The sequence below is a fragment of the Cucurbita pepo genome, chromosome 14, assembly GCF_057944985.1.
Source record: "Cucurbita pepo subsp. pepo isolate OVF chromosome 14, ASM5794498v1, whole genome shotgun sequence".
NCBI lineage: Eukaryota > Viridiplantae > Streptophyta > Magnoliopsida > Cucurbitales > Cucurbitaceae > Cucurbita > Cucurbita pepo.
In genome coordinates, this window is record NC_141811.1 from 11208450 (window position 1) to 11279819 (window position 71370).

Consider the following 71370-nt stretch of genomic DNA (forward strand, 5'->3'; position numbering starts at 1 on the left):
TGGTTGACGTCCAAAATCCAATTATTGTGGATCAAGAATACTGTCCATACAACAAATGACAAATGTAACAGGAAGGTACTTGAATTACGATCTTTTATTTTCTTTATTTTATTTTAATTAGAAATAATTTCATTAAAATTGTGTTTATTTGATGTTTTTTCAGATTCCGTCGAAAATCAAGATAAGTAAGGTGAGTTTCAAGAATATTAGAGGTAGTTTTGGTACTGCAGTTGCTGTGAAGCTTTTGTGCAGTGCTGCTTATCCATATGAAGATGTGCAGTTATCTGACATTCATATCACTTATACTGGACGTGAAGGTCCAGTTGTATCTGAATGGTCGAATGCAGTTATCTGACATTCATATCACTTATACTGGACGTGAAGGTCCAGTTGTATCTGAATGGTCGAATGTGAAACCGATTCTTACTGGGATACAAAAACCTCTTATTTGTCCTTCGTGAGCGTAAGCTATTTCTACAAAAGATGATCGTTTGAGGAAGAGATTTAATTATATAGTTTTCTTTTACGTTCTAGCGAATAAATTTGGAGTGAACAAAGGGTTCTCTTTTTTTGTATTTATAAATGAAGAGTTATAAAGCTTTGATTTTGTGTTGATTTTTCATGTGAAGCTGTTGAGTTAGCCGATATTGAGATCACTTATAATTGGATGTGTAGCATATTCGATCAAGTTGTTCAGTTGATCCTGTGTTTGAATAGCCTCAGTTGATCCTGTGTTTGAATAGCCTCAGTTGATCCTGTGTTTGAATAGCCTCAGTTGATCCTGTGTTTGAATAGCCTCAGTTGATCCCGTGTTTGAATAGCCTCAGTTGATCCCGTGTTTGAATAGCCTCAGTTGATCCCGTGTTTGAATAGCCTCAGTTGATCCCGTGTTTGAATAGCCTCAGTTGATCCCGTGTTTGAATAGCCTCAGTTGATCCCGTCTTTTTTTAATAAGAATCTATACATCTTTATAAGGTTCCTCTTCCGAATGAAAAAAAACTTTATCCATGGATCCCTTATCCTTCTTTTAATTTTTTAGCTCTCGATGAAAGATTCGAGAAAAAATATAAATTTTCGTGATTTGTATCCATTATTGAACGAGACAAAACAACAAACAATAAAACCAAAAATGGATAAAGCACCTAAACTATAAGACAAGTAAGCTTCTTTAGACCATACAAGTTTACCACTCTAAATGAATTTTTTACCATAAAATGAAATCTCCTTAGCCTCCTTTTCTTATTGTTTTATAAGTAATAATAATGTTACTAATTTTAATTTGATATACACAATAATCTTAAAGACATGGAACCTCAAAATGAAACCTTTCATGACATATATGAAACCTCAAAATCTCGCATGATCACGATGAGTCAGTGTAATCTCATATATGAAACCTTTAAATTTCTTGAAGTTTATATTGTATGATTAATGTTTTAGTTCATATTAAAATGCGCAATTTTATCTCAATGTTCAAATGTGAAACTCAAATTAGATGCGGAGAAGATGACGATTTGATGAAGAAATTTAATTATATAGTTTCTTTATAATATGTGATGACATTTATTTTACTACTCAATTTCTAAGTTAAATAAGTTAGATGAACAAAGGAATTTTCTTTATTTTATTTATAAATAAAGAGGCACAACTTAAACCCTAAACTTTAAACCCTAAATAATTGGTAAAAAATTCAACAAAGGATTGGATCTCAATTGTAACTAATGTTGAAGGTGTGTTTATTTGGATTGAAATATAAAATAATGCAATGAAAGTTAAATCAAGATTGAGTGCGGTCAATGTAATCTATGGGGTAAATGTTGACGTGGTTTTAAATCCACCTTTTTCTTCTTATCACTTAATATCTTATCTATTCACCTTTTTCACTAAACTGAAATGTCTACTCTGTGCAACAATTATTCTAACTCCATGAACAAGTTTTCGTGGACAATCATGCCCAAACTTCATAGACAAACGTATGCTTGAGTTTCGGGTCGTTACATAGTGTATGTTCGTTGGACAAGAAAAGTGGCCCAGCGGTGTGCGAACTAACATGTATGGGTTGTGTGTAGAGTAAATGGTGCACGTCCAAAATTACCCGTTAGAACAGCACCGTAAGAAGACAGATTGGAAGATAGGTCCCATCATCTCGTTTGCATGTGATTGTTGCATTTAACCCCAATAGTTGGGTCACTTACGGAGTATTTCTCTTAAATACTCAAGCCATGTGCTACTACATTTTTCAGGTTAAGGCAAGGCGTTCCTGTACGGCTGACGACGACATCGCAACTCGAGATTATGGCACATGCATAGGATAGTGGTATTTATTTTCTTAGACTTAGGCTAGAATAGGATGTTTTTAACTTATTTGTTTTATTTAATCTTTTGTAGTGTCGTTTTAAAGATGTTTTCGACACAAGTAAGTCCATGTTGTGTTTTAAGATAAAGGTTATGTTTTATGGAATTTAAATGAAGTCTTCCGCATTCAATGTTTATATCATATACAGTAACGACCTTAAATTAGGTAGACAATTTCGGGTCGTTACTGCACTATTGTAGTAGTAAGACAGCAATTGTGCAATAGTTATTCTAACTCCACGAACAAGTCAATCATGTGAGATTCAAACTTGGTGGACAAATATTCTTATAATTGGAATGAAATCAATGCCATAAGTTAAAAATGAATAAGCAACAACTACAAATATTCTTATAATTCCTACGCCTAACATCGGCATAGCTCTTTTGCCTACTCTTTGCGGTACGCATCCTTACTCTAATTTTCTGTACCGCCTCGTTGGTGATGCGGACCAGCTCGGGTCCTACTAGTTCTCGTTCTCCTACTTCGTCCCAGCACAATGGGGATCTACACCGTTTTCCATACAACGGTTCCAAGGGTGTCATCCCGATGGTTGCTTGGAAACTGTTGTTGTAAGAGAATTCCATTAAGTGTAGTTTAGTGTCCCAACTCCCCGTGAAATCCATAACACATGCCCGAAGCATGTCTTCCAGGATTTGGTTTAATCGTTCTGTTTGGCCATCAGTTTGTGGGTGAAAGGCAGTGCTAAAGTTGAGGTACCCACATTTTTTGTGAGTCCGCGCCAAAAGGCCGACGTAAAATGCGGGTCCCGTTCTTTGCTCCTTAACCAGACAAAAAGAACCTCCCTCTACATACACCGCGGTAAAGCAATTAATTCAATTCCCTGCGGCGGAACCTTAACTCTTTGGAATAGGGACTAGGTCGTCTTTCTTTATTTCTCCTGAACCTGTATTCCCTTGCCAGATTGCCCTGATCTTTCTACTCTGTCGTCTGTTGCCTACTTACACTTCTAACTCTCTACTGCTTGAACTCTGTATGTAAACTCCTTTCTTTACCCGATCGATTGATTTCCCAAGGTAAAAGCCAAAGAGCCAATACTCCTTCATTCTCGTTCACGTTACCTCCTGACTGAACTATCCTTGAACTTGGTAAAGCGTAAGTAGTTCTTTGAATGCGTACTCCTCTTTTTGTTTGTTTGAGGTTATTTATTGAGGTAAAGCATATGAAATTCATTTAGTACTCTCCTGTAAGACCGGAACTCCATGCAACCTCACAATTCCTTTAACATACAGTTGAGCCCAGCTGTCTACTGTATATATGTTGGCTTACCCGGTAGGAAATGAGCCGACTTTGTCAGACGATCGACAACCACCCAAACTACCGTGTAGCCCTTTAGTGTTTTGGGTAGGCCTACTATGAAATCCATAGCACTGTTTTCCATTTCCATTTCGGTATACTTAGAGGTTGTAGTAGCCCGGTGGTTTTCTGCCTAGGGGCTTTTACTTGTTGGCACACCGACATTTACTCACGTACTCCGCGATACCCTTTTCCATACTTCGCCACCAGAAGTGTTGTTTCAAGTCTTGATACATCTTTGTTCCACTTGGATGTATCGAGAAGGGTGAGTTGTGTGCCCCAGTTAAGATTTCGGTCTTTATTTCTCTCACCAGTGGGACACATAAACGCCCTTGACATAATAGTCTGTCATCTGTTGACTTAGAAAAACCGTGCACTGGGCCTGCTTTCAACTGTTTTAGGATTTTGTTTAGGCTTGGATCCTCACGTTGTGAGTCTATGATCCTTTGTCTGAGCGTGGGACGCACTGTCAGTCGGGCTATTTGGGCTGCAACCTCCTTGGTTACTACCGCTATGTCAGCTCTTTCGAAATCAGTTCACACTCGTGGCTCCCTTGTGATGAGGGCCGACGAGTGTACTGCTTCTCGGCTTAGTGCATCAGCAACTACGTTTTCTTTTCTAGGGTGGTACGGGATATCTTTGTCGTAATCTTTTACCAGCTCTAGCCATCTACGTTGTCTCATGTTCAATTCTTTTTGTGTGAACAAGTATCTTAGGCTTTTATGGTCCGTATAAATTGGTCTTTTCGCCATACAGGTAGTGTCGCCAAATTTTTAACGCGAACACCACCGTCGCCAACTCCAAATCATGTGTAGGATAGTTTTTCTCGTAATCCTTTAGTTGGCGTGACGCATACGCAACAACCTTGCCATGTTGCATCACTACACAACCAAACCCCTTCTTGGATGCATCACTGTAAATCACGTATCCCACAGAACTTTCTAGAACCGTGAGAACTGGGGCAGACACTAGTCTTTGTTTTAGTTCTTGAAAGCTGGCCTCACAAGTATCGTTCCAAACGAAAGGTACGCCTTTTTTTTTTTTTTTTTGTCAATTGTGTGAGAGGCGTAGCTATTCTAGCAAAGTCTTGGACAAACCTTCGATAGTAACCCGCCAATCCCAAGAAACTCCGTATCTCGATGACCGTAGTTGGGCGTTTCCATTTCGTGACAGCTTCTATCTTGTTGGGGTCTACTAAAATTTCGTCTCTAGACACTACGTGCCCCAAAAACGAAACCTGTCGTAGCCAAACTTCGCACTTGGAGAATTTGGCATACAACTTGTTCTCCCTTAAGATAGTTAGGGCTTTGCGAAGGTGCTCTTGGTGTTCTAGGTCCATTTTTTAGTATATCACGATGTCGTCTATGAACACAATCACAAACGAGTCTAAGCACTCCTTAAATACTCGGTTCATTAATTCCATGAATACGGTTGGGGCATAGGTGAGACCAAAAGACATTACCACAAACTCATAGTGGCCATATCTGGTTCAAAAGGCTGGTTTCGTTATATCTTCATTTTTAATCTTAATTTGATAGTATCCTGATCTAAGATCTATTTTCGAAAACACTGTCGCCTCTCGTAGTTGGTCAAATAGGTCCTCGATGCGGGGTAATGGGTATTTGTTCTTTACCGTCCTCTTGTTTAACTCCCTATAATCAATGCATAAACGCATAAAGCCGTCTTTCTTTTTTACAAACAACACTGGCGTACACCAAGGGGACACGCTAGGTCGAATGAAGCATTTATCTAATAGGTCTTGCAGTGTGATTTAAGTTCTTTTAGTTCTGCTGGTGCCATGCGGTACGGGGCCTTAGAGATGGGTCCCGTTCCTAGTTCCAGTTCTATTCCAAAGTCTACCTCTCGCGATGGAGGGATTCCTGGGAGGTCCTCCGGGAAGACATCTATAAATTCGTTTACTATGGGTACTGTATCTATTGGTTTTTCCTTTCCTTTTGTGTTTACTGCACAGGCTAGAAACGCCCACCCCCCCCCCCCTTGTTGTACCAGGCGTCTCGCTTTCATCATCGATATTATTTTTGGGGTGGTACCTGTGAAGGTTACTTTAAACTTAAAGGTAAGTTCATTTGGAGGTGTGAATATCACCTCTTCTTATGGCAGTCTATGCTAGCAAAGTTTTCGGCTAGTCAGTTCATTCCTAGTATGACGTCAAAATCCGTCATATCCAATACTTTTAAGTCTACGTGGATGGTTTGTCCAACTATTACCACTTGTCCGCCTTTTACTCTATTTTTCGTAACTAGGTCTACCCCTACTGGGTACCGACCGACAATACGTGCATTAAGGGTTTTAACTAAGTTTATGATTTACTTGTAACATTTTCTACATTCTACCATATAATTCAGATAAAAGAAAACATAAATATCGCAATGTAAAGACATGCATTGACACCAGATCACATCACAACACAAAATCATACAATATCATGTCATTCAACATTTAAAGTCAACCGCATTAAATATATCACAAAAATTATACATCCCTCATACTACGCAAGGTGTACCTGACGACGACGGGGCATCGGTAATTGGACCGTGGAACATGCCAAGCCTACTTTGTAGGCTAGTCTACAAGATCTATAACCTAGGGCTCTGATACCAATTGTAATGACCCTAAATTTTACCTACTTAATCTAAGGTCATTACTATATCTTGAAATGTTTTAATTACATCAAATGGGCTCTTATCATAAATGCGACTTACACTCGCCTTTTATTACCTCGTGAAAAAGGAAACGAATGCAAGGGAAAGAAAGGAAAATGAACAATATTGAAATAATTGTCTAAAACTACCCTATGGTTTATTATGCGATTACAATTCAACCTATACTAACTTATACTCATGATGCAAACAGAATTCAACCTATACTAACCTATACTAGGAAATGAAAAACAACTACCCTACGAATGTGCTACGGTCCCGGGGTGTACGATGTCGCCGTCGATCTCACATGGGTGCCTTGCCCTTATCTGAAAAAGTAGAGTAGCACAAGGCTTGAGTATTTCTAGAATACTCATTAAGTGACCCCCTATCGGGGTTATGCAACAATCACATGCAATGAGATGATGGGATCTATCTTTCGTTTCGTTTCCATACGGTGCTGTTCTAACGGGTAACTTTGGACGTGTATCATATACTCTACACACAGCCCATACGTGCGAGTATGGGCTCACCAGCTAGTTCGCACACCGCTGGGCCACTTTCCTTATCCGGTGTGCATACTCTAGGAGCCCTATATGCCGAACACCCGTTAGAACTAGTAACCGTCACGACAGCGCTATGGAAAGCATAACGATCGTTGTCCTGCCATTGGATGTACGCGTCCGTACCCTCGTGATGGGATAGGGGTATCCCCCAGATGCATGAACACACATAATGCATGAGGTCCCCATTACTTCTACATTTATCATTAATGTACATAACCCCCTATCACATTTCATGCTTACATGTCATTCTCATTTTCAATTTACTTATTATACATATTTCTATCGCGGTTATGTTTCTAGGCAGTTTACCGTATTTCATGTTTACAATTCATGTTGTTTACATTCAAATATTCCATACAATCATGCCATAATCATATAGGAACAATATAAACGTCACATGCATTACGTATCACCTCAGACTAAACAGCATACATAGCATACATTCATGTTCACATGCATTACGTATCACCTCAGACTAAACTGCATACATAGCATACATTCACGTTCACATGATTACGTACTTAAGCACAACAATCTAGCATACAATTTAATGACATGTGCAAATCTACGGGCACGTGCCACCATACAACAAATAACGCGTAACCTATGACGGGTGAGCCACTTACTTGGTAGGCCTTAGCCGAAGTACTCCCTAAAATATAAACGTAAGCTCCTAACTCCTCGTAAACGTTCTACGCTTCCGTTGGTGGTTGGTTCCTATTGGATCATTCGACACCTTCCTTAGTATTTCACAAACATAATTAATTTCCAACTTGAATTTGTGAAATACGACCTTAAAATGATCTATTTTACCTTAATCGAGGCCGAAACTAAGTTCGGGAGGGTCGCAACGGTGACAAACAGGTCGGAAACAGGTTTCCGAGTTGAATAAGCCTCGGCGCCTAGAAGCCGCCGCCGAGCGGATCAAGCCGCCAGAGCCGAGGGGTGTCGCGCTGCAAATGTGCCACATGGCACAACTACAGGGCGACGCGTGTGCAGTGGTCTCGGGTCGAGGCGCGGGTGACGGGCCGGCCTGGGCTGAAGGAAACGTGTAGGTGGGTTGGTCTGTGCGTGTCGAGCGTTGGATTGGGCTTGCAGGTCTCGGGTTGGTTGGGTTTTTGCTCTCGGGTCGTGGCTGGTGGGTTAGGCCGTAACTGGGCTTACGGGTTTGGGCTGAGGCGACTGGGCCGCGGGAGTCGTCGGGTGTTGGACTGACTTATGGTGGTTGGACACGACTCGGGTCGCGGGATCCGGCCCTCGGGTCGTACTTCGTCTTCTTCACCTAGTTGCCTGCGTTTTTTCTGCGACCTCTCTCTCTCCTCGTTAACGTCGTTTTGACGTCCTTTTCCCTTTTTTTTCTCCATTTCCGAGTCCCTTTCTCCCCCTAATTCCGTTTCTAGTATTGGTTTGGTTTATAAAGGCCTCACACTCCCGAATCTGAGAGGGTTCGAAAATCCGACGTTCTGTCTCCCTTGCCGCAGTGTACAACGTGTAGGACTCGTCTACATCTACCCCTGATGTGTGTAAAAGGCTTTGGGATTACTTTTGTTGCGTAAAATGTAGGTTTTGACGTCGATTTTATAGGGTTTGGCCTCGCCGAAGTTTTGTCGGATTTTCTCTGTTTTCTTCGTTTTCACTTATTTTTTCCTTCTTTGCAGGTGACTTGGGGTGGCTGAAGGTCGGGATCGAGTTACCTTGGCGACCCAGACTTCGGCCGCCCTTTGTGGGTCGTGTGCGGACGATAACTCCGGCGTTCACCGGAGTTTTCGATTCTACCGACGACTTCGTTTTTTTTTTTTTTTTTAATTTGATCCATTACATGAAGGATGATAGGATAAAATTAAAAAAGAATAGTAATTTTTAAGGAAGTGGTTAATAAACCTTGAGGGGAACCAAACATTCTTTATAAACGGTGTGGAAACCTCTCCGTATCAAGACACGTTTTAAAAACCTTGAGCGAAACCCGTCCAAAAAGGACAATCTCTCCTAGTTTGGGGTTGTTACAAATGACTTCAGAGCCACACACAGAGTGGTGTGCTAGCGAGGACGCTAGGCCCCGAATGGGGTGGAGAGGGGAACAAAGCATTCTTTATAAAGGGTGTGAAAACCTCTCCCTAGCAGACCCATTTTAAAAACTTTGACGAAAATTTCCGAGATGACAATATCCCCTAATGATGGATTTGGACCTTTGCATACAGTGAGGTTAAAAGAGTAATATTGTGTAGTAAAGACGAAATTTATGGGTATTCCTGTAATTATATTAAAAAACAAAAACATGAAGGATGATAGGATAAAATTAAAAAAGAAAATGGGAGTGTTATCAAATGAGGGCGCAGTTAAGTGGATTAGATTAATCTAATTAACTTCTTTAATTTAAACTTTACTTGTAGATGTAGAGTGTACATAGGTTAAACTTTACGGTAAAGTTGAGTTGGGTTGTAATACTACGATTCGTTTGGATGACTCGACTAGAAAAATGTCAACTCGTAAACTAAACCCGATCTAAATCGAAAAAAATTAATCCAATCTTAATTTGAATTGAACAATCTGAATAGATTAGATTATTGAGTCAAATGAACAACCGAATAAGTGGATGTTTGAAAAATGGGATTAATACTTAGGGTTATAGATTTATGTAAGTCCGACCTTGACCCATATTTTAAAAGCCGTTGCTTATATTGGCAGCTTTAGAGTACCTCTTAAGGCCCAAATTTTCTAATTTAAGGGATGTTTTTAATTAGGCAATTAATCAGATAAGAAAAATAAGTAATTTAAATATAGGTTGAAAAAACAAAATAAAAGAAATTTTGAATTTCAAACTTTTATAATATATACAGTCCCGCGGGTTGGAATTTATGAAAAATTCATTGGTCAATAGTTTAATAAGACTTTTTATTTATACATATAATATATTATTTAAAAAATATTTAAGTCGGTGCAACGACTCATATAGAAATCCATCCTCTTTGGGGCCAGTGTCCAATCCCTTCGAGTCCCAGTGTCCTCGTTGACACTCGTTTCAATCGATGTGGGATCTCACAATCCACCTTCTTCGGGGCCCAACATCCTCACTAGCACTCATTTCAACCCATGTGTGATCTCACAATCACCCCCTTTGAGGCCAGCATTCTCGCTTACAATCATTCCCCTCTTTAAGATTTTTAAAATAAATTCACGTTTCACAAGTTGAGAAATATAATTTTTTAGTACGAGATTGAGAAATTTTATTAAATCTTACAGCAATCTAATCCAAAAACCTAAACCCTAAACCATAATAATTTAAAATATAAATGTGAATTGAAATATAATTAAATTCCTCATCTATAATAAACCAAAACAATATGAAACCTAACAATTTTTCAAAATAGAGAGAAATTTATGGAATAGAATTTAGTGAGGTAAATGCTTAATCATACGAAAGAATAGCACAATTAGTTAAGTATAAGTGGAGAAAGAAGAAAGCTAATAATAGCAAAGTTCTCTCCTTTTCATATAAATACTTCAAATGCTAAAGGGAACATTCAAGCATTTCACACAAACAATCTCCAAAAACAAGAGAAAAAAAAAACAAAAAAAAAAACAAAAAAACAAAACTAGAAAAACGAAGAACAAGAAGATGGGTATGAACATGAAGTCGATAACTCTATCGTTCGTGTTACTATTATACGTTTCTATAAGAACAGCTCAATCAAGTGATGGAGTTTTTGACGTAACAACATATGGTGCTAAGCCTAATGCTGATATAACTCAGGTAAAAACTAATATCAAATATATCGATGTTTAGATATTTTTACGATGATAAATCTTTTCTAATTATGTTCGTGATTTTTTAACAGATTCTAGAAAAGGCATGGAAGGACGCTTGTGCTTCACCGATTCAAAGTAAATTAATTATTCCAAAAGAGACTTACACGTTAGGTGTAATCACAATGCTTGGTCCTTGCAAAAGTCCAATTGATATTGTCGTGCAAGGAACAATAATGGCACCCGTAGATATAACAGGTGATGGTTGGATTCAGTTCAGATATGTCGACAAAATTTCATTAACAGGTGGCGGAGTTTTTGATGGACAAGGACAAAAAGCTTGGGCAAGTAACGATTGCCATAAAAACCCCAAGTGTGCAAGAATTCCAATGGTAAATACACTTAAATTAACCATTTGCAAATTTTAATTTATTGTTTATACTCATGCATGATCGTTTTTTTACAGAGTTTGAAGTTCAGCTTTGTAAAAGATTCAATTGTGAGGGACATAACGTCAAAAGACAGCAAGAATTTTCATGTCAATATCCTAGGTTGTAAGAATCTTACTTTCGACCACGTGACTATAAATGCACCGGGGAATAGTATTAATAGTGATGGAATTCACATGGGTCGTTGTGATGAAGTTAATATCATCAATTCAGTTATTGGTACTGGTGATGATTGTATCTCACTCGGAGATGGAAGCAGACAGGTAACAGTTACGAACGTGACGTGTGGACCTGGACACGGCATAAGCGTAGGAAGTCTGGGACAATATCTTGTTGAAGAACCGGTTGCTGGGCTTTATGTCAAAAATTGTAAATTAATTGGTACAACAAATGGCCTAAGGATCAAAACATGGCCGGCTTCTCCTGCTACTGGATCGGTTACTGATATGCACTATGAAGATATAACTTTGGTTGACGTCCAAAATCCAATTATTGTGGATCAAGAATACTGTCCATACAACAAATGTAACAGGAAGGTACTGGAATTACGAAATCTTTTATTTTCTTTATTTTATTTTAATTAGAAATAATTTCATTAAAATTGTGTTTATTTGATGTTTTTTCAGATTCCGTCGAAAATCAAGATAAGTAAGGTGAGTTTCAAGAATATTAGAGGTAGTTCTGGTACTGCAGTTGCTGTGAAGCTTTTGTGTAGTGCTGCTTATCCATGTGAAGATGTGCAGTTATCTGACATTGATATCACTTATACTGGACGTGACGGTCCAGTTGTATCTGAATGTTCGAATGTGAAACCGGTTGTTACTGGGATACAAAAACCTCTTATTTGTCCTTCGTGAGCGTAAGCTATTTCTACAAAAGATGATCGTTTGAGGAAGAGATTTAATTATGTAGTTTTCTTTTACGTTCTAGAGAATAAATTTGGAGTGAACAAAGGGTTCTCCTTTTTTGTATTTATAAATGAAGAGGAATAAAGTTTTGATCTTTATAAGGTTCCTTACCTTGTTGAACGAAGATCAACATTTGTTTGAGATTTGAATCACTCTAGAACGAAGTGAATGATTTTTAACATGAAACTTAAAAGTATATAGAATTGCAAGTAAACAATTCTAAACATGCAACTTAAAAGTATATAGAATCGCAAATAAACTTAGCTTTTAGTTAAAAGAAAGCACGAATGTTCTTTTTACTACATTTTCAAGTTTGATGATTGAAAGAACAAAAAAGATAGGATTAACAGCAGCTGTACCGTTGAGGTTGGAACCCTGAGCAGACTGCTGGTGATAAGTTGGAGGAAGGTGAGATCCCGGTCATTGTAGCACGTGTGTTGCCCAGGGCATAAGGGGCATGATGACTTGACATCATCCTCAGGGTGAGCTAACTCCAAAAACCCGTCCTTAGTTCGGATTGTAGGCTGCAACTCGCCTGCATGAAGTCGGAATCGCTAGTAATCGCCGGTCATACGGCGGTGAATTCGTTTTCGGGCCTTGTACACACCACCCGTCACACTATGAAAGCTGGTCATGCCCGAAGTCGTTACCTTAACCGCAAGGAGGGAGATGCCGAAGTAGGGCTAGTGACTAGAGTGAAGTCATAACAAGGTAGCTATACTGGAAGGTGTGGCAGCTAATGCTTGTTGGGTATTTTGGTTTGACACTGCTTCTCCTTTTCAGGGAGAGCTAATCCTTGTTGGGTATTTTGGTTTCCTTTTCAGGGAGAGCTAATCCTTGTTGGGTATTTTGGTTTCCTTTTCAGGGAGAGCTAATCCTTGTTGGGTATTTTGGTTTCCTTTTCAGGGAGAGCTAATCCTTGTTGGGTATTTTGGTTTCCTTTTCAGGGAGAGCTAATCCTTGTTGGGTATTTTGGTTTGACACTGCTTCTCCTTTTCAGGGAGAGCTAATGTTTGACACTACTTCGTTTGTTATTTCATGAGTTAATAAAATTCATGTCTCCTCGAAAAGGGACTTTTGGAATACCAATAGGCATTAAAGCCACTTTGATATTTGATATTTTATTTTAAGACAAATATTTAATATTTGTCTTATTATGGTGTCTTTCCATTTGTTATTTCCATTTATTACTATTTTTATATCTTTGTAATTTATTTGATTATAAATAAGATAACTGTGAATTATGCAAACATTGTTAATGGTCATGATTAGTCACACTTGCTAAATTAAAATTTTTTTAAAATACATTTATTACTCTAAATTATCATCTGTCTAACATTTTTAGCTATCCAAAAATAAATAAAACTTGATTTTCTTTAATATAGGTGATAATTTTTTCATACTTTTAAGTTTATATTGTATGATTAATGTCTTAGTTGATATTAGAATGGCGAATTTTAAAACTCTAATTAAAAGCAATCCTCCGAGAAGATGACCATTTGATGAAGAAATTTAATTATATAGTTGCTTTTTACATATTACTAGATATACCAAAAAAAAAAATATATACTAAGATAAATAAGTTGGAAGGAACGAACAAGTTGAAATGAACGAAGAGATTTCCTTTATTTTATTTATAAATAAAGAGGCATACAACTTTAAACCCTAAACCTTAAACCCTAATCAATTGGTCAAAAATTCTACAAAGACCTGTGCCAACACTTAATCTTATTTAGGTTTAAACCTTAAACCCTAATCAATTGGTCAAAAATTCTACAAAGACCTGTGCCAACACTTAATCTTATTTAAATGATTGAATCTGATGTTAAAAAAGTGTTTATTTGGATTTGATGTTAAAAAAGTGTTTATTTGGATTGGAATATAAAGTAATGCAATGAAAGTTAGATCAAGAAGCTTTCACTAATCGAAATGTCGAGACCGCACTCTTGCAATAGTAAGACAACAATTGTGCATCAGTTATTCTAACCTCACTAACAATTCAATCATGCGAGATTCAAACTTCGTGGACAAATGTATGCTTGAATTTCGGGTCACGTTTGAGACAAATGTTCTTATAATTGAAAAGAAATCAATATCATAAACTAAAAATGAATAAGCAACAACCACAACTTTGATGGCATATAATCCAAATAATAATTATGGATATTCTATTCTCATTTTCTTCGATCTTTTCAAAGGTTTTGATATTAAAACGATGCTGCTCTTGCTAGAAACAAAATTCTTCGTTTTAAAAAAAAGAGTTGGATATGCATGCACATATATGGCTCTTAGCTCGAAAGTAGCTCGAAATATCGCAGAACTGTGTTACGGTATTGTTATAAAGTAGCTCGAAATAATTCCTTAACTGAACATATCATAACCTCCCAAAGGAAGGGGGAAAAAGAGAACTTATTACACAAAAGAAACATGAAACTTGCCTATTCTAAATTCCACAACACACACAAACTGGATTGAATTCTTTGATGTACCAAATGAAATCAAGTATTTTTCTCCACCTTCTTCCTGCTTCTCACCAATCCCATCAGGAATTCCATTACCTGCACGCACCCCCACACCACCACCCATCACAATTCATCATATCATTCTTCTACTTCTTACTTCACTAATAATATTAACTTAAACGTATCAGACCCGAAAAGAAAATTCAAGACTGACCTCTGGGGGATCCCTAAGAGAGTAGAATGCGTTGGTCTCTTTAGGCACAGAAGACACCAAGATGCCGTAGCCTTGGTTTCTCTCCCGCAGCACCTGCGAGCAACAGCGTTAACAGACGACTCGAACCACCATATGATTCGAGGAGATCCAGCTACAAGAGGGATTCTTTACCTTAAAAGCATCTTCATCAGTTCTGTCATCACCAATATAGATAGGGAGCACGTCTTCACTTTCGTTTAATCCTGCAGGATTGTAGATTCGGGATGGGATGAGAATATACAAGCAAGCAAACTCTGAGCATTCATCTGTGAAGAATGAACAATTACCGAGAGATTCGAGCAGAAATTCAACAGCTTTTCCCTTGTTCCAATCGAACACCGGACGGATCTCTAAAACCTATAATGGGATTGAAGCAGTAGTCAGAGCACAGTGGGGAAAGAAACTCGAAATGATGGAACCGTTACAGAAGAACAAACAACATACCTTCCGCCCATGTGTTAATCGTAAACGTGGGTGGCCTTTTAGTACATCATGAACACACTGTGCTATTGTAGGCCAATTCTGAAGAAGAGGAAAGGGTGAACAGTTTAAGAATCCAAATTGTAAAGCCAAGCTTCGAAATAATCTCGAATCTTACCTTCTCATGTACATTCCGGTAATGTACAGCGGCACAAAACTTGTGGTTTTCAACTTTTGCGCCTCTAATATCCTTCGTCTTCTCGACGAGGGTTCCAAAAACCTACAAGAAAAATTAAATTTCTTACATACTATAAGTTTAAAATGTGATTCTAAGACTTGAAGATGTAAATAAGAAGAAAAAAGTGCACCTCGTCTATCATGGGCAAGAATTCCCTTGCGGGCTGGAACAGATTAACATCCTTACCCTGTTTTGTGAGTTGAAATTAACGAAAGCACAAATCATTAATGTGTGATTATCATGCTTAAGGGGGGAAAAACGAAGCAAGATATAAATTAGAATTCAAGGATCTTATTTTATTCCATCGCTCACCTGGTGGTCAGTAGATCTAGTACAGTTGGGATGGGAATTCAGCACTGTTTGACTCACAGGCCCGACAATGTCCATCCCATGACTACCAGCATAATAGAGTTCTGTTAGTCCTACCAAGTCAAAAACCTGGGGAAAAAAAAAGTTTCAGTAAGTTCTTGTCAAAACCCAAGAAACAGATCATTTCGGACGGTTCCGACGTACCTTTTCTCGCTTTCTTCCACTAATGATTGCCGTTGGAAAATATTTGGCAACATTTCTTACAGCAAAACGCATCTGAGAAAAAAATATTTTGTTGAAAAAATATGTAAAAAGAGGAAAGGTTGAGACGTTGCTGCGAGAATGATAGACGTACAGTATTAGACATAAGAGCACAATCTGGATCATCTACTATAGGAGAAAGGGTCCCATCATAGTCCAAAAAAACAGCTATTTTCTTATTTCTTGCGTAACTGGTTATTTGCTCTAGAGAGCCGAGTGCTGAAGGGTGCTTCAGCTGCAGAAGAAGAAAGAAAAAAAATGAGTAAATTGAAGTGGAAAAATTATAGGAGGTAGTTAAGATTTATAAGGATCAAACATTACCACCCAGGAGCTGTAAGCAACATCAGTATCGTCATCTGAAGCAAACTCGGCATCAAAATCCTTTATTTTCTTCCGAGGAGGAGAAGAGGATTTCATGGCATCCAACCAACCATTGGACCACACATCATCAAATTTTCCGGACTTCTTCCTAGGAATTGGGATATATTTACTTGGGGGAAAGGAAGCACCTGGTTGAGAGTAAGGCAAAATAGCAGAATGGATTCCTAGCCTTGATTTATTCATTGGTGCAGGTTCAGTGAGAACAGGAGATGCATGATTTGATGTCATGTCCATGTAGCAACTTAATACAAGAATAAATTAATTTGTAATACAGTTGGTGTGGTGTGGTGTGGTGTGGTGAGAGAGTATAGCTCGATCAAATAGAAATTTGTGCCCCTTGTCAAAAATAATTTACCCAACCCTTTTATCAATGAAAAACCAACGCTTCAATGTTTTCTTGTCACTACTGTTTGGTGAGCAGTCCATCAAGAGCAGTTTTCCTGAAAACTGTTGGAGAATCATACATTAAAAAAATGAAATTATTATTTGGGTTAAAAAAGAAAAAAAACAAGCCAAGATGCAGACAGGGAAAGACAAATTATGAAACAGTGGGTACCCTTTCATTGCCAAAACAGCACAGCATCTATAAAATGTTGCCCAACATTATTTGTTATCAGACCTTTGAGGAAGAAAAAAATACGTTTCGAATACAAGTGATTACCCTCTGTTCTGCATAGAAAGAGCAGGTGCATAAAGGTGGTGAGTAGCTCTAACTTAACCAGTGAATTCTCAAATGACCCAATTGGTAAAATATTGTCTACCCCATAATAATATCAGCTAATCAACCGTAGGAAATAGGAAACCAACAACAAAAACATGAGTAGAAGCTAACAGTACAGAATATTTATTATGTACCGCAGCCGCATATTAACAAATAATTTAAAGAAATACATACTTTAACCATAAACCGGATAGAATCAAACACATGGAATAAAATTTTCCGAATGGACCAAATATGGTCAACTCTAATAACCCATCTCCCAAAGATGGGCATAAAATCTATCGGGCATGCAATAAGTTCAGGTCTTGAAATGTTAACATTTTTTTTTTTTTTTTTTTTTTTTTTTTTGCAACAGTTCTCACATGCATATTCTCATTTCAGATATAATTTAGTTCTCAGCATTTGAATATATTTTATACTGACAAGATAAGGGGGAGGTTTAGAGAGATCTGACAGTGAACCATTTGATGAATTATTCTCCTGACAGTGCCAGAGAAGAAACTAAGGCAACAGAGTAATGACATCAAATTGAATGATATTTAAATAACGAGTTCTCAGGTGATGCTACGAGAGACGAATTGCTACTTCAACTCTGAAAATGGTTATAATGTTGTGCAAAAGATAATGGATGATTGATACATCCAAAGAAATCTGAACTTAAATAAATTGTCTTTGAAAACATGGCATTTAGTCTACTAGCTTCATGTCACAATGGAAGGAGGGCTGGACCATTAAAAGATAAGGAATGACTTCTAAATTTTTGACAAAATATTAGAGTGCAAGTGAAAATTTCAGTAAATATATTTAAGCATTCAACAGCCCACCTCGTTTTGGAATAATGTCCAGCCACATTTAACTATGGATAAGAATGCTTCAGGGCTTATCTACATATCTTTTATGCAACGAATCTAGGATTTTCTATTACAATATTAGTAATAGATTTAAAAAACTCTTCTGGGACGACAAAGAAAATATTGCAGGCATATCTACGGGGATCATGCGTAATACAAGCATATGGAGTAGTTTATCTCCATAATCAAAGCCCATGGATTAATATTTTTCTCGTGCCAAAAGTAATCGAGTTAATTAAATTGCAGGTTGAGTAATAGAGTACAAAAGGTAACATAGTGATGCCCTTTGTTTACAAGTTATGTATGGTAGTAAAAAAACATTGAAAAGCATGGGAACACTGTTTGTGAGTGAGAGAGACAGAAGGAGGATGATTACAAAAAACAAAAACAAAAACAAAAACAAAAAAGGTTTTCAATGATTATCCATATAATTTTTTTTTTTTTTTTTTTTTTTTTTTTTGGGTTCTATGGATGGATTTTAATTACTCCCCATCAAGTTTTCTCGGTCATCAAATAGATCAGATATATAGATCGTATTCCCATCTTGAAGAACTAAGAGAAACGGTAGTGTTCATAGCATATTACTGAAGATTGGAGAAGCCATAGACATGCTTCAAAGATGAATGATACACTCACATACTTCAATCAAAATGAAAAGAGTTTTTAATGATTTTCTTCTCATATTTACATCTTAAATTCTTTAAAAAAATCAAATCAAAACAAAACAAAACAAAAAAAATGTCTGGACACCTAGGCCCGGCCTACGGACCACAAAGTCATATGTCTCAAGACAGTTGTATCAAAAAGCCGAGTCCTGTAACTGGTAGGGCTGACTGGTTAAAAGACGAGACCTACACAGGCTAGTAATTACCGAACCCATTTCAGTAGAGCTCTGTGTTCCCAGATGTATCGACAATACTAAAAAAATCTACCTTTTGATGAGTGGGAGGAAGAAGAAAAGGCTACGGGTACCAACCAATATAAATACTTGTGTGATTGTAATGTAAATATCAATTTTATAAAAAAAAAGATCTCAAGGGATGCTACAAAAAGTTTCTTTTTCTCTATATTTGGCTCTTGGTGATTTGTAACCATTTATTCTTCCAGTACTTTATTCTGCAAGGAAGGATTCAGCCCCCATTTGTCCGTCCTTATGTTCTGTAAGGATTAGGCTTCTAATGCTTAAAAAAGGAAGAGAATAACTTGGGATCTAAATGGAAAAACAAAAAGTAATTGAAACTGAAAGTGTTCTTGATGAGAGGTAATTATTATAATGCACTGTTCAATTAAAAAAATAACATGAACCCAGAGGAAAAAGTATACACTAATGTTAAAGAAAAGAAAGTTATGGAAGCCCTTAAAGAAAAAGATGTGGCTGAAATGATATTATTTATTAACCAACTGCACGCCAGATTCCTAAAGGAAAAGACAAGACAAGAGGGCTTCTTCTCTCTCCCAGTTAGTTACATCAACAAAAGCACGTGAACTATTCTCAACAACGACGGTGCTCACAGTTCCCAGCAACCGACAAAATAGAAATTAGGGTAAAATTATCACAAGACGTTTAATGCTAAAGGATGGGGGAGAAAAAAAGGAGCTGTCAAATCAGTCGGTTTAGGAAGCTAACTTTTGAACAAGGATCCTATGTGCTAAAATAGGGAAATAAAAATAGCGATTAGAATCACTTACAGGAAAATCCAGAAACAATTATAATAACCAAAAACACGAACACAAGGCCAAAACCCGAGTTAAAAAATCACTAAACTGTAGAAAATGATCAGAAATCTACAGAAACGCAATAAGAAAACATCAAATATCATCGGAAATCGAAAATGTCGACCACACACAGAGATACACACAGAGCAAAAAGAAAAAACTCGAAAAGGTTCCTTACGACAGAGTCTCTGACAGGCTTTGATTAATAACAATATAATAAAAATGCGACGAAAAGAGGAAAAAAGAAATCGGAAGAGGAGAGGACGTACCTGAGTAGAAGTAATTAGAGACGTAACCTCCACTTCTTGTGGTTGCTTTGTGGTATGAACCAAAGAACACAAAAACGGCGCTGAACGGAAGAAATTCGAGATGAAATAAGAAACCTGAGAAGAAAAAGAAGGAAGAACACCGGAGAAAATCGGATCAAAACAGGGAAAATCTGAGAATATAGAGGAAAATGAAAGAAAACGGGAGAGAGAGAGAGAGGGAAAAAACCTTCGGTGGAGCGCAATGTTAGAGACGATGAAATCTAGAGCCAAACAGAAATGAGAGAGAAATCGATGGTAAAATGGTAAACACACGGGAAAACGAAAGGATTCGACGACGAGAAATTTTTGAGTATTTATAGCCTTCCGATTCCGTATTCAACAAGGCAACCCTCTTTTTTTCATCTTTATTATTTTTTTTTCTTCTTTTTTTATGGTTTGTTAGCTTATAACATTAATTTCTCGAAAAAAAATTTAACATTTTAAAATTATTTTTTAAGAACGAGACGGAAGATTCTATGCCAACGACTTAGATTTTAGTGTATTGACTTACTTGAAAGTTAGAATAAGTGTGCACAATTGCTCTAAGTTCAAAAGAGATGTAGTTGTTAGTGGTATTCGTATAACTCGATAACCCGACCAACCTAGACTATCCAACTAAAACCCATGTTAGGTTGGGTTGGGTTGGGTTGGGTTAGGTTAGATTTTCTCGAGTTGGGTTATATTGAATTTTTCCAGAAAATCAAAAAATTTGGATTAGTTCACAACCTTACATTTTCCTGTCGGATCAATCCAATCAACTAAAAAATATAGCTACGATCCCAACTCTACCCTACTTTTAATATTATTACGAAAAACAATAATATTTAAAGTTACTAATATTAATGCGTAAATGTTTGATATTTAATTGTAGGAGAAAAAGTTATTTTGTGGGTAAATAATTTTTTTTTAGAATATTACGTCATAAATATGAATTTACAACTGCTCTAAAATTACACCAACTATTTTCAAGTTTATTTTCATGCGATATCAATTATTATATAATTATTTTTTTAATATTTTAAGAGGTAAAATTATTTTAAATATTAAAATATATTTAGTAATTTGCAACTTCGTAAATTGTGTAAAATGTCTCTTTAATTATGAACGTAATTACACGTAAATTTTAATTTTGTATTTTTCTTTTAAAATTAATTGACTTAAAAAAATAATTAAATTGAGAAAAACGAGGGAGGTTATTTTAGTAATATGGTTTATAAAAAAAGAATTAAAAATTAAAAAAGGTTGTGTGGGACCCAGCAGGGGAAAACTTACACGTGTAGGTGTATGTTACAAGTCCCGACTCGATGACACATATGAAGAGAAGGTGTGACGTGGCCACGTGTCATGTGGGCCCAGTTACAGAACATTGGAGGGATGTGGCGCAGCAGTCGCCCCTTATACAGCTGGCACTCGTCGTCCTTGGCCGAGAGTTTTCCTTCTTTTTTTTATTTTCCTTAGAAAAATTCTGGCCGCCACGTTTAAAATATAAATTAGAATTAATTATATTTAATTTGTTATATTTTAATTTAATTAAATATACTGTTAAACTTTTCTTTAGTAGACCCGTTTTAAAACTGTGAGGCTGACAGTAATAAGTAACCGACTAAAGTAGATAATATCTGTTAATGGTGAATTTTTGTTATTATAGTGGGTAATTGTTAAAATGAGTGTAACGCAGTAAAAATTAGCATATATTCTTATTCTTGAAGTTAGAGATTCAAATCCTCGTATCGTGTTGTACTAGAAAAACAAATTTAAGAAAAAATTACATTACTCATATCGAACCAAAATGATTCGAGAAAAGAAAGGGTTAATTTATAAAGCTCGTGATATTAGATTTTAACCCTATAAGGAATCGTAAGGCTTAGTTGATAATTAAAATGTGATTTTGAAAAGTATAAGAACACCGTTTAAAATATGAGATCTTCCATTGGATGGAGAGTGAAACGAAACATTTTTTACAAGCGTGTGAAAACTTTTCCCCTCACAGACACATTTTAAAATGGAAAGTCTAAAAGGGAAAGCCTAAAGAGGACAATATTTCGTAGCGGTAGGCTTGGACTATGACAAATGGTATCAGAGCCAGTCACGAGGCGGTGTGTTAGTGAGGACGCTGAGCTTTTAACGAGGGTGGACATCAGGCAGTGTACCAGCGAATACGCTAGGCCTCAAAGGGGAGTGAACACCAGATGGTGTGCCAAAGAGGACGTTAGGCCCCGAAAGAGGTAGATTGTGAGATCTCAAATCAATAAGAGAGAGGAAGGAGTACTAGCGAGGACGCTAGGTCCGGAAAAAAGATAATTGTGAGATCCCACTCTATTGGATAGAGAACGAAACATTAAAATATATATTTATTTTATATATATATATATAGTAATCCTTAAACTTTCAAATTTATCTATTATTGGTCGAGTTAACTCAACCAACCCAAAAACAGAGTTACGACCCAATCTAACCCTACCCTAATTCTTTTATTATGAACTCTATTAGAGTTACTCGACCATGGATTGGTCCATAAAATTTATCTATTAGATGAACACGATTCTCCACAATGGTATGATATTGTCCACTTTGAGCATAAGCTCTCATAGTTTTACTTTGTGCTCGAGTATTCCTTGATTATAAACTTATGATCATTTCCTAAATTAGCCGATGTGGGACTTTTATCCAACATTCTCAATCCAACCCGTTGCACTTGTACCTGATCTCGGACCAAATACAATGATAAGGTTGCCAGCTAATCATTTGACCAAAACCAAACCAACAAACAGAAAACAAAGAGGAGACCCAGCAAATGAGGAACATGTTTGGAAAGTAAGTACTTGTTATATGATTACAAAATTTCCTACTCCTTTGTCAATTACTCAAAACTTGTTTGAAAACCCAATTCTATCTCCTATTTTACAAGGAATGAAAGTTATTATTTTCCGCCTTAATTCTCATTGGGTACATCAATCAACGGTTCTAATAATGATATGACACTCTAGGTGTAGGCTCTCGTGGTTTTGCTTTTGGTTTTCTCATAAGGCTTTTGTAAGATCTCGTATCGTTTAGAGAGGAGAACAAAACATTCTTTATAAATGTGTGAAAACCTCTCCCCCAGCATACGCGTCTTAAAAGAGAAGCCCAGAAAGAAAAAGTCTAAATAACACAATATCTGCTAGCGGTGGGCTTGAGCTGTTACAAATAATATTAAAGTCAGTCACCGGGCGGGGATACTGGCACCCCAAGGGAATAGATTGTGAGATCTTACATTGGTTGGAGAATATAGCGAAACATTCTTTATAAGGGTGTGAAAACCTCTCCTTAGCATACGTATCTTAAAACAATTCCCTCAAGTTGTCGCCTCTCAGCGGCTCGCAGTTGGCTTCTTTAGTTGATTTTCCTCTGGAGGCGGCTCGACAGCTTGACTCAGTGGCTACCCATGGCTGTCTATCGGCTTAAACTTCTCGATTTGTCGTTAGAAGTGTTCTAACCTAATTATCAGAAAATGTCAACGTAGCTACTATTTGAACAATTATTAATATTTAGCACACTACTTAAGACCAATTCTAGAATGGTTAAGTTATTTTGGCTACATGGTTAGACTTTAAGCTCGACTTTCTAAATGAACGGAACATCATAGGTGAACTGAATTCTAATTGAGCTGAACCTAAGAACGATCTACTAGGGCGAGCTTAAGAGCACCAAGAAAATGTCAGTATAGCTATTATTTTGAACAATTAATAATATTTAGTACAATTTAAGATTGGTTTTAGAATAATTAAGTTATATTGACTACATGGATAAACTCTAGACTCGGTTTTCTAATTGAATGAAATATCACAGGTGAATTGAATTCCGATTAAGCTAAATCTAAGAACGATCAACTAGGGGAAGCTTAAGAGCACCAAGAAAATGCGAGTATAGCTACTATTTTTGTGAGATCTCACACTGGTTGAAGAGGAGAACAAAACATTCCTTATAATAATGTAAAAACCTCTCCATAGCATACGCATTTTAAAACCGTGAGGCTAACAGTGATCCATAACAGGCCAAAGTAGACAATATTTGCTAGTCGTGGGCTTGGGCAGTTACAAATGGTATCAGAGCTAGACACCGAGAGGAGTACCAGCGAGGACATTGGGCCCCCAAGGGGGATGGATTGTGAGATCCCACATCGGTTGGAGATGGGAACAAAACATTCCCTATAAAGGTGTGGAAACTTCTCTTTAGTAGACACGTTTAAAAAATTTTAAGAAGAAAAAATCCAAAGAGGACAATATCTGCTAGCGGTAGACTTGATGAACTTAGCCCGTTACCATCAACAATATCAGGACTAACTATGCTTAACAACAAGAATCAAAAGCTCCAATTCAATGCTCTAATATGCTGTGTTATAAGCTGATATTATTGTCTTTTTTATTTTGAAGGCAAGATCCAACCAGGAGGAAGAATCAATAGCACATAAATAGATGTAATGCACACTAACACAACCAATCTTATGAAACATTCATATGTGAGTTGTTTTGACTTCTTTCATTTGTAGTAAACTTACTAAATTCCTCATAAGCTTGACGACTCAACTCGTCATCGTGCCAAACATCACGGAAGGACTCGAGATTGGCCAGTCTATTAATGTTAGTAGCAATGTACATTTCTTTTCTCCATTCTTCATATGCAGGATGACCACAAGTTGCTGCAAGCCAGTTCATGTAGGCAGGCTGCATTTTCACATCCATACAAAATATAAGTAAAAGTATAGACTTGAATGAATCTTGAGTTTAGTCTTGACTTTCTCGTTCATAAAAGGTAAATAGAAATCAAAACGATGATTAAACGGTTCCAAGTTTTCAACATGAGATTCGAACCCTCAACTTCTCCAAAGTCCAAACATCACAGTTATCACAATGGACTAAAAGAAACAAAATGATGATCAAACCGTTCCAAGTTTTCAACATCGAATTCGAACCCAGAACTTCTCCGAAGTCCAAACATCAAAGTTACCACAATGGACTAAAAAAAACAAAACGATGATCAAGCGATAAGTTTTCAACATGAGATTCGAACTCAGAACTTCTCCAAAGTCCAAACATCACAGTTACCAGAATGGACTAAAAGAAACAAAATGATGATCAAACCGTTCCAAGTTTTCAACATCGGATTTGAACCCAGAACTTCTCCGAAGTCCAAACATCAAAGTTACCACAATGGACTAAAAAAAACAAAACGATGATCAAGCGATTCCAAGTTTTCAACATGAGATTCGAACTCAGAACTTCTCCAAATTCCAAACATCACAGTTACCAGAATGGACTAAAAGAAACAAAACGATGATCAAACGGTTCCAAGTTTTCAACATCGGATTCGAACCCAGAACTTCTCCGAAGTCCAAACATCAAAGTTACCACAATGGACTAAAAAAAACAAAACGATGATCAAACGATTCCAAGTTTTCAACATGAGATTCGAACCCATAACTTCTCCGAAGTCCGAACATCGCAGTTACCACAATGGACTAAAAAAAACAAAACGATGATCAAACGGTTCCAAGTTTTCAACATGAGATTCGAACCAAGAACTTCTCCAAAGTCCAAACATCACCATGGACTAATGATGTTTAGTCAATTTTGGATTGGAACTAATTATTTCCCTCTTTTGTTCAAAATAATCATTCAGGCAAGTGACTAAGCATAAAACATACCAAAGAATCACCCAATTCGTGGGTCAGATGCTTGGGCTTGCCAGAGGCTTCAAGAGCTGCGTAGAAAGCTCTAACATCGGCCAACATCTCCTCTTTTGATGGAAGTGCAATCCTGTTTGATAAAACACCAGCAACCCAATTGCCTTGAAGCTCAAACAAGGGCAATGGAACAGCCTGCAGTACAAAGTAAAGCAAAAAAATTTATTCTAACAATAAAGCAAAGTCGAAGTTTGTACCACGATCGGATACTTGCCTTAAATGGTAACCCAACAAAGGAAAGCCCCGGGGCCAACGCTGGGGGGAAGACATGCTTGTATAGAGGTCCTACACGGTTCTCGTTCACAGTAACAATGCCATTGGTTTCAAGGAAAGGGTAATCATACTTGTACCTTGAACAAGAACATGAATATAAATGCTGTCAACTACCTGCAGTTCTTATGATAGTCAGCAGTAAAGATCAATCCCCAAAGCAATGTTTCAGTGAGATTCCAGTTTTTCAGACTCCAAGTTAACATTCTTACAATTTCAAAGAAGTTTTTGTTTCCCCAGTAATTTGCACCTGGAAAATACCAATTTAAATCTATGTATCACTATCCGTGAGATCCCTCATCAGTTGGAGAGGGAAACGAAACATTCTTCATAAGGGTGTGGAAACCTCTACCTAGCAGACGCGTTTTAAAACCGTGACGCTGACGGCAATACGTAATGGGCCAAAGCAGACGATATCTGTTAGCGGTGGGCCTTGACTGTTACAAATAGTATTAGAGCCAGTCATCGGGCGGTGTGTCAGCAAGAACGCTAGGCCTCCAAAGGGAGTGGATTGTGAGATCCCACATCGGTTGGAGAGGGGAACGAAACATTCTTTATAAGGGTGTGGAAACCTCTCCCTAGTAGACGCGTTTTAAAACCGTGAGACTGACAACGCTACATACGGGTCAAAGCGGACAATATCAGTTAGTAGTGGGCTTGGGCTTGGGCGGTACACTATCATATTCTACTTGATTCCAAAATTATCCTTTTACCAATTTTAGAGAAGTAGGTTGATCATTTAAACTCTCATTATTTGATAATTGCATCAACCTAGATGTGAAACTTATAAAGAGAATCCTACAGAAATGTGCTTAGCAGTTTTCTAATCATTAGAACTTTAAGCTCTGTTCTTCATTTTCTTCATACCAAGATTGCAATCTACATGTTATCTAATATCTACCATTGCTTTCACATATCGTCTTTCTCATCTTATTCTACCGACATTGAAAACGCAAAACAATCAAAAATAGCATACCCAGTGCAGTGCAGAATAACATCCACCGAAACGATGCACCCGTCTTGAAAGACCACTCTCCCATCTTTATGGACACTTTCGATCTGCAGTTTATAAGTAAATATTAGGACCTTAAAGACCACATTCGGAAGTAGAAATCGCCTCCAAGGCTCACTTATACCATTGGATGCAATGACACGCTATTAATACTTGATTGTGTGTCCAAAAGCTCTGTTTTAGCTGATTTACAAGCAATATGAATTTCTTTGGCAACCCCAATGAGCTCCTGAGAAATGTCCGTACCACTTGAAGAATAACCTATCACGACAACAACCTGTCCCAAAAGAAAAAGGAATAAAACATATTATGTTTATATTGGCATTAGATTTATATACAAAGACCTCAAAGTCATGAGTTTTTAGTTCATCTGTTTTTGTGAGATCCCGCCGATCCCACATTGATTGGAGAAAGGAACGAGTGCCAGCAAAGATGCTAGGCCCCGAAAGAGGTGGATTGTGAGATCCCACATCGGTTGGAGAAGAGAACGAAGCATTCTTTACAAGGGTGTGACAACTTCTTCCTAGCAGACACGTTTTAAAAACCTTGAGGGGAAGTCTGAAAGGGAAAGTCCAAAGAGGACAATATCTGCTAGTGGTGGGCTTGGGCTGTTACAAATGTCAGAGCCAAACACCGAGCGGTGTGCTAGCGAGGACACTAGGCCCGGAAGGAGGGTGGATTGTGAGATCCCACATCAATTGGAGAGAGGAACGAGTGCTAGCAAAGACGCTGGGCCTCGAAAGGGGGGTGGATTGTGAGATCCCACATCGATTGGAGAGGGGGCGAAAATTTCTTTATAAGGGTACGGAAACCTCTCTCTAGCAGACGCGTTTTGAAAACCTTGTGGGGAAGTCCAAAAAAGAAAGCCCAAAAAGAACAATATCTACTATTACAGTTTTTCCATGAGGCGAATCTAGGGCCATTTCATCACATTAATGGAAAAACTTAATTAAAATGTGTACAGCAGAGTTTAGACTCAGAAACTATGACTCTTCCCAACACCAACAATGTCAGTATGCCATTTAAATTGACATAGAATTCGGCAGAGCAATCTGAATGTACCTTACCCCGAAATGGTTCGGGACTGCGATAATTGTGACTATGCATCTGCTCACCAGGCCATTCATCGATACCTGGAAAGAACGTTTCGTTGTTACAAGACAATGCACATCACAGAGAGAACAAAACTCCAGTTACAAGCTTGTCATTGTATCAAGTATTCTTATAGACAGACACAAGACAACGTAAAACCAAAAAACACTGAAATCCAAACAAGAAACCTTATATTATGTGCAAAAATGATCGCAGTAAACGAGCAAGAACACAACCAATCTATGAACATGAAGCCTGCAAGAATAGAAATTAATGCACAAACTATCTCCCATGAGTAGCTAACCTTATCTAGAATGTACAGAACTCACATTTAAAGAAGAAAAAGTAAGATACCAATTCTATCTATCAACAAATTGCTAACCAAATCATAAATAAACAACCAAATCATAAATAAACAAAAGAACAATTGGATTAAACTGAAGAACTTTTTGGAATATACCAGGAATCTCTGCCACTCGAGGCAGCGAAAAATTCCCAACACAAACAACTACAGCATCAAAAGTTTCTTCATGAACAGCCCCATTTTCACATCGAAATCGAATCCTCCATTTTCCAAGCTCCAAACCAACAAAAACCACCTCAGTTCGAAATCTCACTAATTCACAGATCCCAAATTCATTAGCGAAATCTTCCAAATACTTCAAAACCTCTCGATGACCTGGAAATCGCCTCGGATCTCGATCTTCCCCTTCTCGTGGCACAAACGGGTAATCCCGAACGCCCATGAGTTCTCTAGGGAGATTGGTGCGTAGAGATTTGTAAAGGCTGCTATGGATTCGGGTCCGACCAGGGTTGACTCCAAGTGGATCGGATTCAATTTCCGGAGAATACACCCAGGTCCCTCCAATTTGACTGTTCCGTTCGAAGACGACCACACGGTGGCCCTCGCGGCTGAGCTCACGGGCAACGACAATGCCGCCGGCGCCGGCTCCGATTACCGCGACATGGCGGGAAGCAGGTTGGGATTGGGAATTCGGCATGGTCGATAGTTGAGGCGAAGGTTGGCAATTCAGAGGAGCTAACATCCGTTTGTTGTTTGTAGTGCAAAATTTCCCAATTGAAGAAGGAAATTGATTGTTGATGACTCATCGCCAGCTACTGATTTGGTTTGTATTTTTTGGTATGCCAACTTCCTTCCTGCCGTTCACATGCACATGCACAGTGTCACAATCATACTCTAACAACCCAACAGACTTATGTTGGAGTTTTATAGGCTAAAAGCAAATAAGCAACATAAGACTTTAATAGCTTTTAATAGCAGAGTAGGAAGAATTGACAACTAATACATTCCCTCTAGCTTATTTTGGGACATTTTGGTTCGGATGGATATAGACATGATTGTGGCAACTATTCATTCATCCCGACACAACAAGAATAAGGATGGATATAGACATGATTTTGGTAACCATTCATTCATCCTATATCGACACAACAAGAATGACAAGGGTCTATTTAACATGAAAGCAAGTAAAACGGGTTTGGAACGGGCATGCGGCCATGGACAATACGTCCTGGACAAAAGGATATATGATGTCTTCTCGACCTTGAGTATAAGAACTATCTCTCAATGTTGAAATTTTCGTGGGCGATGTTTCTGATCGACCCTTCTCGTCATCTGTCTGGATGACATTTTTTCAGTGAACATGAGTTGCTTCAGGGGTTTGTCTATGTCTCTCTCCTAGAGGTGTTGGCTTTGTGTCTCTTCCCAACATTTGGGTGATTACTAACAAGAGTTTTTGTGGATCTAATGAACCCGATTGTCAACAAGTAACTCAGCTAGCTTAAGTTGAGCCATATGACATTCGTCTTGGGAAAGTGATCTCGCCCTTGACATAAAATTAATCTCGTGACTTATCTCTCCAGTTGAGAATAAACCTTTGTCTAACCTTCTGGCTTTGCGTCACAGTGTTCTTGTGAGGGCCGCGAGGTTTTCTGTTGGGATTGGCTCACTCAAGCTCCCCTCTTCGACTATGATAATGACATCAAACGTAGGTTCATTATGGCTTAGATCCTTTCTCAACTGTAGCGTCCACATCATTTTCACCCCTCTTGGGTGATGGGTGTTTGTCTAAATGATTGTCGGGTTGGACCTCGTTACTACTAAGCATTTTGCTACGGCAAGAAAATGACTGTGTTCTAGAGTATCACAAAATTGGTTTGTCGAGTTCAAATCCCTAGCTTGATCAAAGTTCTCTTTGCAACTCCTAAGACAAAGAAAGCTGTCGAACTGACAACTTTCATCTTTCACGTAACTCGATACCAAAAGATGTTCAAGCGTCTTGGTCATGAAGTTGTGGGTGGCTCTAGAGTCAACAATGATATTACTCAGGGCTCTATCATTAACCCATGTCTCATATTAAATATTTGTTTTTAAACCAACCAAGGAAACCAAGTCAAATAGATAATTTAAAAAAATAAGAAAATAAAAAATAAAATTGTTAATTTTTTTCACGCTAATTAAAAATTTAGAAATCTATTAAATACTTTTAAATAAATTAAATAAAATCTTAATATATTAATTAATTTAAATAATTTCCATAATATTTTGTCGAAATTTCTCTTGAAATTTTATTGATATTGACATTTTGAATCTTTCTATAATTGTTAGCGAGATGAAGCTTCCCATGCCTTGTGACTTCTTTAATATATATATAATATATATCTATATATATCTATATATATCTATATATACACACACATTTCTTCCTTGCAATTCCTCTCAGATATTTCTCTCTCTCTCTCTCTCTCTCTCATCCTCTTTGTTGTTTGGTCTTTTGATCAGTTCTAACACCGATTTCTTTACACTCCCACTCCAAATCTCGCATGGTCAAGGAATTTTAAGGTAATGTTTTCTATATTCATTAGTTTAATTTTCGATCTACGGTTACTTGATGATTATTGTGATTAGAATCGATAGAGAATTGGAAAAAAGACGAGTCAAACTTAAAATCGTGGTGGTGATGATTATGATGATGATGATCTTTATTTTTTCAGTTACTAGAATTTGAGGTTCGATTTGGACTAGTTTCTGAGAAAATTGGAAGTGTTCTTGTAGAATTGGTTTTTATCTGTTCTTAATGGATATTTTTTCACTGAAGGATGAACTTGTTCGACTATTGAGTAATATTAACGGTTATCGATGTGATTAATGAGGTCGAGGGAGACTTATGGTTGACGATATAATTCCTTGACTAGTTGACAATTATCTTAATGATTGATGAATTATATGTAATAATTCAACGATGGAAGGTAGTTAAGAATGTTTTTCTGAAACGGTTTTCATTCTTAGGTTTTTTCTGCAAAATGGAGAAGAATCAAGAGTTTGAGTGGGCAGAAGCACAACGGATTGAAATAGGTGTTGACCTGGTAGCTGCTGCTAAGCGTCAGCTTCAGTTTCTCTCGGCTGTCGATAGGAATCGATTCCTTTATGAAGGCCCTAGCCTTGAAAGGGCTATTTATCGGTAAGAAATCTAGAGATCGATTTTTGCTCTAACTGATTTCAAATGTTTTTTTTTGTTACTCCTCAAGTGTACTTGTTCATCAGTAATGCGTTTGGCTAAAATTTTTATTCTTAAAGCTTTGTAAATTTATGGAACTATTCTCTTGGATTACTACTTCGTTCTGAATTGATAACAGAGCATTAGATATCAGATTTCTGAAGTGTAAAATTCTACTTGTAGGTACAACGCTTACTGGCTTCCATTGCTTGCCAAACATTCTGAATCTCCACTATTTGAAGGGCCTTTAGCTGTCCCCTTTGACTGTGAATGGATTTGGCATTGTCACAGATTGAATCCTGTACCTTCTAGACTTTGATGTATATAGTTCATTGGTAGACTGGTTTATGTGGTTGAGTGGCTAACAAAATTTTACTTAATTTGTGTAGGTGCGGTACAAATCTGATTGTGAGGAACTTTATGGAAAGATACTTGACAATTCCAATGTTGTATCGACCCTAGGAAGTTCTTGTCTAAGAGAAACCGAAGAAGTTTGGAATGAATTATACCCTGAAGAGCCTTTCAACTTCAACTTCAACTTCAACCCAACCGGAGAGTATCAAGAGGATGCCCTGAAAGTGCTCTCGGGACTTGAAAAATATACCAAATATGATCTTGTTTCAGCTGTTAAAAGACAGAGCCCCTTCTTTTATCAGGTACTGATACTAGACTGATAATTTTATTTGCAAGTGTGCGCAATGAACTTGACTTTGTGCTAAAACTGTCTTAGTCCCCCAAAAAAGAAGGTGATTTAAAAGATAGAAAATGTTCTCAATTTTTATATTCAATCACTGGAAGATTTGATCTAACAAGTTTGAACTTTTTCTGTATGATCTTTCTTTTAGTTTCCCTCTAGGGAACTTCTTGTGTTCTTTGTTTATTTTCAGCATCTTTGCCAATGATGACATTAGCATTTTTAGTAAAAATAAAATGTATCATTTTACATCAATATTATTCAGATGATTGAACTTCCCGTCATTCATCATATGTTCTGTCCTTCAATTGCTGTGGACAGGTGTCCCGACCTCATATGGACAATGAAGTTTTCCTTCAAGAAGCTGTGGCTAGATACAAAGGATTTCTATATTTAATCAAAAGCAACAGGGAGAAGTCTATAAAACGCTTTTGTGTTCCAACATATGATATTGATCTAATTTGGCATACTCATCAATTGCACCCTATTTCATATTGTAAAGACTTGAAAAACTTACTTGGTATGGTATTGGCGCATGATGATATGGATTCAGACCGAACAAAAGGGAAGAAATTGGATACTGGGTTCTCTGGAACTACAAAACAGTGGGAAGATACATTTGGTACTAGGTACTGGAAGGCAGGTGCAATGTATAGAGGCAATAGCCCATCTCCTCTCCTGCTAAACTCGTATTCAGGTTCAACTAACTTGATTAAAGACGACGTGGTTTCATCCCAAGAGCGTCAAAACATAGTTCATCTTCCAGAATTAAAGACGGTTGAGGTATCTCATTTTTCTTTATTTATTCTCATATTCCATTCCCGTTTTTCCCATGAATTTTTTGTGAAAATCTTAAGGTAACTGACACGAATGTATAAACATGGAAATGAACTTATCCTACTTCCACTTGTTATATATTACATGTTTCTTGTTCAGGTCCTGTTGGAGTTTGTGGAAGTTAAAAACAAACCAGAAGGGTTGAAAGGAATTTTTTTTGTGCAATTTATGAAAAGTCAACCAGATGCAATATTCAGTGCCAAACGGAAACTAAGCATATTATCTGAGACGGGGGTGAAACAGGTAGCTTCTTTTCAGTGTGAACCTAAAGGAGATCTGCAATTTGAGCTCATCTGCAATAGGGCTTCCAGCATACCGATAACACGGACCAGCTTAACATTGGGCTCCATTTCACTCCCTCTACATGACATTCTTGTTCCAACCTCTAAGCTCTCAATGGAGAGATGGTTGGAGTTGAAGCCAGCTTTTGACCATGTAAGCTCAAAGCCAATTTCCCTCAGAGTGGCTATCTCATTCACCGTTCCCCACCCTGCACCACGGGAACTTCATATGTTTTTTTCTCGAGAACTATCCAGATGGACTTCTTTTCTCCCTTCCTGCACAAAGATGCAGCACTCAAAGGGTTGGATGCAAGTCACTGATGAAGCAGGCAATGAGGTCATCAGCCTTCAATTGAGGTAAGGTGATTCTTCCTTTCTAGTAGCTCAGGAGTTGATGCTATATTTATGGTTACAAGTACATACTCACTGTCTAAGAAGCATGGCGGAATATGAGACACAAATATGACATGACATGGATATGGAGACACATTCATTAAAATCTAACAAACCGACATGGAAAAGACACGTTTAATAAAATACACATTTATTTATTATTATTATTTTCTTATACTAGAGGAAAAATCAAAGTAAATAAGTCTATGCATTTATATTATGCAAAAAAAAAAAAAAAAAAGTTTGATATATTTCGCTTACAAAATTGGGGTTTAATACATGTCAAACATGTTGGACTCGGTTGATTTTGTATAACTATTGTCTAACACATAGCTATTGTGCTAACAAGTGTTCAACTAGTATGAGAGTGTTCAAGTGTCAGACACGGACACACTAGCCACACTAAAGTGTTTGTGCTTCTTAACTCACCATGTTTCCTCTTATGTGTTTGCTTTATAATAATAATGTTGCAATTGCAGTTGATATAAATGCGGTCTTTGTAGATTAATCATCTTTGTAGACAATTATCCAAAGTCTTCAATGAGCAATCTTTGAACTCGTTTGACATCCCATTTGTGAAGTTCATAAAGTCAAGTTCCTCTATACCTCTAAAGCATAGAGATGCTTTTATTCGACAGATTAGAGTCTTGGATACCACTTTCCTACATTCCCAATGTCAATGACAATTTATATGATAGTTTTATAACTTGTTTACAAATATTATCATATAATTACACTCCAGTTATGCGGTTCCTAATTTTCTTTGTTTTCATTCTATTTTTATAAGGGATTCTTTGAAGGAAAAGGTGGGGAAGAATTCCATTCCAACAAGTAAGGAGGTGATTGGCATAAAAATGTCCGGTGAATCAAGCCTTCTTGCTGAGTTTGTAAAGACAGGGTGGTCTCTGATTGATGGTCAATGGTTTCTTGATTTTCAAAAAAAATCCAATGAAGATGATCATCTTTTCAAGCTTGTGGGCAAGCGGCTGGTATGTATGGTCCCTGTTGTGGTAATTTGATTCTTATTATTTCATGATGCTGGAGCTCTTAAAAGAAAAAACACTCTGCTTCTCTATTATCATATCGAAAAACTAGAAAGTCTGCTGCTATTTTCCTTATTGACCAGAAAAACTAGACATAGTTACACAATGAAAATATCATATCATATACAAGTCGATATAATTATTTGAGCATGCAATGCGTTCATCTACTAACTTTTCTCTAACAAACATTTGCACCCGAAATTCAAGCATACTAGTTGAATTTCCTAAGCTGATTTGGCCTTGAATGTTTAGGAGACCTTCATGTTTAAAAATAACATGTCAATGGAATAACTTTTTCAGCATGTAACTTTTCATCTTGATGACTTTAAATGTTTCCTATTTTCTGGCAAACATTTGCTTGTATAGGTGAAGTTTTTCCAGGGCAGTAAGCTGGATTATGAGCCCAAAAATTGTGGTAAACATAACCATGATTCGGACTTCGTGACTGCTATCGAATTCTCTGCAGAATATCCGTATGGAAGAGCAGTGGCATTGTTTGACTTGAAATTTGGAGTTATTAAGGTACTACTTCCATTCACTCTTGCAAATTGAATGTTTGAGAATGATACTGACCGACTCTATATTGTGATAAAAAGATAAAAGAAGAATGGATGGTGGTGCCCGGAATCATGACAGCTTTTCTTCTCCTTCATGCACGGAAGAAAAAAGGGTATAATGGCCTAACTGTAAGTGAAGAAAACTTGGAGGTTGCCCCTGTTCCTGAGAGTGTTCATACGTCTGGCAAGGAAGAAAATAATATGAATTTAATCGATGTATCCTTGTCAAGTACTGATTTAAAAGTCAATGTTTCTGAAGGTGTTTCTAACGAGAATGTAACAATACCTTTGAAAGAGGATGAGCTTAGTAGTCATTGTGGCCGATGTGATGCTGGAGGTTACACTGCAGGGTCCGGAAACATGGTGAAGAGCGGTGGATGTGGTGGATGCGGTGCTGGCGGTTGTGGTGGTGGGTGTGGAAACATGGTGAAGAGCGGTGGCTGTGGTGGTTGCGGTGCTGGCGGTTGTGGTGGTGGATGCGGAAATATTATAAACAGTGGTGGCTGTGGTGGATGCGGCGCTGGCGGCTGTGGTGGTGGGTGCGGAAATATTGTAAACAGTGGCGGATGTGGTGGATGCGGTGCTGGAGGTTGTGGTGGTGGGTGCGGAAATATTGTAAATAGTGGTAGTTCTGTTGGTGGAATCGTGGCAAAGAGTGGTGGGTGTGGTGGTGGCTGTGGCGGTGGCTGTGGCGGCGGATGCGGCGGTTTTGGCCATAAAACTGCCCAACCAAATGAAGGCAACCAGAGTGATGCAATTATTGCATGAGGTATTACGGAATGCCTAATAAAACAAAGTGTTTGTATTGTATTACTTTCCTTCCATATAAAGAAAGTATAATACCCAAAGCCTGAAAAACCTATCCAATAATAAACACATGATTGTATGCCTGTGTGAATGTCATGGTTTGTGTATGTCTTATTATCTGTAAAGTGTTTGTCTGTATATATTCACAAATAAATGTGCACGACCTTTTTATTTCTTTTTCAATTTCGAACTTATATATTATTAAGATTTGTTCGAGTCGATTTGCGTTAAGGTCATCTCTCTATTTCATAGGCAATAGAGAGTGTTGGATGAAAGTCCCACATCGGCTAATTTAGAGAATAATCATGGGTTCATAACTCCGTCCATTGGTCTGAAGCCTTTTAGGAAAGCCGGACAATATCATACTATTGTGGAGAGTCGTGTTCATCTATGCAAATTCTTAATTCCGTTTTAAAGTTTCATCTAGTAAGCTCAATTGTATTCCATCGTTGGAAAAATAGGCTTAAAACACCCAGAAAAGCTTCTCTCGAGCTCGAATCGAGACGACATACAAAGCCAATATATAATGGAGAAAGAATGGAGGTGGAAATCACAATGGCTTTTTTCCCACAAGATTCGGAACATAAAATTCAAAGATTAAATTGGACAAAGAAAAAAAAAAAAGACGAGGAACAGAAACAAACACCTGAGAATGTTGAGATCAAAATGATTCCGGCAACAAGTGGCTGTCGTCTAATGTACACATCTCGTTTTACCGTCGTACACGGCGGCGATTTAACCATCTTACGCCGCCGTATTCATCGGTACTCCACTAAAATGTACAGTGGTTTCCCTCTCAATCTCTCTCGACCCTGCCAAAAGAGTTTATTAAATATTTATTATTATTAGAAGAACATAGGAGTATATGAACCAAGCTTACCTTTAAATCCGGCAATTCAATTACGCATGCGCATTCAACCACTTCGGCTCCAGCTCGTTCTACCAAACAAAGCACTGCTCGTCAGATTATGAATTATAAATATATTACATAATTAAACATACATTTTTACTTACTACTTTTAACTTTATTTATTTAGTACTAAAGTTAATTAATTAGCATAATTACGATGAACATAGCTGCTTCAAAATTTTCTATTTTTTTAATTACAAATTAAGTCCAAATCTATTATTCCATTTTTCTTAAAAAAGGATCAATTATTTACTGTTCTATTTATTTTTGTGGGAACCGAAATAGGAGATAGAGATTCTACTTGGCAAGGATAAAGTTTCTCCATTTATTATTCATTTAAAACAATTGTCATTATTTTATTTTTCAATATAACTATTAATTGGGTTGATTTACTCCGTTGATAACATAATTTTCAAATCCAACAAAAATACCATTAATAACATAATTTTTAAATCCAACAAAAATACCATTAAAAAAAAATATTTATTAAATTTTTTTATCAGTTGAATCAATAATAAGGACTAATGCTACTAAGAAAACAAAACTGAAGTGAAATAAGTAAATTAGTCTAATTAGAAAAAAGAAAAAAAAAAAAAAAAATTCCAAGGTAAGACCACAGCAAGACATTAAACTCGTTAAAACCAAAAACATAAAACTCATTAGAATTTGAAAGGGAATACAAAAGGTTTTTCATTTTTGGAAATGTGTGAACTTGAAAAGTCTTTAGTCAAAGAATTAGGCGGGGACGAGGATAGGAAGTATAATCGCCGTCCCAACCCCATTTATCCAATGGGGAGAAATCTCACCCCACTTCCTCTCCCATTCCCTTTTTGTGATACCCGTTCGGGGCGAATCCCATGAAACTCTAGACCCGCAAGTTAAATGGACATCTTAACCTGCTATAATCTTCTCAAACCAAGTTATTTATATATTTGTTGTTTGAACCACGTCTATCACTTATATTACTTTTTAGTAATAGTGAGACCGTTTCCACTTTTTTCCTCTTGATGACATTATTGCTACATTGAGTTGACTAGTTTATTTTTCTCACTAACTCTTTCTCAAACATATTCCCATGACATCAAATAATAGTGGGTTTGAGATACAGTACTCGTGTGATTTTAAATGTGCATCTGTCAAGTTTTTAATAGCATTGGATGACATGTAGGTAGGGGTCCTTTGCCTTCCCACATTGCTGAGTCCTTTCCAAAACAAATTTCAAGTCATCGTAGTAGAGGAATACTTGTTGTAAAGACCGAAAATTCAAGTAAGATTTGTGTATTTTCTCCCTCCATTAACAGATTTTTTTCTTGGTCAATTGAGTTTATTTGGAAATGATGTATGTCAGGTTGAGTATGAAAGCAATGCACGTATATGGATGAAGATGATACCATGTATGCGTGAAAATGATGCACATATATACATGAAAGTGATGCATACCTATAGGGTTCGATGATCATAAAATTGGTATACATTTTTTAAGTCCAAATTTATTCATGCCAGAATAATTAATGTTTTAAAAGATTTTTTTTTTTTTGGAATTTCAAGCCAAAGCCTATTTTATTTTAAGTCTATGGTTAATTATTTTAAACTATGAATTTTAAAGTTGTAATTTCCGTCTACAAATCTTTTTACACTAGGATGACTTTACCCTCCAAAAATAAATATATTACTATAAACATTGATATAATAAATTTAATCTCGCTATGCAATCTTATCTTAACCCATGCATCAAGCAACACATTTAAACTCATTGTCCTGCAATAAGTCTATCATTGGTGTTGCTTTAACCATCCTGATATTTTTTACTCATCAACAATTCTACCTTTAGTAAATACTCGAGCTTAGACATCCTGTTATTCGACCTACAACCACCCTAGAGGAACTCCACAAATTTTGTATCATCTACCTTAGTCTACATGTGTTCTCTGTTTCCTCGAACACTTTTGGAGTGCCTCAAGACGTTAGTTTAAGAAATGGTTGATGTATGGGTTAACTTATGATTGCATAGTAAAATTAAACTTAATACACTCAAGTGCATAATCATACATTTGTTTTTGGAGTGCAAAAGGAATGTCATTTCATTTTAATAATTTTATTTTGGAAAGGAATAAGCATCGAGACCTCTCCGAACATGTCATCAAATGCTATCAAGAATCTTTAAATTTGAGATCACAAGATTACTACATTCCAAACCCATTAATATTGATATCACAGGGACGTGTTAGAGGAGGAGTTATCAAAGATGCCAATCAGTTGGCCTTGTGCAACAACATGACATCAACAGGCAAAAAGCGAAAACTACCTTACTACCTCTAAGAAATGATACGCATGCTCCAAATAACTATGACCATGAAAACAACCCTACTTGAAAAGATTGCGCCGTGATTGAAGGAAAAGTATTAAACAAAAAGAACTCGACAAAAAAAAAAAAAGAAAAAATAATAATAATAATAAAATAGTAGACCAACTTAAACTTAAAACAAATATCGATTTTGGACGTTGAGAATAATATCACAGAATTTTAACAAGATATTTGAACAATACTATCTTTTATAAAACTTAATTTTCTTATTTATCTATATTTAACTAATGCAAAATTGTATTTTAGATTAGTTCATATTATAACTTTAAATCATTAGTATTTAAAAAGGTAACATTTAAATTTAAAAAACAAATTAATCATATACAAAGTAACAATATAAATGATACCTTCTTAATTTAATAAAATAGAATTAGATCGAGAAATAACATAAATTTCTCAATTCAATTACTAAATGCATTTAAGTAGTTTTAAATTTAATTTTTTTTTTCTTTTTTCAGTAAGTCCACACAACCATGCAATTGGCTATAAAACATTTTTCTTTTTTATTTTTACATTGCCTAATTTTTCCCTAAAGTTTTAAAATTTTAGGCTAAATATATGTAATTAGTCCTTAATATTTAGGTGTACTTTTGAGTTTACTTCTCGTAAATTGAAATAGAAAGAAAAAAGAAAAACTTATCAAATAATCATATCAAAATTTAGCCTAAAGTTTAGATGGAACTAGTGCTACCATATTATCAACTAATTTCTCCATTTATTTGTTACTAAGCTAGCGGATATTGTCTTCTTTGGACTTTTGTCTTTCGGGCTTCCCCTCAAGGTTTATAAAAAGCATTTGCTAGAGAGAGGTTTCTACACCGGTATAAAGAATGTTTCGTTCTCCTCCCCAACTGATGCAAGATCTCACAATCCACCCCCGTTTGAAGCTCAACGTCCTCGCTGCCACTCGTTATCTCCTTCAATCAATGTGGGACCTCCTCCCCCATCCACCCCTTTCGAGGGCCAGCGTCCTTACTGACACACAATCTCATGTCCACCCCCTTCGGGACTCAGTCTCCTAGCTGACACATTGCCTGATAGCTCTAATACTATTTGTAACGGGCCAGACCCACCGCTATAAATATTTTCCTCTTTAGGCTTTCCCTTTTGGACTTTGCCTCAAGGTTAATAATGCATTTACTAGGGAGAGGTTTCCACAGTTTTATAAAAAAAAATGCTTCGTTCAAGGTCTAGCGCCCTCACTGGCACTTGTTCCCTTCTCCAATCGATGTGGGACCCCCCAATCCACCCCCTTCGGGGCCCAACGTCTTTACTGGCACACTGCCTCGTGTCCACCCCTTCAAATATTGTCCTCTTTGGGCTTTTCCTTTTGGGGTTCCCCTCATAAAAAATGTTTCGTTCTCTCTCCAACCAAGGTGGGGATCTCACAATGTGAACGAATTGACTTATTTGAAGAAAATAAGAGCATTCTAGAATAGAATCCATCATTTTCAGACATGAACAGGAATTTAAAAGACAAAATAGGCAGGCAAAGTTGAGGGATTGGAGAAAAAATACCAAGTAAATTGATGGCTGCACAGACGGTGCCGCCGGTGGCAATCAAGTCATCAACAACCAAAGCACGTTCGCCCGCCTCCACAGCGCCCACATGCATTTGGAGGCAATCCCTTCCATACTCCAACACGTACTCTTCAAACATAACTTCACCTGCAAACCAATAACGCCAATCCAACCCATAATTGAAATTTCTCTCTTTTATAAGCACAAACAAAAACACATCAACATCTCAAAATCATTTCATTGTTTTTAGGGAATCATTTCACATGCTCTGCCTCTTCTACTAAGTTACAAAAGCAACCAATGTGATCTTCCACTTGGGATGTATAGTCTTTCCCACTTACATTTTGGAAATGGAGTGTCTTCAACTTAGCTAATGTTGCTATTCTTGTGACACGTTTTCTTCTTTTTGTTATCGTGTAAGTAATTGGTTTAGTAAGTCGATTTAACTACTTAATTTCATCGAATTTAACCTTTGACTTAGAACTTCTTGACAAAATCATACAATCTTGAGAAAACTCTTGTTCAAGTGAGGTTTTCCAAATGAATCTTCTACTTGAAATAAGTGATAAAATTAATATTGTGAGATCTCACATTGGTCGTGGAGGAGAACGAAACATTATTTATAAGAGTGTGGAAACCTCTACCTAGCAGACGCATTTTAAAAATCTTGAGGAGAAGCCCGAAAGAGAAAGTCCAAAAAGAACAATATTTGGTAGTGATGGACTTGGGTCATTACAAATATACACAAATTGTTAAATTTTTGTGGTTAAATTTTTGTTTATGTGGTGCCACGATACTTCGTGTGTACAGCTAGACAAGACTATTTTTATGAAAATTAGCTCATCGATAATTATTAGATGCTTTTTAGTTGGATTGAATATTGTACTAAGAAGTTTTGAAACGTCTCGTTTTGTGGTCGAGAGCTTGCAACGCATGCTCGAGGAGTTGGTTTCCCTTCCCGTTTTCAAGAAAAGGTTCGATTGGTGTGGTTAGCATGTCTTTATACTACTATTGTTTGGAGAGTTTGAAAGGAAAGAAACAACAAGTTTTCTAGGAGTGGAGTGTTTTGTGATCATACTAATTCAGAATCATTGAAAGGAATAAAAGCATTACCAGGCAATTTCTTTGGCTTTCTCAGTGGCACAAACTTAGCTCCAATGGCCAACGCAATTGGAGGACCAAAAAGAAACCCTCGCGCCTCAACTCCTGAAAATACAATCAACCAAACAGATTCAAATCACCATGGATGAGAAACAAAAGCTTGACTAATTACACTAAACGAAAGCAAGAAAACAAAAATCTTGATTAAACCCAACAGTGTTCTTGTTGGTCAATAAAACAAGCTGTTCAATCAAAATCATACAAGACATTTAATTTCAACTATAGAACAACAATCCATATTCTAAACCAGAATTCCACAAGTTTACAGTCAAGAGCGGCCTAATTGGTGAAGACTAAATATACATTATGTAAGTCAATGAAGACAAGAAAATCAAAGATCTGAAAGCATAAGGAAGTGGAAGCCGTAATAACCCATCAAAAGAAAAATGGTGTCCTGAGTTTGGTAAAGTGGTAGCCACAGAACAAACTTGCTTCAGCTTTAATAAAAAATGAATAGATCACACTATCATTCAACAGCTTTGAAAAGATGCAATGTTCATATATTATGATGGGGGAAATAATTAGGTAAGTTCTTAATTTCAACATCTTGAGAAAAAAAAAAAAAAAATCAAATAATCACTTAGATGAATGATTTTCCTCAAATATTAATGCAAAAACTGGAATATCATGGAAATGCAAAAAAAAAAAAGAAAAGAAGATAATTACAAGATATATATCTATATATATATTATAATCCTTGACCCATACCGTAATGTTTTCTACAGACAAAAATTAAAAATAATTTTATAGACGAGAAATTAATTTCCCAAAATAAATTTCAAAAACTGTTTACAGAATAAAATAATAATAATGATAACATATTTTCTCAATGAACTGTGCAGATATTATTATTGATAATAATTATAAATTAACACGTAACAAAAAAAAAAAAAAAAAAAAAAATCAGTGACAATAAATAAATAAAGAACCGTCCAAACCCTTTTTTTTTTTTTTTTTTTTTTTAATTTATAAATTTAAAAATACTTTTAAAATAATCTAAAAGGAAATTTCCAGAAAATATACCAAAAAAGAAAAAAAAAAGTTGTCACAGCTTTTTCCGTTTTGTTTCTTGATCTTCCAAAAAATTATTTTGAATTTCTAGTAATTTTTCATAATTTGATTTTTTATTTTTATTTTTAGCTTTGAAATTGTAAGCCATTTTTTGAAAAACTAAATTGAACAAAAAAGTTTCAACCAAACAAACATACTTTTTGAAAACAAAAACAAAAACAAAAACAAAAAAAAAAAAAAAAAAAAAAAAAAAAAACCAGAAAGAAACAGAAACAATAACTTTGTTAAGATAAATTTCAAAATATTTTCCATAAAAATCCATCGATGCAACAGAAGGGGGAAAAAATTGCAAAATGCATCACAAAATCAACGCGTTCATCATTGGACGCAACTAGAACTACAGAGAAGATGACAAAAGAAGAGAAATGGACAAGACAGAGAATCGCCATCTGTTAATTAGGCGTGGAAATCCACATTTTGCAATGGCGACGAACAGAACAACGTTCTGGCGGCCCTATCCGACCTCCATCGAGGGGCCACAATCATATCATCCATGCAAATCGGATCTCACACACACAAACAGAAACGCGATTTCCTCCTGATTCTCCTCTCTTAACCGTTCAATTCACGGAAAAACCGTGTTCGTCGACGGCATTCACAAAATTACCAAAAACACAAAAGAAGAAAAAAAAAATCAACCAGTAGACACAGTTATGGACATCGCTACATTCGAACAGATTGATAACGACGCCTCCAAGTTCTGAACTCCTAATCGAGAAAAGAAACTGCAGGAAAAAAAAAAAAAAAAAAAAAAAAAAAAAAAAGAGAATCTCTCTCCGTTTTCTTTACCCGCAACGACGGTGATGTTTTTCCCCTTATATCGCTCCACGAACATGTCAATCGCATCCTTGAAGGCCTTCGGTTGAAGCAACAGAGTCGTAATGTCCTGGAACATGATACCTAACATCCGCTAATCGCTCATCAAAAACCTTCGAAAATCGACGGAATCGCAAAAGGAAAAAAGGAAGAAGAAGAAGAAGAAACTAAACCTGGTTTCGGAAAATCAGGAACGACGCGGATGTTAGTCCGGATGCCATGGATGCGAGGATCTTCGTCTCGAACGGCCGACATTGCTCTGATTCAGAGGACTGAAGAAACAAGATGAAAACAAAAGAAAATCTCTCCTCTGTGTATACTTTTTTGGAGAAGGAAAATGAAAAGTGCGTCCGGAAGAGAGAGATATTATACATATAAGATTATCGAAATAATTTAAGAAAATATATACTAATTTATTTTTTCGAAAAATCAATAACAAATTAATTATAAATTTTAAAATATAATGTACCGATCTGCTTTTTTTAGAGCCTCGAGCTACAAACCACTACTATTGACCTAAAATGACTCGCTACCTCCGACTTATCACCAGCAATCGGTTCACGATTCCAACCTCAACAGTTGGCAACTAAGCACAAGGGTTGCGCTCATTGCCAGACATAACCCAACACCTTACAACACGAGCTGACAATGACATGTACCACCAGTGTCCGTGTTTCCAAAGACACTCCTCTCTTTCAAAGCCCCGACGTGATAGTATTGGTCGATACTTTCAAAGTAAAAAAAAGAGGGAATCAAGAACATTTAGGAGTAAAAAATCGAGACTCGGATCTATCTTGACCCCTGTTTAGAGCTCATCTATCTCATTATAGATATCTTGAGGTTACTAGTCATGGTGTTCGTAATCAACTTAAATAGCATAGGCACTCGAGGTGCGACCTCATCATGATTTCATTCATCTCATAGGCACTAGATAGATTCTTTATCCCCACAATATCATCATCATAAGTGAGAGAGGGACCCTCGTGTCGGTCAACTATCATGTACTCATGTTGTCACTTGCCCTCATTCGAACAAGTTCACAACCAATGAATAGTTGGAGGTCTCCTAATCTCCCCTACACACGACATTTTTATGGCACTATAAAGTTCATACGTCTCATGGCTCGACCATATCCATACTAACTCTCATCGATCGGGACAAGAATAATCTAACCTCAATCCCTTTATGACTAAGACCTACAATACACTAAACATACGAGAGATCAATTAGATATAAAATTAAAAGTTTAAGAACCTACCGTGACCATTTAGACACAAAATTAAAAACTTAGGAGACCTATTGTGACATCCGAGTAAAGGAGAGGTACATAAATGAATCGAGACAACATCCGGATAAGAACAATTCTTATAATAAGATGACTTAAAAAGGCTTACCAGAAGTGAAAGTCACGACCTATACCAACAAAGTGAACCTTCCGTTTCAGTAACTCAACCATAGAAACTTCTCGGTTAAGAGTGCTAAGTGTACTTTACTTGGTGCAACTTTATGTTGGGTGACCTCCTCGAAATTTCTTAGAATGCATGTGAGCCAGCCTAAAGCATGCGAGAAGAACTCGTGGTTGTCTGTGACCATGTCGTAGGGTAATGACGGGGCCATTAGATGCTGAATTTGATCTGGGCATGAGTCGTTACACCTTTTAAATAATTTTTAAAATTCAATAATATTTTAGACACCCGATCTAATTTTTTTTTCAAAATTTGACATGTAAGACACAACGGTCAAGATTAAATATATAATTTAATAAACTATATATATATATACCAAATAGAATTTTACATTATTTATTAGCTTGATTGCCAATATCTTTTGGCAACTTTGTTAGCTAAGGGCCCAATAAATCAATTTAATAAATGCAAGTTTGAAAATCTAGTTGCATTTTTTATATTCTATGCTTTTCTCATGCCAACTAATTCTTCAAATGTCTCATTTTTTTTCTTCTAACTTATAATATAAAGTTTAATTGATGGGTTGTTACATATAGTTCATATAATATAAAGTTAAATTGACGAGGTATTATACTTAGTTATATAGCTCTCTCTTATCGACCCTTTAGTCATAACATTACTCGTGTAATTACGAGTTGATTTAAAACTGAATCAATTTAGACCGTCTCTTATCGACCGTCTATCATGCAGAAACTAAGCTCGTTCGGTCATACATTCTGCTCCTGTGTGCATGTTTGCACGTTGCGACTCTAGCCGACTTGACTCTACTCTAGGCTAAGTTATTTGGCTCAACTTTGGCTCTAGTCTAGGTCAAGGTCCTTCGAATGCAATGTAACATCTTATCTCGTCATGATGCTCAATAACATAGTACATGCTTCATGATATTATCTCATGTCCTGAAATGTCACTCACTCAGACACACTTATCGAGAATCGACCCATGAGCTCTGTTTATCGTTGAGACACCTCGAACATTCATTCATTCAAGTATTATCAAGACATGAACTATCAAATTATCGAATCATATAAATACTTCTAATAAGTGAAATTAAAAATGACCGGCAAACGATGTTACCTTTTAACTTAACTAGGAGTGCGTGATTATCTCATAAATTTGAGAGACTTGTCCATGTAGCTTGCTTATACCTCGAGACAAGCACAGATGATTCACGATTGTTGTTTGATTCTTTCTCTCCTCATCATAATCAACCGCTTTGGCCCGTTATGTATCGCCATTAGCCTCATAGTTTTAAAACGCGTGTTCGTTCTCCTCTCCAACCGATATGAGATCTCACAATCCACCCTCCTCATTGGCACTCGTTCATCTCTCAAATCGATGTGGGATCTCACAGCATGTAACACCCATATAAACGAGAGATACATGAATGAACTAAAACCATATTTGAATAAGAGTAATCACGAGGATATGATGGTTGAAAAACGTTCAAAAAATTGATAATTACTACATATACCAACAAAACGCACCTTCCTTTTACGGTTCGGTTCGGTTCGTATTAGTCTGTGGGGATAGTTTCTAGACCGGACCAATATATCTCGAATATCGTTTCTCCTTTTTCTAGCTCTGGTTTACACGAGTTGTCGTATCGTGTCGTGTTATGGAAAAGTTGAAAGGAATGTGTAGCCTAATAAAGAGGCCAATGATTCAATATATTTAATGTAAAAAGTGGGATATTTAAAGACCTAACACTCTAAAGCATGAAGCTATGGATAACATAATGGACCACAACCCCAAAAAATAAATTAAATGAAAATAACATTTTAAATAGCTTTTTGGTTGACTTAAAGGGACAACCATTATCCCTCCCTACCATCTAGGCTTAGGTCTACTCTAGTGATTAAAATGATTGAACAATCTTTTTAATTATGATATCATTTATTATTATTTTTTAAAAACATATATCGACCCGTGATAATTGTTGATCGTTACAGGTATAAATCCCAACAATATGTCGGTTGACAGAGACGTCAACCAATTGAGTGGGGGAGGATGTCACGGTCATGCATGTCCAAGGCGTGTTGTCAATCTTGTTTGTCCACGTATTGTCCATGGTTGCATGCTTGTTCCAAACCCTTTTTACATGTTTTCATCCTAGATAGGTCTTTAGCATTTTATATTGGGTCAGTACGAGGTGTATGATCGTTCACCAAAATCGTGTCTACAGTTGTAAGAGCTAAAATGCCCCAAAATGTACTATAGAGGGATATATAGTTACGGTGCACTTTGCGTGCCTGTTTACTACTTTTGTTATTAGAAGAATTAGGGGCGTCTGTGTATTGAGTTGAGTCGATGGACATTTTTAGGCTAAATTCAATTGTTCGGGTTGAAGTTTTTTTCAACGTAAACAATTCTGATTAAATAATGAACCGAACCGAATCAAACCCACTCTAACCATAATTTTTTTACATTGAATTGGTTCGAGTTGTTTGAGTACATTTTCAATATATATTTTGAAAAATTATCCAAAAATAAATAATTATGAAATTAAATAAAAATAAAATAAACAATGCATATATAATTTTAAAATTACATTTTTTTAAATTGACAATAAATTCAGTTCAATAAATAAATAAATAAATAAATAAATTTGACGAAAATATGTGGGCCGAGTGCATAATATACAAACGAAAGGCCCAATATTTGTTATATAGTAGCCCAAAATAGTATTTTGAATAATTTTGCAATATATTTAATTCACAAAACGTGGTCGATGGTGAACAGATAATATCTGCTAGCAGTAAGCTTGAGCCATCACAAATGATGTTAGAGCCAGACACTAAATGGTATGCCAGCGAGAACGTTGAGCTCCCTCACGAATGATGTTAGAGCCAAACACTAGATGGTATGCCAGCGAGGACGCTGGGCTCCCAAGGGAGTGAACAGTTATATCCCACCTCAGTTGGAGTTCCAATGAGAGTGAATTGTTAGACCCCATGTTTAGTTCGAGTTCTAAGAGGGTGAATTGTGAGATCTCACATCGATTGGAGAGAGAGGAACAAAGCATTCCTTACAAGGGTGTGAAAAGTCAGACGCTTTTTAGAACCATAAAGCTGAGGGCGATATGTAACGAGTCAAAGCGGACAATATCTGCTAGCAGTAGATTTGTGTCATTACATATTTAGTGTCGATACTTTGATGTATAAATTGTTGAAGAAAGGATAAGAAGCATAAGATTTGAATCTATTTGGGTTATGCCCGTTGAACGATGAGTGAACAGATATCTTATCCGTACCTACACAGTACAATGCTCAAATCTCGAACATCTCTCGTAACGAAAAGCATTTCGAGAGTATCGTAAACCCTAAATTTTGATATCGCGGGAATACATGGGTATTTGTTAGCTCAATTATATATGACACACGGGTTGTTGTACTGCTCTCTTTCTGCAAAAATAACATAACACACATCATTCATTTTACCTTTTTTCAGGGTTTTTTGAAGATTGTTGCTGCACCTTCTTTCATCTTTCTCTCGTCCCCTTTGCTTGTTTTCTTATGTCCTTTCACCGTCTTTTCTTAGCCATTCTGTTACTAGGTATAATCTTATCGCTCTCTGTCACTACCATTTTTTTTTCTCTCGTGTTCGTGTTCTTGTTCTTGTTCTTCTTGTTCTTCTTTGTTTCATCGTCTTGTAACGATGATTTGATGCCTTTGGGGGAAAAGGAAATTAGAGAGAGGGGTTTGTTGATTTTGTTAGTGTATAATGGAATAATTATAACCCATGTTTTTGTTTTCCTACTTTGTCAATCGGCTAGCTGTTCATTCCGGTCTCTAATCGATGTAGAATCTCATAATTCATTCATTTGGGGACCAGTGTCATCAATAGCACACCGTTTAATGTCTAGCTTTGATACCATTTATAACGGTCCAATCTCATCTCTAACAGAGATTGTCCGTTTTAGCCTATTACGTATAGCCATTAGCCTCACGGTTTTAAAACGTGTCTACTAGGAAATAGTTTTCCATACGTTTGTAAAGAATGTTTCATTCCCCTTTCCAACTGATGTGGGATCTCACAATCCTCCCCCTTGAGAACCCAGTTTCCTCACTGACACATTGTTTGATGTCTAGCTTTAATACCATTTGTAACAATCAAAATTCATCACTAACCGATATTGTCCACTTTGGATTGTTACGTATAGCCATCAGCCTCATGGTTTTATAACATGTCTACTAGGAAGATGTTTCTACACCCTTATAAGAAATTTTTCGTTCTCCTCTCCAACCGATGTGGGATCTCACGTACCTTTAGCGTGTAGGATTTATTTTTTAGTTTTACCCATTAATTGGGTTTTATTTTCTATCACAAGTATAACACGGTGTTAGATGATCATTAAATCCAAAAGTTTAACGTCCATTTATTATAATTGGTTTCTAAAATTTTCGTGCCCACAAGTGACCTGAAGTGTAACTTTCCATACCTAGAATTTGAATTCAAATTCGATTTGTGATGACTCTAACATTCTCTTGCCCTATCACAGATCAACACGAGTCATCATCACTCACATATTTTCGAGAGAAAATTTCTAAAAGGTCAACAAACATAATTGTTCCCACAGACCGTCACGGGTAGAAGGTCAACCAACAGGATTGCTTTAAGCCAATAACATTTAACTTCAGGTTCCTACAATTAAGTCACCGAAAAGAAACGTTTATCATAAGATCATCCTCATTCAAAAAACGAGCTTTAATAGCCATTTAAAAACGGGTTCGAAATGTTTGACAAAAGTGTTCACTTTTAAAAAGAAGCCACACATTGTTCACTTTTGATGGATATAGAAAAATGGGCTACAACGAAGGTTAATTATTGGTGACAATGATTGTTATGATTTGTTAGTCGAATCATTGTGGTTTATCAATGAATATGATAGCGATAGCATAATAGACATGGAAAAGAGAGGAAAAAGCATTAATACTATATGTCCACTAACACGCATGGTGTTCAAATAGTTACTAATTTGTCAAACAAAGAATAGTTACCTTTTGAGGAAGAATCATACCCCCTTTTACATGTTTTTATAATAATGTATATCGAAAGCATCGCTCGGGTTACAATCAGGCATATACTCTCGTGAATATACCTCAACTGGTTAAAATATTTGCCCTCGATCGAATTGTTAGATGTTCGAATGAAGCTTTAACAGACGTACGAACGTTTAATGCAAGCAAAGCTTCCCCTTTAATCATTAACGGATTAATTTTGTTTAAAACTAGAAGACGAACTCGGTATAGTTTGAACGGAATGACTTTTTAAGGGAAAAAAACACTTAAAGTCATTCTAAACCTAGAATGTTTCATACCCAAGATTTAGATTTGAATTCAGAATTCAAATTTGGCACCTGATCCGGACGTTCTTTTGCATCTCCTACAAAATGGTTAGGTTACTTATTCTTCACTTCTAATAATGTAGACTATCTTTACAGACCAACACGAGTTCTTTCAGCATGTTTAGTACTGATATTCTCTTGCATCTCCTACGACATGGTTAGGTTACTTATTTCTCATTTCTAAGAATGTAAACTATCTTCACAGACCAACACGAATCCTTTCAACATGTGAGATCTCACATCGGTTGGGGAAGAGAACAAAATATTCTTTATAAGGGTGTGGAAACCTCTCCCTAGTAGACACCTTTTAAAACTGTGAGGCTAACCGTGATACTTAAGGTCAAAACGAACACGTTTAATTTTAGGGTTTCTATGATTGAGCCATCACAAAGGAAAGTACACTCTGTTAGTATAACTTTCTTAGAATCGTTCTCATTTGAATGTGTTACTGGTTCATTCATATACCTCTCATTTACTCGAGTATCACAAAACCAACCCTAAACCGTTAAGAACACCCGGTTTTCTTAGAATCGTTCTCATTTGTAAGTGTGCTCTTGCTTTCATGTTGGCAGTCACATTATTATTTCTCTCTTCCATTATGACGTTTAAATATATGCTCATCAAAATTGGTCCTACAAGGCATTGGTTGTAGCCTTCTTAGGGATTTCCCCCCCTTTTTTTTTTCTCTCTTTCACTATATGCGTAAATAGATGCTCCTTGAAGCATCTTTATTGACACATGTCGAGGATTAGGATTAAGATTCGGAAATTGAACGCCGCACTTGATGGCCCTGTCACGGCCCTGTCACGTCCCTTGCGACATGGTCACGTTAGTTAGTCCTCAGTTTTAAAAGTAAATACTATCCCCACAAACCAAGACGAAACGTTTTAGCATGTTTTGTCGTCATTCACATGCTTCGTAGAAATTGCTCCAAGCATAACATACTTATCTTCAGAGCCCTGAAAAGGGGTATATGTAACAGCCTCACGGTTTTAAAAACGTGTCTGCTAGGGATAGATTTCCACACCCTTATAAGAAATGACTAACAATCCGCTCCACACCCTTGTAAGGAATGATTTGTTTCTATCTCCAACGAATTTGGGATCTCACAATGTTATAAGAAATGTTTCGTTCCCCCTCTCCAATCGATGTGGGATCTCACAATTCACCCTCTTGAGAGCCCAGCTTTCTCGCTGACACACCATTCGATGTTTGGCTTTGATACCATTTGTAACAACCTAAGCCCAATACTAGCAGATATTGTCCGCTTTAGCTCGTTGCGTATCACTGTCAGCCTCACGATTTTAAAACACATATGATAGAAAGAAGTTTTCATACCCTTATAATGAATGCTTCGTTCCCTCTCCAATCAGTGTGGGATCTCGGTACCAACTTTTAATTCTTAAGAATCATCTTATTTTCAAGATCGCTCTTATTTAGATGTGAACTTGGTTCATTTACGTACCCCTCCTTTACTCAAATGTCATACATATCGATTTAAACCTAAATTTTTACGAGTGAATCAATTTAAGTCTTCCATCAGTGATGTATAACTAGTTTCATTTTAATTCGTTTAAAGATTAACTCAAAACCATCTAAATAAAATTATTCTTCCCTAAATCGAAAAAATTATTTAGTTTCGGGACGAACAAACATAGATCGAAACACGAAAAACCTCTTGAATGAATAAAAAGTTGGTGGTAAATTGTTTTCTTCAAGATTTTTAACCCAACTTTTTGAAGTTAAAAATTAAAAAAAATCATGTGATTACCACTGACAACATGGGGGCCTCATTCATCAATCACTTTGGGTTTTTTACTTTTTTTTTTCTTCTCATGATTCATGAACAGTAAAAATTTATAATATGAACTACCATTTCTATTATAATTTCATTTTTTTTTCTTTTTAAAAATAAATGAATTTTGATGAACTGTATAAACTTTGAAAGGATGATCTTTGTCAATAATTCAGCTACAAATTTCCCACTTCTGCCAAAAACTTGAAAAGGGGCAATTTCAATAATGGAGTGTGGAAAAAAAAAAAAAACGATCAATTAAATCAATCATAATCCATACGTTCTAAGTTTTTTGGTTGATGGGCAGGTTAAAACGATATCAATATTGATTCAAAGAACGTCTAGATTTGATATCATATTAAATCACCCATCAACTCGAAAGATTTTTTTTAAAGAAAATATTGAACACATGATGTCCTGTTCTTATATCACGTTAAACTTCCCATCCACTCAAAATCTTAAGTTTATAATAAGATGCTATTTGTAACACATAGTTTTGTTGGTGGGTTAATTGGTCGCATTTTATTCATGAATTGCAAAAGAATTCTATTAGATCTAATAAGTACCTTGTGTCAGAATTGAGAAAGTCTATGGCTCGATGGATGAATAATTGAAAAACGAGATTATTCATGAATATACATTGATCCATAATAAAAAAAGTGTTTGTGATTATTTCAAAAGAAATGAAACAAAAGATACTGCAGAGCTAAGATAGTTATTGTATGAGGTCTACCCAATGCTAGATACCGAGACGCATAATAGATCGATATGAATATTAAGAACTGTCTCGTAATAAAACTTGTTGTTGCTAATACTTTCTTCTCCATTCCTTCTCTTTTACCTCAAACGTGAAATCTTTCACGCATTACAAAACTATAAATCAACCATGATACAAACTTAAAACTTTTAATATATATAATGTTCAAGTTTCTTCGATACAGATTTCGACGTTGTAACAACTCAAGCTCACCCTACTAGATATTATCCGCTTTAGCTCGTTACGTATCGCCGTCAACTTAACAGTTTTAAAACGCGTCTATAAGAGGGAGGTTTCCACACCCGTATAAGAAATGTTTCGTTCTCTTCTCTAACGGATGTAGGACCTCAAACGTTTTTTTTACAAGTGGTACTTGTTGAGTCCTTATTAATCAAATCTTCTAAAAAGTTGTGTATAAAAAACTTAAAAATAAATAAAGAAGCAAAGTTTGGGAACAAAAAAACACACAAATTGTTGATCTCCTTGAAGATGAACCTACCATTGCTGGCTTGTCAGTGGTTAACATGTGAAGAGAACATGGAATTGAAAGGCCAAATTGGAGGAATTTAAGGACCATGGGGGAGGTGGAGCCTTTCCACTAGGCAATGTTGTTGAGAAATGATATTATGGACCAAAATTTGGTGATTGTTAAGTACTTTAGAAGCATGGATTTGATAGCCTATTGTTGCTATCTTTCCGACCTTCAACCAATGCTTAATTATTCCATCTTGTTTCACAATTTCCATCATACCTATAGTATACCAACTTGAACGAGTTGTGGACTTATGGGGTTGGGGCTACCCTACTACGATTGTGTATGTAATAAACACATCGAGTAATTACGAAGATATTCGAGAGATCAGTTAATTAAACCATTGTAAGATCTCACATCGGTTGGAGAGGAGAACGAAACATTCTTTACAAAAGTGAGGAAACCTCTCCTTAGTAAACACATTTTTAAAACTTCGAGGGGAACTAGAGCCAGACACTGGGCGATGTGCCAGCGAGGATGCTGAGCCTCGAAGGAGAGTGGACACGAGGCGGTGTGCCAACAAGAACGCTGGTCCCCGAAGAAAGTGGATTGAGGAATCACACATCGATTGGAGAAGGGGACGAGTGCCAACGAGGACACTGGACTGTGAAGGGGATGGATTGTGAGATCTCACATCTGTTGGAGAGAAGAACGATAATTATACTTTTGAAACCTAATTATAAAGATCAAATTGAAATCCAACTAAAGTCGTAAACAATAAAATTAATATTATTCGTTAAAGATTCGAATAACATTGTGCCCTAATTCTCATTCTTATACATTTCAACTACAATGCATTTGAATCCATCGATGTATGTGTGAACTAGAACAACTTCACAGATACAAAGAGATATACTATTATTATTAGTTTCCATCACCTTAAAGTGACATCAGAGTAAAAGAGAAATAGATGAATGAACGGAGACCATATTCGAATAAGAGTGATTTTGATGATATAATGACTAAGAAAGATTTAAAAGAATTGAAAGTTGCTACCTATACCAACAAAGTTGCACTTTTCTTTTCAATGACTCAATCTGGATTTTGAATTCTAGATATGAATCGTGTAACAGCCCAAGCCACTGCTACTAGATATTGTTCGTTTTAGCTCATTACGTAACGTTGTCAACCTCATGATGTTAAAACACATCTCCTAGGGAGAGGTTTTCACACCCTTACATGGGCCAACCTCATAGTTTTAAAACGCGTCTCCTACGGAGAGGTTTCCACGCCCTTATAAGGGTCAGACTCACAGTTTTAAAACGCGTCTCTTAGGGAGAGGTTTCCACACCCTTATAAGGAATGTTTTGTTCTCCTCTCCAACCAACGTGGTATCTCACAATCCACTCTCTTTGGTGGCCCAATGTCTTCGCTCACACACGGCCCGGTGTCTGGTTCTGATACCATTTGTAACAGCCCAAGCTCACCACTAGTCGACATTGTCCGTTTTAGCCTCTTACGTATCGCTGTAAGCCTCACGGTTTTAAAACGTGTCTACTAAGAAAGGTTTCCACACCCTTATAAGAAATGCTTTGTTCCCCCTCCAATCGATACGAGATCTCACAAATCGTTAGAAAATGAACGCTAGAAACGAGACATTTTTGTATATAATAGTTGGATATGATATGATTCTCTCACACTCTCTGCCTCCCACTTTGTAAAAGGTAGCATATGGAAATAGTTTAATGAGGTATTACCAAGGAACATAGACACAAAGAGATGGGACTACGCCATTTTACAACTCAGAGATCCGTTTAAGAGAGAGAAGGAAAATGCAATTATTTAAAATCTCAAAAAGTAATTGATATGTATATGTATTTGGGACATTGGGATCAATCAAAACAATACCCAATCCAAAGATTCATAATAAATGGTATCTATTATTGACTCAATTCAATATAATATTAACAAAAACCCCAAATAACTTTGCTTCCAATATCATTCTAATACCAACTTTCATCATCATAAAAAAGAAAGAAAAATTGCATTATTGATTTTGAAATTAAACATTAGTGGTGTACACGGGTTGAATTCGTATAGCTTGATTGTTTTTTTGGACCGAAATTTCGAGTTGGTTGAGTTGGTGACCCAAGAACGCTCATAGAGTTTACAACCAAACCCTATATTTTTTCGGATTGGATTATCGGGTTGTTCTTTTGTTATTATTATTTTAAAAGAATTCTAGGTATCTACAACATGTGTTATGTTAGGTTAGTAACTAAAATCTTATAAATCTTAAATATAAAAAATTCACAAGTCACAACGCATCACTAACATCGATTACGAACGTCAAATATTCTTAATCTTCATAGTAATCTTAAAAGTACCGTCGGGGTTAGGTAGCGTTGTAGCCCTATTCTTGGGTGGTGAAGCTGATTTGACTAAAAAAAAATGTTAACCCGAGTTTTGATTTTCTAAAAATTCAACCCAACCCAAACAAAAAAAAGTCTAACCCAACCTAATCTTTATGATTTGAGTTGGGTAGTCCGAGTTGGTTGAATTCTCAAGTCATATGAACCCTTCTAATTAAATTTGACGTGGAAACAATGTGACAATATATTCTTAATCTTCACAATAGTCTTAAATGTACGGTAGGTTAGAGTAGCGTTGTAGCCTTATTCTTGGGTTGGTTAAGTTGATATGACTAGAAAAAATGTTAACCTGCGAATCGACCTAAATCTTCGGTTTTCTAAAAATTTAACTCAGCCCAAATAAAAAAAAAAAATCTAACTCAACCTAATCTTTATAGTTTGATTTGGGTAATTTGAGTTGGTCGAGTTCTCGGGTCATACGAACACTTCTAATTAAATTTGATATGGAAACAATGTGACAATGACTTCACTATCTCCTTTTTATGTTTAATTGTTCATATGAGGTGGTGGGGAAGCATGTTTATTAGGCTTTTTGAATAATGAACAAAATATTAGGTGAGGGTGTAACTACAACCCCATGTGTACTTGCCACTTTTAAGGTGGATAACTCATAGGGGAACCCAAATCTAATTAAGGTTATAATATAGATTTTTGTGTTCCTTCAAAAGGTCATATTTTAATACTTCTAAAACTTTGTCAATGACCCGATTCATTTTGCAACCGGTCCTTTTAATCTTTTGACTTTTTATAGGACGAACATTCGAACATCTGATCTGTTGGTTCACGATATACATTTTGTATTGATTGAGAGTCAAATAAGACACTAATTAGTGTTGTGACCAAATACCATAACTAAAATGCTATGATACCAATTGTTATACCCTAATTCCACAACCAAAATGCTCTGATATCAATTGTTGTAGCGGAAACAGAAGTAATATCGATCGCACTCACACACCCACGAACAGAAATTAAACATAAGAGATACAAAGATTTACGTGGTTCAGAGAGAAGAAATTCTCCTACACCCATGGGTGGTAGTTGATCACTATAACCAAAGTGTTTACTTACACGTGTATCTCTCACACTCTCACACTACAAAGTCTCTCTTACAAAGTTTCTCTCAATTGCCTTTACTCAAACACAAAATGGCAATGCCTCCCCACCTCAAAACAATGCTAATATACATAAATCAAAGCATCACTAATGTTCATACATGAATCAAGATGATTCATATACCAATATGAGAGAATGTACCAATATGGGAGATGAACCAAATGAATCCAATAGATTCATGATTCGAAACGGGAAATGTACCAAAAATATTCCTGAACCAAATCTTCATGACAATTCTCAACAATTAGCCTATCATACAAGTTTTAATAGTGAGAGTCACGTAAGATGCAGATACCCAGTTTAATGATTGATGACTCGTCCCTAACACTCACAATTGTTAAATCGTGCTAGTCAACGAGTATCCATCGAATAGGTTCAAGGTTTGTCTAAGCTTCATACAAATAATTGGGCTGAAACTAATAAATATGATAAGAAATCTTACAAAATATTGTATAATTTGTGTCCATGTTGTGAATCTTCAACACAACCCCACCAGATAATATCACAAAGATGGTATAGAACAAACATTTTGTCCATTTCAATTCATGCATGCAGCTCTCAAACATAATGGAGAAAAAGACTTGTTAACAAAAAGTTGGAATTTTTTTTTTTTTTTTTTTTTTTTAGACGGAGATAAACAATTAGGGTTTATATTGACTTTGAATTAGTGGGTGTGAAGTGTGGAGTATGAATATCTATGAGCACTTGGAAGAGACTTGTGAATGTGACTAAGTATATATTAAGCAATTGTGGGTCAGAATTGAAAAGAAAAGAGAAAAGTTTTTAAGTACAAACTTAAACACAAACACATGGGTTTAGATTAAGAGATTAAACAAACAAAAATTGGTGCACATTGCTTTGGTCTCTCAAAAGTGATGACAACCTTATCTTTTGGGGTTTGTGATTGTGATTTTATTTTGCTTTTAGCCTTATTAATACATAATCCACTCACTCTAGGATAGGGTTTGGGTTTAGTATTGATAAACAATTTGGATCTGGATTTAACGTCAGATGATTCTGACATTCTCTTGCTTCTTCTGCGACATGGTTACGTTATCTACTTGTCTTGATTTGGATCTGGGTTTTTTTTAAGCATGTTTTGTGTTCACTCGTATGTTCGTTAGGAAAGTTTCTAGGAGGTCACTTCCTATGATTGAGTTATCAAAAAAACGAGGAGACATCATGTTGATTTAGGTAATAACTATCAGTTTCTTTTAGTAACTTTTAATGATAATTTTATAACTTCGAGATCACTGGATGATTATGAGATTCTATTGCATTCCCTGCGATACGGTCAGGTTATCGATTTGTCTTGAATTGCTTCTCAGAGACAAAATTATCCCCATAGACCAACACGAATTTTTTTTAATCATGTTTTGTCCTCACTCGTATGTTCGTTAGGAAAATTTTAGGGGGTTACTTCTTACGATTGAACTATCGAAAAGGAGGCGTACCTTGTTGATTTAGATAGTAACTATCAATTTCTTTTAGTTATTTTTAATGATAATTTAATAACTTCGAGATCACGGATGATTCTGACATTCTCTTGCATCTCCTATGTTATGGTCACAATATTGACTTGTTTTGAATTGTTTTTAAGAGTCGAGATTATCCCCACAGACCAACACGAGTTCTTTTATTATGTTTTGTACTCACTCATATGTTTTTTAGGAAAAGCTTTACGTGGCCACCTCCTACGATTAAGTTACCAAAAAGGAACGTGCACCATGTTGATTTATGTAATAACTACCAATTTCTTTTAATCATAACTTTGAGATCAACTATTTAATAAAATTATTGTTCAGAAAATCAATATTGTAACGCCCTTTGTCCAATATTCGAATCGAGCACGTGATGCCTCCAATACTGCGAACCAACTTAAATCTTTTACTAAATTGCTACAACCAAAGGAAACTTAACGATGAATTTCATATGATTGAACCACCGAAAAAGAAAATGTATTTTTTTTTAGTATAAGTAGCGAGCTTCAATTCTTTTAAATTTTTTTTAATCATCCTATCTTCAAGATCACTCTGATTCATCTCATTTACTCGAGTGTCACAAATATTATTAGAGTCCATCTGCTCCTGGTTAGGTGTATTCGTTCATTATTCTTTCTTCAAGAATATCGATAAGTTCAACTTTGTCTGATGCTATTATAGCTGAAGAAATTTTTATTCTAAATTATTGAAAGTGAAGAGATTCTAAAACCAAAAACGGATTGGAATGACTAATTAATTACCAAAAAAACAGAGATTATGTACTATCAATAATTCATGTTTGTGTCAGATGTGAATGTCTTATAAACATTTTCAAATATTTTAATATATATATAATTAAAAAAAAGATAAAATTCCATAAAATAAATCTATAGTTTTTCGTTTCTATATTCTTTTTTACAAAAATAGTTTTGTATTTATGTAACAATTTGACCGTAACACTCGAACATAATCAATAAGTACACTTTCGTTTTTTAGAGACTCAATTATAAAAACTTAATGATTAAGTCGGTTTTATTTGAGTAATTCTATGTTCGGTGACCTTCTATGAATTTTTTCGGGCTGCAAGTGAGTGAGTGAAGACAAAACAGGCCGGAATGACTCGTGTTGATATGTGAGGATAGTTTTCACTCTTAAGAACTGAAGAGTAGATAACGTAACCATGTCTCAGGGAAATATTGGGGCCATCAAATATCAAATCTGAATTCTGAATTCAGGGCATGAGTATAAATAGTATCAGATAATTTTACCTTACTTGTCTAGGAGTGCTTCCAAGAGTGAAAATTATTCCTACAGATTAACATGAACCATTTCAACATATTTTGTCCTCACATGAAATAGAATTACTCTAAATAAACCCCGTTTAACCATGACATTCCTATGATTGAGCTACGAAAAAGAAAGATGCACATCGTGGGTATAGACCGTGACTTCAAATTTTTTAAGTATTTCTTAGTAGCCTCAGTTATTTCATGTACCATTCATTTACTCGGGTGTCACATTACTCCAGCTAATGAAAATTAACATCCAATCGGTGGAGTCAACCTTATCTTACTTAACACTTTAGGATCGTGATATTACCATAGACAATTTTCACAATTTTCTTTTCACGATAGCATATCATTCATAAACATGCCTGAAATTTCATAACTTACTTTTCAATGTGCATAGCAAATGCATATACGAACATCACGTTCATCTACGATCATAAAAAAATCAATACAAATTAAGCCCAACCCTAATTTTTATTGTCAATGAAGATATAGAAATAGGTATTAGAAGGGGACATGTAGGGCTACAAAGTGAGTGGATGAGCAACAATTTTCACATCATTTTCTATCTTTATACCAATCTAAGAGCGTTGGGAAACATGATATTAAATTAGAAAGCAATCAAATTAATTGGGTCCTTAACATACAAATGGATATCAATTTTGTTCTCTCAATTTGTTGCTATTCATTTGCTTTACAAAAGAGACTTATCCATATCTTCAATAGTTCATGTTTTGTTTCAAAAGCCCTACCAACTTTTGGAGATATTTATGTTATGGTTTTATTAATTTTTGTATACAAAATGTGAGATTCCTAACTTCCAATGTGTCCTATCCATAAACAAACTCACATGAAAACTTTTATATATATATATAGAACACATTTGTCGTATTGTTTTTTTTCTTGTTTTAGAATGTTCATGTGATCAGATAACTCGATCAATCTAGACTATCCAACCTAAACCATAAATAATGAATTGGGTTACTTTTTTTTTTTTTTTTTTGTCGCTTCGATTGGGTTGAATTTTTAAAAAATAAATAATTCGGTTTGGTTTGGGAATCCAGTTTCTTAATGATGCATTATAACTTGTAAATGTTTGATATTTGAATATTTTGAAATTTTAGTTATTGATGTAACTTGTATTATGAATAAATAAGATCTTTTAAATAATTAAAAAATAAAAAACAATCCGACAATCGAAGCTGAAAATATAGGGTTAAGTTAGATTGGGTCGTGGACTCTATTTAGGTTGATTATATCACCAATCCAATCAACTCAAAATTTCCGGTTGGTCCAAAAGAGTTTTCCAATTCAATTACCTATATACGGTTAGGATTAGATTTGATTTGGATTGGATTTGATTATTTCGATTAGATTTGATTTACTTATTTGAATTAGATTTAGTGATACCAGATTTAGTCCTATTTTGATTATGTAACGCTATATAATAGTCAATTTTATTTTCACAGAATGTTGGATTCTCCCAAATCTTTATAGTTTTCTTTTTCTGTTCCTAACATTTGGTATCTTGATTATGTAACGCTATATAATAGTCAATTTTATTTTCACAGAATGTTGGATTTCTCCCAAATCTTTATAGTTTTCTTTTTCTGTTCCTAACATTTGGTATCAGAGCCGGTCACTGGACGATGTGCCGGCTTTCTCGCTGTTCCCCGAAGGGGGGTAGACACGAGGCGGTGTGCCAGTAAGGATGCTGGGTCCCAAAGGGGAGTGTATTTGGAGGCGGTCCCACATCAATTGGATAAAGGAACGAGTGTCAGCGAGGACGTTGGGCCCCGAAGGGGGGGGGGGGGGGTGGATTGTGATGTCCCATATTGGTTGGGGAGGAGAACAAATCACTAAGGGTGTGGAAACCTTCCCCTAGCAGACGCGTTTTAAAGCCTTAGAGGGAAAGCCCGAAAGGGAAAGCACAAAGAGGACAATATCTGCTAGCGGTGGATCTGGGTCGTTACATATACGACCTAATTAATATGACAAGCTATTTGTAAAATATAGGTAATGAACTCTTTAATAATGTTTATTGATTTAATCAAACAATTAATCATCGACCATATTGATCATGTTGGTTGAAAGCATTCATTTGAGGTAGTTTTAGATCATTAAATTGAGTTGAAAAGTAGAAATAATTTATGACATTTATAATTCATTGTGTGCATAAAGGTTAGTGGTTTGATTTTCAATTATATGGGAGGTAGCTTTTTTTGAATGCTACTCCTAAATTAGAAAAAGGATTGTTATGAACTCGACTAGTGGATATGAAAGAATCGAATATCACGGATACATAAAATCTTTTTTCTTGAAGATAAAACTTCACGAAGGAGATGTTCAAAAAATTCGACCCAGAAAATCCAATCAACTTACGGTTGGATTGAGTTATGAACTTATTTAAGTTGGGTTGAGCTCATCAAACCGTTCGAGTTGAGCTCATCAAACCAGAAAATCCAATTTATTGGTCTAATAAATGATTAGAACAACCCGAACCAATCCAACCCAAAAAAATTATGAATGGGTTAAGTTGAGTTGAGTTCATTATTTAATAAGAATTATTTGGGTTAAAAAAATCTAGGACCCGAACAACTGGACTCTAACTAAAAAATATCTCAAATCGACATAATCCAACTCTCGAACATCCCTCGCAAAATGTTAAAAAGATAAAAGAGAGGATCGCTTTAGGACAACATGATAGCTACAATAATCATTACAAGATGAGTATTTAGTAGACTAGGTCACAATATCGGTGACTTATACATTAGCTAAATTAAGTTACACTCATCGACTTCTTTTTGTTTTTAGTGTAAAATCCCCTATTGATTGGGAGAAACGAGACATTTCTTATGTCTAAAGATCTTTTTCTAGTATACGCGTTTTAAAACTGTGAGGCTAACAACGATATATAAAGGGTCAAAACAGACAATATCTACTAGTGGTAGGTTTTAGCTATTTCAAATAGTATCAGAGCCAGACACCGAACAATGTGTCAGCGTTCTGATTGTGAGATCTCACATTGGTTAGAGAGGAGAACAAAGCATTCCTTATAAATTTTAAAGCTGTGAGACTGAAGACAATACGTAACGGACCAAAACGGATAATATCTACTAACGGAGGAGTTAGACAGCCGTAACTCTTATATATATATATATATATATATATATATATATATATATATATATAGATGATTTTCGACTAAGCTATTAGGGTTTGAATATTTTTCAACCCATGTAGGTGTATGTGGACAATAATTACTTCCACTTTACATTATTGCATATGGAAATTGTGATGATGTAACCAAGTAGTTGAATTTAGGTCAAGTTCTTGTTCTATTGATTGCCACTCTTGATCTTGTTTGAGACCAAATTGTCAATTCTTAATTATTAATCCTTTGGTAAGTTGGAGGTTGTTTATGATGAAATTGATGTCATAAAGCATTGCTTAGTGGTGGACCATATCCCTTCGATGTACGATTAGACAAACTTTTGCAACTCTTCATCGATGCGCATCATTTAAAAAAAATGGTTAAATTATAACTTCATATCTTAAATTTTGAGGTCGGTATCTATTAAGTCTCTGAACTTTATAAATATTTAATATATTTAAGAATATATATATATATATATTTTTTTGCCTAAGTACCTAATAAGTTCCTAAACTTTACACGTGAATTAAAATATATATTAGAAAAGGAAAAAGAAAGGAAAATGAATAGAGGGGTAAAATGGTAAATTCAAATTGTGTAATTAATAAAAATAAATAAATAATGGCGACCCTATCATGCTATTGGATGGTATCAAACGTCATGCCTTATCATTCTATGATACGAATAATTAATAAGGGAACGTTAAAAGACATAACTAGATTTCCTAAATTTTAGTATATCGAAACAGTAGGATGAGCTTAGAGAAGCAAGATAATGTGATATCAAAAGTTGGTATAAGCTCGATGGAGCTAGTTATCATAAACTAATCATTGTGTAGGACGTGTGATACCAATGGAGAGAAACCAATCATTAAGTAGGTTATGAGATATCGATCATTGGAATGGGTCACATGAATATTTCAGATTGAGATATGAGCGGAGAGAATAAGTGATGTGTGGCCTCTTGAATATTCCAACACAAAGATATATGGATCGTGTCACACAAAATAGTTCACTATGGAGATTAGTGGCGACTCTTTAGTAGTTCCTAGATAATTATAATCACGTGACAGCTACCTATGTGTCTACCATATCTCGATATTATACGAACCCTGCCCTTCAAAATAAATTCACTACTGATAGATAGTTGGAGGTCCTACAAATACTCCTCACATATTAACCGGATGACCCTAATCACATTTAGGGTACGATCAGTTGTGACAGTTCACTTACCATCCTCACATTGTATAATCATACTGGAAGTGACCCTTAAACTATATCAGCTACTACGATGCTAGATTGAGCATTGTTACTCGTGACACTTTCATTGTTAAAGAATTGACACATTTGAAAATGACTAAAAAAAATGATGAGAGAGGGTTCAAATCGATAGATTTGGACTAAACTGGTTCAATTGAATCGGATTAGACTGGTCCAACTTAACATACCAAACTAATTCACTTAAATCGATTCTTCAACCATCAACCAAATTGCACACGAATCACCTGTAAATTTAAGATTTTAGTCATCAACGAGCAAATTAGTTCTGCAAACTATAAAGCAACTTCAAGCTGCGTAAATGATACCTAATTGATTATGAATTGACAGTAATCAACCAAAAAAGATTCGACTTCTACGACCATATTTCCAAATCAAAACCGATTTATAAAAGCTACACGATTTCTCCTCTTTACTCGTTTTTTTAATAATATTATATTATTACTAAAAAAATTTAAACCTAACCTATTTTATATTAGTACTTTGGACTATTTTAATAATGGGTAGGTTGATTAAATGCAAATTACTTGATAAGATAACTTTAGGTGAAAAGGTTAAAAGGTAACAAAAATGGGAAGACATTGATTTAAATATTAATTTTTTTTATATTCAAATTTTAAACGTCTTTTCATAAATCTATTCAAATCTTCATCAATCAATCAAATCGTTGTTATAAAAAGATTATTAAAATCATCGATGATATCTTCGATCAGCATATTTTTTAATACGCTCAACGCTAGATCACGCGACGCTCGAATAAAAAAAAACAAAAGGGTAAAAAGTGAAAAATCATGGGAAAATGAGGAGAGTTGTAGATTTTCTTCGAGGTAAATTTCACTTTTTGATAACGGAACTTAAACTAATTTTTTATTTGATTCTTACTCAAAACTTTCGTACTTCAAGTATAATCACGAGATCCCACATTAGTTAAAGAGGAGAACGAAACACCCTATATAAGAGTTTTCGGAAACTTCTCCATAACAGACACGTTTTATAAAAACCTTGAAGTGAAGCTGAAAGAGAAAGTTCAAATAGGATAACATCTGGGCATGGGCTGCAATAAGATGTCTTAATCATGTCATAAAGATTTTATGTCTCATGACAAGATCCATATATGTTGGTTATATTTAAGGAGATTTTATAAGTTACTGGTATTAATGATCATGAAATGTTTTATAAGTTACAATAAGCTAATGACCATTATGATATTAATGATCACGAAAGTTACAATTTTATATTATCCATAGTTATGTAAAGTTTATTGTCGCTCATGTTGTTTTAGTTTGCATATTATACTTCTTAATTTGAGCGTGTTTCTTTGCATTTCTTGTGTTTAGGGTTTAAAGTCGTTCAAGTAGTCTTGATCAAGCTATCTTGTGGAGTGATTCAATTCACGAGTGTGATGTCCCACGTTGGTTGGGGAGGAGAACAAATCACCCTTTATAAGGATATGGAAACCTTCCCCTAGCAGACGCGTTTTAAAGCCTTGAGGGGAAGCCCGAAAGGGAAAGCCCAAAGAGGACAATATCTGCTAGCGGTGGATCTGGGTCGTTACAACGAATTTAGAAACGAGTTTTCTTTACTCTTGATCTTAATCATCAAGGTAATCCGTTCCAAAACTTTTCTTTGAGTTTTTTTTTTTTTAATCGTTTTTAGGGTTCTCGGATAATTTAGATCTAAAGATCTCGTTCTTCAACAAATTTATTAGATCAAATCCGTGGAAACTAGGTTAAAATTAAATGTATTTCATAACTTCATAATGTAACACTCCATGCTCATAGTTTTTTAGAATCTAGATTTGGTATCTGATAGTTTCGACATTCTCTTACTACCTGGTCACCGTGATGTCCCACATTAGTTGAGGAGGAGAACAAACCACTATTTATAAGGGTGTGGAAACCTTCCCCTAGCAGACGCGTTTTAAAGCCTTGAGGGGAAGCCCGAAAGGGAAAGCCCAAAGAGAACAATATCTGCAAGAGAACAATATCTGCTAGCGGTAGATCTGGGTCGTTACAGTCACGTTACTTACTTCTTACTTTTAAGATTGAAGATTATCCCCATAGACCAACACGAGCCCTTCTAACATGTTTTGTCTTCACTCAATTTTTTTAAGCATTTGTTAGTCATCTTATCTTAAGAGTCGATCTCATTCGGACGTGACATAAAATCCTGAAATCTCATTAGAAAAATATTTATCACGTAAACTACTAATTAACCGTAACCCTAAAGATCAAAACATAATCAAAGATTCCTAGAACTTATATCACATGAAAATCTATTATATGTTAATACCATATTTAAGAAAAAAAAAATTATTTTCATGTTGATTCCCAAAAGAAGAAATAGAACGTAAAAGAAAATTGTTAGATCCTAAGTATACGCACCATTCAAACGCGTAGTTGTAGGGAAGGACAAGTTTTTTAGTCCAATATGCCTCAATTTGAGCATTTATGCTTTCAAGAAAAATACCAAATTCTTTGAATTTTATTACTTGATTACAACGTTATTGATTTGTGTTATGTTCATTTCGTACGGTCGATTGTTTGGACAGATCCAAAACAAAGTCACGAGGACTCGTACTTAAAGTGAACGATATCATACTATTGTCAATAATAGATGGAGGGTTTGTTGTTCTTGATCAATTGATATTAGAGTTATGGTCTAACGTCCCAGATAGAGAATTAGTGAGCCTTGTTGGTCTACTTTCCATATTGATTGGAGAGAGGAGCGAGTGCTAATGAGGACGTTGAGTCCCGAGGGGGGTGGGTTGAGACATCCCACATTGATTGGAGAGGAAAAGAAAATATTCTTTTATAAGGGTGTGAAAACCTCTCCCTAGCGCGTTTTAATGCCTTGAGGGGAAGCTCGAAAGGGAAAACCGATAATATCTTTTAGCTGTGAGCTTGGGCCGTTACAAATGGTATTAGAGCCAAATATCGAATGGTGTGCCAACGAGAACGTTGAGTCTCGAAGGGGGGTGAACATCGAGCAGTGTGCCAGCGCGGACACTGGGCTCCTAAAGGGTATGCCAGCGCGGACGCTGGTGGTGGATTGACATCGATTGAAGAAGAAAACGAAATATTCTTTATAAGGGTGCGTAAACCTCTCCATAACAGACAATGTTAAATTAAGAATTTTGTTTCCTTTTTAACCTTTCAATTTTGTCTATAAATTTTTATTTTATATTTAATAAATTCTAGATAAATTATAAAATTATAAAATATTATTAATATATTATATTTAAATTTAAATTTATCGGACTAAAATATGAATTAGATTGGTTCAATCGAATCCGATTAGTCAGGTCCAACTAAGCTGGTCGAGATCAATCCAACTGGATTATATCGAAATTGATTCATTCCTTGCCCGAAAGCAAAACGATATTCACTAATTTGACATGGTAATTAAAACTCACAATGATGAAAATATCAGCAAATCGACGATGAATTTGAGGTACTAACTAGAGAAGATGATTATTTTATAACCCTAAAAATTTACCCTAATTCTTATGAGTTCAAGGACGTTTCACAGTAGTTCTTTCTTCGAATTAACTCAATCCCATAGATCGATGATTCATAATTATCCCACGACCCAAAAGTGCAACATCGAAATTTCTTCAATTTTCATTTTTTTCATCTAAGGTATTAGAGAACCCGTGTATAGATTTTGATTAATCTACCTCAAATATTTTTATTAGTAACACGTTGTGCCTAAGTTGGCACATTATGACACGTGTGAAAATATAATAAAAAATAATACAAGTCGGAGGTTGAAATTGTCTAACTTTCAATAAAAAAAAAGAGTCAAAATGCATAGTCAAAATTCTCCCTGTGATTATGATTATTCTGCTATATTGAAACTGCTAGAGAATTGCCAACTAATCTTCCAGTAATAAACTGCCTAAATTGAGAGTCTGTATATATACTACGAAATCATCAACCTTATAATTAAAATAATCTCAGATGAGTTAGATTATTTGATTAAGACAAGCCTATCTGAGCTGGACAACACGAACCAAAAGTAACTCTCTCGATTCAAAAAAGTTCAGACTAACTGCTCGAATCATTTTTTATAGTAAAGATAATAGTTTACACGAGAACAGAGTGTTTTTTTTTTGTCAAAATAAATAAATAAAAGACGAAGAAAAAGTCTAAAATATATATATTATTTTACTCACACAAAACAAAACCCACTTTTTAGTTCAATTAAATCCTATTTTAATCTCTAATTTTTTTATTTTTTATTTTTTTTTTGGTTTATAACTTTCTAAATTTCTATTTTAATAAACTTTTATTTGGCTATATGAATCCTCGAACCATAACCGAACCCATTTGATGTAGCAATAGCACGGTAACAACGTGCACAAAATTAAGCTCCAGCCAAATATAATAGAAGACCACACACGAGAACGTTCTTTAAACCCTTTGCACTATATCTATATCTGATGTTAGTAATATACTATGACTTGTGAATGTTTAATATTTAAATTTTATGAAAATTTATTAGATAAATAAATTAAATAAAAATAACCCGTCAACCTAATCGAACCGAAATTAAAATTTTTCTTTTTGAGATTAATTGAATCGTAAATTTTGTTCGAGTTGAGTTAGTTCGGGTTCGAAAAATTTAGTCAGAGGGATGGAGTACAACCCAAGAAACAAAAAAGTAATCTTTGTACCACCACTCTTTAATTAATTAAATAAATAAAATAAAATAAAATAAAATAAAATCTAAGTTATTTTAAATAATACCTTTGCCTTCGTAACCAAAATACTACACTTTCAGTTCAGTTCTTCATTTCATCTCTCTCTCTCATGTCGAATCCCTCTGAGTTTCAGAGCTCTGCGAAGGTCCGTCAATGGCGGCCTCCCCTCTCTTTTTTTTTTTTTTTTTTCACTATTCAATCATCACTTTCAATCCCCGTTTTCCCTGTTTAATTACAACCTAATTCCATTTCTCATAATTTTTTTTTTTTTTTTTTTTTGATGTAGTGTTTGAATGGAGAACAGGGCTGATGGATACGCTCGTATAGCGTTCCGCAATTGAAGAAAACGAAGAACAACTCTAATGCGGGTTAAGGAGATGCACCCTCTATGCTGTATCTCTCTGGAGAATTTCAGCGGCGGAATCGGCGACCAGTCGCCGGAGGAAGCCTCGTCGTTGTCGCGGAGTAGAAGCTTGCCGGTGAGCCTTCCGGCATTTTCAAATAATAACTCGCTGCAGGTTTCTGGATCTGTAACTAGAGTGGCTGGAGTTCTATACAAGTGGACTAATTACGGGAAGGGATGGAGATCGAGATGGTTCGTTTTGAGAGATGGTGTGTTATCGTACTCCAAAATCGGCCTTCTATCTCCTGATGACGATGTTCGATTGATCGGACAGATTTCGACGAATCGGCTTCCGAGAGGGAAGCGACAGAAAACTGGGGGAATAGTTCATTTGAAGGTGAAATAGTAGTTTCTCGATTATAAATTTTGGGGGTTTTTTGATTTGAGTTTATGAATTTGTTTGTTTCCATCTCAATTTGAACTTCGCCATTGTTCCTCGATTCCGTTTCGTTGTTGGGGTTTGTGATCTTCGATTTCGCCTGGTTTTTACATCATGTTCTTGCTTTTACCCTCTGGTTTCTTCAGTGATCAATCGCCATTGCTGTTTACAATTTTCAATTACTCTTCCAAATAATTCCATATTCCTCCTTGTTTATTTCTCTGCTATTGCTGTTCATGGGTGTTTAATATTATGATTAGCAACAAATTGAGTGCTGAAAACTGGGATGAACTTTTTTCATTTCACTTTTTGTGGTGATTAAGATTTTCCTTTTGAAATCTTTGAATCTATGGGGTTTTTTTTTTTTTTATTTGTTTAATCTTTTGATGTTTATGGGTTTTGGGGAAAAAGTATGAGCGTAAAGATCTGAGTGTAGGTTAAATATTATTTTAGGAAATGTGATGACGTAGCTGATTTTGGGAAACAAATTCTTTATTTTGGATTGTTTTGTTTGGCTTGTATGGGTTCCACTTTCAATGGCATTTCTCTGCCTCTCTTTCTTTATTTCTTTTTACTGTTATTTTGAGCTTAGCTTTTAAAAGTAAGGGACAAAAAAACTTGGCATCTCGCTACATATGAAAAACTGGTGGGGACTAGAAACAATTAGTGGGACACCTCTATCCTCCATTTCTAAAACAGGATTTTTCTCTCAATTGTATGAAAGAGAAGGAGACAGGGGTTTATCTTTGTTAGATCTGGAATTTTGCTGCTTGATTTTGGGTGTTCCTTAGAATTTTGCCGGTGATTGAGGCAATGGAGCCGGTTTTTGCTTGTTTGCATTGTAATGAGTAGCATCATTCAACAAGCTCCTTTTGGTTTGTTTAAGGAAAAAATTGGGGCCCCTTTTATGCATTTTTGAATTGGTTAAGGTTGAACAAGTCAGTATAATTGGTTTCTTCTCTGGGTAAGCAAGCCACTTTTAATGGTTCTTTATTTATACTTTTTAAGTTGATATCATTATGAAATTGAAGTAACGTAATGATATTATTCAAATGATATCCACCCATTTGGTAATTGATATCATCGAAAGGATCTTTTGTATCCACGCAGGTCTCACGGTTCCGAGAAAGCAAGTCAGATGAGCGGCGGTTTTATATCTTCACTGCCACAAAGACACTTCATCTGAGAACGGAATCAAAGAGCGACAGGGTGACCTGGATACAAGCTTTAGCCTCTTCCAGAAACTTATTTCCATTGAAAATTGTGAATGATAATCTTCCCTTTGTACCAAATGATTTATCTCTTTCCGCTCA

The 71370-nt window shown here is 35.9% G+C and overlaps 6 protein-coding genes across 8 annotated transcripts in view; 3 read left to right on the forward strand and 3 right to left on the reverse strand.

The window, feature by feature from the left end:
- The first annotated feature begins 10491 nt into the window (after positions 1–10491).
- LOC147789593 (exopolygalacturonase-like) lies at positions 10492–12087 on the forward strand. Its single transcript, XM_087117352.1, has 4 exons — positions 10492–10647; positions 10733–11032; positions 11107–11625; positions 11716–12087. The coding sequence occupies exons 1-4, from the start codon at positions 10513–10515 to the stop codon at positions 11944–11946; spliced, it is 1185 nt and encodes a 394-aa protein (XP_086973478.1). The 5' UTR covers positions 10492–10512; the 3' UTR covers positions 11947–12087.
- Positions 12088–14297: 2210 nt separating this feature from the next.
- On the reverse strand, positions 14298–20256 carry LOC111809742 (putative trehalose-phosphate phosphatase F). The gene is made up of 14 exons (XM_023696142.2): positions 20105–20256; positions 19879–19992; positions 16878–16990; positions 16262–16768; positions 16035–16175; positions 15884–15955; positions 15683–15808; positions 15501–15557; positions 15311–15412; positions 15157–15234; positions 15000–15069; positions 14845–14915; positions 14674–14766; positions 14298–14555 (listed from the first exon to the last, which is right to left on the reverse strand). The coding sequence occupies exons 4-14, from the start codon at positions 16553–16555 to the stop codon at positions 14496–14498; spliced, it is 1164 nt and encodes a 387-aa protein (XP_023551910.2). The 5' UTR covers positions 16556–16768; positions 16878–16990; positions 19879–19992; positions 20105–20256; the 3' UTR covers positions 14298–14495.
- Positions 20257–24276: 4020 nt separating this feature from the next.
- Positions 24277–29170, reverse strand: LOC111809837 (flavin-containing monooxygenase FMO GS-OX-like 3). The gene is made up of 7 exons (XM_023696274.2): positions 28474–29170; positions 27984–28054; positions 27046–27198; positions 26886–26968; positions 25854–25989; positions 25601–25774; positions 24277–24620 (listed from the first exon to the last, which is right to left on the reverse strand). Exons 1-7 carry the CDS (start codon positions 29057–29059, stop codon positions 24399–24401), a joined length of 1425 nt encoding a protein of 474 aa, XP_023552042.2. The 5' UTR covers positions 29060–29170; the 3' UTR covers positions 24277–24398.
- A 1553-nt stretch (positions 29171–30723) lies between these two features.
- On the forward strand, positions 30724–36322 carry LOC111809836 (DNA-binding protein, putative (duplicated DUF1399)). Of its 2 annotated transcripts, XM_087117438.1 has the most exons (10): positions 30724–30876; positions 31324–31495; positions 31715–31832; positions 31921–32187; positions 32547–33008; positions 33162–33700; positions 34524–34725; positions 35146–35301; positions 35376–35465; positions 35596–35749. In XM_087117438.1, exons 2-10 carry the CDS (start codon positions 31338–31340, stop codon positions 35614–35616), a joined length of 2013 nt encoding a protein of 670 aa, XP_086973564.1. In that variant the 5' UTR covers positions 30724–30876; positions 31324–31337; the 3' UTR covers positions 35617–35749. The 2 variants fall into 2 exon arrangements, with proteins under 2 accessions (XP_086973564.1, XP_023552041.2); XM_023696273.2 differs by having other exon boundaries at positions 35376–36322.
- A 361-nt stretch (positions 36323–36683) lies between these two features.
- On the reverse strand, positions 36684–44319 carry LOC111809839 (adenine phosphoribosyltransferase 3-like). The gene is made up of 6 exons (XM_023696275.2): positions 44161–44319; positions 43961–44071; positions 42053–42145; positions 40937–41086; positions 37024–37082; positions 36684–36955 (listed from the first exon to the last, which is right to left on the reverse strand). The coding sequence occupies exons 1-6, from the start codon at positions 44240–44242 to the stop codon at positions 36902–36904; spliced, it is 549 nt and encodes a 182-aa protein (XP_023552043.1). The 5' UTR covers positions 44243–44319; the 3' UTR covers positions 36684–36901.
- Positions 44320–69304: 24985 nt separating this feature from the next.
- The window catches only part of LOC111810748 (oxysterol-binding protein-related protein 2A), a 6809-nt gene continuing 4743 nt past the window's right edge, over positions 69305–71370 (forward strand). For both annotated transcript variants that reach the window (XM_023697518.2, XM_087117631.1), the window contains exons 1-3: positions 69305–69420; positions 69562–70015; positions 71168–71370. The exon at positions 71168–71370 is cut by the window's right edge and continues 157 nt beyond it. In XM_023697518.2, the coding sequence (XP_023553286.2) occupies positions 69638–70015; positions 71168–71370 (581 nt within the window). In that variant the 5' untranslated portion in view covers positions 69305–69420; positions 69562–69637. The remainder of the gene's footprint in view (positions 69421–69561; positions 70016–71167) is intronic.

Coding starts and splice junctions, on each gene's coding strand:
- LOC147789593 (XM_087117352.1), top strand. CDS start 10,513: ATGGGTATGAACATGAAGTCGATAACTCTATCGTTCGTGTTACTATTA. Junction 10,648..10,732: donor CTAATGCTGATATAACTCAG/GTAAAAACTAAT, acceptor ATTTTTTAACAG/ATTCTAGAAAAGGCATGGAA. Junction 11,626..11,715: donor ACAACAAATGTAACAGGAAG/GTACTGGAATTA, acceptor ATGTTTTTTCAG/ATTCCGTCGAAAATCAAGAT.
- LOC111809742 (XM_023696142.2), bottom strand. CDS start 16,555: ATGGACATGACATCAAATCATGCATCTCCTGTTCTCACTGAACCTGCA. Junction 15,809..15,883: donor GTGGAAGAAAGCGAGAAAAG/GTACGTCGGAAC, acceptor TTTTTTCCCCAG/GTTTTTGACTTGGTAGGACT. Junction 15,413..15,500: donor TCTTGCCCATGATAGACGAG/GTGCACTTTTTT, acceptor TTTTTCTTGTAG/GTTTTTGGAACCCTCGTCGA.
- LOC111809837 (XM_023696274.2), bottom strand. CDS start 29,059: ATGTTAGCTCCTCTGAATTGCCAACCTTCGCCTCAACTATCGACCATG. Junction 26,969..27,045: donor GCGTGTCATTGCATCCAATG/GTATAAGTGAGC, acceptor TATAAACTGCAG/ATCGAAAGTGTCCATAAAGA. Junction 25,990..26,885: donor GTTATTCTGCACTGCACTGG/GTATGCTATTTT, acceptor TTCTTGTTCAAG/GTACAAGTATGATTACCCTT.
- LOC111809836 (XM_023696273.2), top strand. CDS start 31,338: ATGGAGAAGAATCAAGAGTTTGAGTGGGCAGAAGCACAACGGATTGAA. Junction 31,833..31,920: donor ATTGTCACAGATTGAATCCT/GTACCTTCTAGA, acceptor TAATTTGTGTAG/GTGCGGTACAAATCTGATTG. Junction 32,188..32,546: donor AGAGCCCCTTCTTTTATCAG/GTACTGATACTA, acceptor TGCTGTGGACAG/GTGTCCCGACCTCATATGGA.
- LOC111809839 (XM_023696275.2), bottom strand. CDS start 44,242: ATGTCGGCCGTTCGAGACGAAGATCCTCGCATCCATGGCATCCGGACT. Junction 44,072..44,160: donor TCCTGATTTTCCGAAACCAG/GTTTAGTTTCTT, acceptor AGCGGATGTTAG/GTATCATGTTCCAGGACATT. Junction 41,087..42,052: donor AAAGCCAAAGAAATTGCCTG/GTAATGCTTTTA, acceptor ATTGGTTTGCAG/GTGAAGTTATGTTTGAAGAG.